At 35.5% G+C, this 72,089-nt stretch overlaps 1 protein-coding gene across 5 annotated transcripts; it reads left to right on the forward strand.

Annotated features, from left to right (window-relative positions):
• Positions 1 to 18,548: 18,548 nt before the first annotated feature.
• SLITRK3 (SLIT and NTRK like family member 3) lies at positions 18,549 to 30,505 on the forward strand. 5 transcript variants are annotated; one of them, XM_066241409.1, is made up of 3 exons: positions 22,622 to 22,826; positions 24,496 to 25,936; positions 26,516 to 30,505. In XM_066241409.1, the coding sequence occupies exons 1-3, from the start codon at positions 22,800 to 22,802 to the stop codon at positions 27,448 to 27,450; spliced, it is 2,403 nt and encodes an 800-aa protein (XP_066097506.1). In that variant the 5' UTR covers positions 22,622 to 22,799; the 3' UTR covers positions 27,451 to 30,505. The 5 variants fall into 5 exon arrangements, with proteins under 5 accessions (XP_066097502.1, XP_066097504.1, XP_066097505.1 ...); XM_066241405.1 differs by lacking the exon at positions 22,622 to 22,826 and adding an exon at positions 18,549 to 18,771 and having other exon boundaries at positions 24,496 to 30,505; XM_066241407.1 differs by lacking the exon at positions 22,622 to 22,826 and adding an exon at positions 19,217 to 19,790 and having other exon boundaries at positions 24,496 to 30,505.
• The last annotated feature ends 41,584 nt before the right edge of the window (positions 30,506 to 72,089 follow it).

Here is a 72,089-nt window from a genome sequence, read left to right on the forward strand (position 1 = left end):
TCTAGGTCTTTTACTTTCATTATTCTTCTCTCTGTAACCTTGGGCAAGTAATTAAGTATTTTGGGGCCTCTATTTCTTATATGAAATAAAATGGTAATAGGCATTTTTTGAGGACTAACTCAGTTGATATTTAGAAAGCCCATGATGAAATAATAATAGTATAATAATAACAATGAGTATTATTTTTAACTTTAACAGTAATCTTTAAGAGGAGGCATACCATTGCCCCAAGTACATGAAGACACTGAGATTAAGAGTTTAGTTATTTTCATCTCATATATGACATTAACATTCAAACACATCTTTGTTGACATCAAAGCCCATGTATAGTCATTAACCATCATATAATAGACAATACTTATAAATTTCACAAACCTATTGTAAAGCAGTCACAGATACCAAACAATATTGTACAAGACTCAGTTCTTGCCCTTAGTCTAGTGACAACAGCAGGTAGGTCTTTAAGCCCTAAGTATGACAGCAAGGATAAGAATATAAATCATAACAGCAGAAAGAATGGTGCTAAATGTATTTTAGAGAGGTCAGGCAAAGCTACTTGGAGGAAGCAACACTTCAGCAGAGAGCTGAAGAGTGAGTAAAGTTAGCCAGCAAGCTGGTGAGGAACAACAATCAGTTGGCATTTTCTCCCTGGTGTTCTGTGCTGGAACTCCAGAGCTGCCAACACTAACTTCATGCCAGGTGACAAATGATCAGAGTACCCACAGCTGCAGCTCCCGCATTATTCCCTCTCCTTCCGACTTCCATTGTTAATGAGCCTGACACCGAAAAGAATACCTCTTAGAGACTAAGAACTCTACTGTTAGCCTTTGGAAGAAAGATACAAGAGAAGTTCTTCATTCTTGTTAATGATACAGCAATGTATTCTTTGTTATTTTCCTCTAGCACTTGTTAAGATAGAAGTGTGCTGTTACTAACTCCCATTTTAATATATTTTGTTGGCAGGTTTTTGTATTCTCAGAAATATACTCATTATAAAAAAATACATGATTCCCCCCCCACACACACACACACACCCAGAACTGATCTAAAGCATGTCAATGCTCCTAATACTCCCTAAGGTTAATTTTTCCTGCTAGAAACTCTTCTGATTTGCTCTTTCAGCAGTTCTGACTTTGCAATATTCTACCTGCAGTTACACAACACCCCAGGGACCAGGTATGCCAGAAGGTATCTATTTCAAATAGAAATAGCTTTACCAAGTGAAGGTAAGCTTTGTGCCTTTACAGACACCTCCATATTTCAAATATTATTTTTTAAAAAGATGTCTTGTTTTAAACAGTTGATTTGAAGAGAAGAAACTTTTTTTTTCTACCATCATGAGCTAGGTGTAATATTTCCAGTATACAGTGTTTCTAAAAAGACTTTCATTTTGCCTTTTAGAAGTCACTATTGTAAGACTATCTCTAATTGTCTGACCAGGCAGTGGTGCAGTGGATCAGGCATCGGACTGGGACACAGAGGACCCAGGTTCGAAACCCAAGCTCACTGACTTGAACATGGGCTCACCAGCTGGAGCACAGGTGACATCATAGACATGACCCCATGGTTGCTGGCTTGAGCCCAAAGGTCGGTGACTTGAAGCCCAAGGTTGCTGGCTTGAGCAAGAGGTAATTTACTCTGCTGTAGACCCCAGTCAAGGCACATATGAGAAAGCAATCAATAAACAATTAAAGAGACTAAGGAGCCACAACAAATAATTGATGCTTCTCATCTCTCTCCCTTCCTGTCTGTCTGTCCCTATCTGTCCCTCTCTCTGACTCTCTCTCTCTGTCTCTGTCACAAAAAAAGACTATTTCTAATTGAGTTTGTGTGAGAAAATAAGAATTTAATCTTTATTTAATTATCACACCAAACAAACCTCCATGCTGTTTGTGGCTGACAGTGTCTTTAGTATAACAGAGAGAGTCACAAGAAACACAATTGGTTTTCTTCTTTTAAGGAGTTTCCAATATGGTTGGAAAGACTAAAAATCATGTTAAACTTACTCAGTGACACTGACAGAAGAAAATAGTAACATCAAGACACCAGAAGAAATAAATTTTTCTCTACACTGGGAAAGAGGAGCACAATATAGTATCCAGCAGTAGAAAATTTACATTATTTGGGTATATTTTATATTTATATATATTTGAAATCTGAGCCTTCCTCAAAATAAAGAATATTCCCCAGTATGTTTTCTAAGACATTGCCTTTGTATCTTTCAGTATAATTATTTAAACAAAATCACACACCCTTTTGAAACAAGTTATTTTTTTTTTCAAAAAATATGTTAGTGAATCATAGCCCAACTTGCTCTGGTATATGAAGAAGTCTATTTCAATTTGGAAAAGAAACACAATAGTTTTTAAGTCAACCACTAGGGGGGAAAGCCTGCAGTACATGCTGCAGTAGATTCTCTGAAAGTGAATATCCAGCTTTATTTGAACAATATACGCTTGCTCTAATTCATTAGTCTCCAGGTCAAGCTGTGCTGCCAGGGCTTAGAACAGGTAAAAGTCCTGGGTCACTACAACTTACTACTTGTTTTCACATGGACTAAAAATAAAGCATTGATAACATATCAAGGAAAATAGAGCCCAAGACTGGTGTTGAAATCTGTTGTACTGACATTGATGTGACAAAAGGCCTGACTCTGCGCAGACTAGCTCAAAGTGAAGCAAATCCTGCATCCTCAGTTTGACTGACATTTATGAGCCCCATCAACACATATTTTTAAACTGAGGAAACCCAACTTTGTATTTTTTAGGTGAATCATATGTAAATTAAGATATATAAACCATCAATCACAGTAGAAAGGTCTCTCTTAAGCAAAAGAGGAATCTCTAGGTGTTTATTTTATTATTATTATTTTTCTGAAGTGAGAAGTGGGAGGCAGATTCCTGATTGCGCCAGACTGGGATCCACTTGGTATGCCCACCAGGGGGCGATGCTCTGCCCATCTGGGGTGTTGCTCCATTGCAACCAGAGCCATTCTAGCACTTGAGCCAGAGTCCATGGTTTATTTTTGTTAGTACGATGACATTGTGTATTGACCTTTATATTTGTACAACACTCTATATGCATTTATAACTTAGTTGAATGAACCACATTTATGAGTTTCTTTAACCATTTATTTTTATTCAGTGTAATGAAAAAAAATCTTCATTAGTTCCTTTATATAAGCCTGCCAGTGTCCATAAAAGGTATCATTACACAGAAAGAAAGTAAATGACTACGTATCTTGAGCTGGGACCCTAAGCACACTATTCAAGTGGGCCACCAAACTATGAAACTAATAGCTAAGGATCTCTCAGGTGATCACTCCCCACCCTCAGAATTATAAAATGGCTCTAAAAAGTTTGGACTAAGTTTCAGGCAACTGACTATTTGGAGTATTTATGTCATAAGATAAATATACAGTGTGTCCGTAAAGTCATGGTGTACTTTTGACTGGTCACAGGAAAGCAACAAAAGATGATAGAAATGTAAAATCTGCACCAAATGAAAGGAAAACTCTCCCAGTTTCATACCTACTCAGTGCAGTTCAATGTGGGCTCATGCATAGATTTTTTAGGGCTCCTCAGGTAGCTACCCCATATATCCCCTACAGATTCATCACTGACTGATGGCCTACCAGAATGGGGTTTCTCCACCAAAATGCTGGTTTTCTTCAACTGCTTATCCCACCGAGTAATGTTATTCCTACATGGTGGCGCTTCGTTATAAACACACTGATATTCACATTGCACTTTGGTCATGGATTTGAATTTAATGAGCCACAGAACACACTGAACTTTCCTCTGTACTGTCCACATCTCGACTGGCATGGCCGTAGGCTGGTCCACTGTATACACGATGTTACATCATCATCTGTGCATGCGCACATGCTGCCACATCATCCTACAGAAACTGAGAGTGTTTTCCTTTTATTTGGTGCAGATTTCACATTTCTACCGTCTTTTGTTGCTTTCTTGTGACAGGTCAAAAGTGCACCATGACTTTACTCTATATTGCAGAGTGTAAAAACATTCCTTAAACTTTTCAAATGTTTCTTTGAATTTATTGGGTTAACATGTGTTATATATCCATTATATGTCTACTGTAGAGAAACAAAGATGAACTGGTGAATTCTGCCTGAGTAATTATGCCCTGTGTAATTATCTTAATAACCCTTTAAAAATGTGAAAGCAAGACTATTAATATAAGAGGTTATAAATAGAGTAAGATTAAACATCAATAGTGGCTATCCCAAGAAACTTGCTTTGCATTACCTGACCCAAAAGAAAATCAGTTGGAATAAGAGCTTCAAAAACATGGTGAATTTTGAGAATATTAATTACTGATGATTATTATAAAAATGTAAATTATTTACTAAATGTAATAATATAGAATTCTGGACATCCTCATTTTGTTATTCATGCACTTTTTCCTATAGTAAATAAATATTTTTCAAGAAATTTCTTGATTTTATGGATATCATATTGAAAAGCCTTGGAACCTATTGTCTACTATGATAGATACACAATAAATAAATTGTAAAATTATTGTTAAACTCATACTGGCTGTCACTATTAAGCATATAACTCAATGTTTCTAAAGAGTTCTAAATGGTTATATTGTTAGTGGCACCAGCATAAACTAATGATGAAATCCAAAATTTTCATCCTGATGTTCAAGGCCATCTCCAATACTGCCACTGTATAATATTATCTATTACTGCTCATATATGTACCAATGAAGAAGTTAGTACCCAACACAAACTGATCTCACTGACCATTGTCATCTTCACCCACCAAAATTATTCTTTCCACTTATCCCTTGAGAAGAGTCCCTTTTAATAAAAAGACTTTACTAAAACTCTTAAGTCAGATTTCCCATTCATTTAAGTGCTATACATCTGTGTATGTCCCTCTGGAATAGCACTCATCTTCTTTACTATATATTCATATTCTGTATTTTACTATATACTCATACTCATGATTATGTCCATCCTAGTCATTTGACTGATAACTTTTTGAGGTCAAGGACTATTTCTAACATTTCTTTTATCTCAGGCTGTATTTAGCATATATTACATAGCTGTCAATTCATATTTTTATGTTGAATTGTGTTATATTTGTTCTCATGAAGTGGCAAAACATAAAATTCAGCAATTGCTTCATGCATACAAGTTTATAAGTAGTCTAACTTTAATTTTAGAGTAATAATACTGAGTAAAACCTCAGCCTCTGATATTTCCAATTTAGTACCAGACTTTTGAATCTTCCAAATTTATGACTAGTTTTTAATGTAAACTCTTAGTCATAACTCTCAAGTTTTCAGAGCTCTTGTGGATTGTAGCTATAGTAACTTCAAGTCCAGAGAGCCTATATATTTATATATCTACGCAGCCTATTTCCATATAATTACCTCAGCCAATATTTTGTTTAGATAATAAAAAAAACTTTCCCCTAGAATTTATAAAGACAGAAAACTACATGTTGAATAAAACTGTAGACATTTATAATAGGAGAGTAAAAGTACATTCTTTAAATCCATTTTTTTTTCTCAATAGATGATATTCATACTACATTATCTAGCTGGAACTATTGTGTTTGGAGGAGCAAAAATCAACCCATGTACACTACAATCATTTTTATAGCTGTGCAGTAGTTCTAGGTCACATATACATATCATATCATTGCTTACACATACAAAACATTGTTCACATGGCATATTAGACCGTACAAAATATACATTCATAAGATGTGTATTTTATCATAGTGTTTTTATAGCTACACAACATTTTTTTCTGGCACACAGATGAAAAATCATTCATATTTTGCAGATGTGTTTATTTTTGTACCCACAAGTAAAATGATTTAATATCTAGTCCACAGTAGTAAACATTTATTTTAAATATCATATCTGGTAAAACTGCATAATAATAGGGTTTAGGTTTACTTTCTTTTTTTCTTTCTTTTATTCTCTAATAAAAAAACATTTTATAAAAAGTATTTTGGTGCCATTATTATGTATTTCTTCACACCATTACTCGGGTCATATTTCTATCACTAAACAATGTTCTACAAAGCTTTTATTACATCATATTAGAAAAACAAAAGGTTGTAACTCCAAACCCCCATGATCCAGGTGAAAATGAAATGAATGTATACACATAGGCACAATTCAGGATACAGAACATGCGGTACACAAAGAATGATCAGACAGGTTCCTGCCCAGAACATTTCCCATTCAGTAGTTTCTCTTGCACGTACCAGCTCAGCTGCCCTTGATCCATGCTGTTTTTGAGCACTACAAGACAATTTACACTCCAATTGTCGCTCACTTAAGTTCCTTCCTTTGCTCTCAGAAATGAAGATACTTGGACAATGAGGGATGCCCCGTTGCAGTTGCCTCTCCGGAGTCCTTCAGCAAGCCACCTCTCAGCGGCTCCTGGCTAAACCCGGCCGCTCCAAGCTCATTCTCCACGCAGCCGACAACTGGTTGGCCACTGGGTGGAGAGAACGGTTATTAGGGCGCCATCTGGAGGCGCTTAGAGGCAGCTACAGAAAACTTGGAACAACTAGGTAGAACAAAAATGTCAACCCATTCTTTGTTAAACAAGCATACCGTTTTTATTTACACTTTCCTGTGCACACTAAAAAAACAGAAAAAAGTCTCATTCTGTTGCTTATGAATGTTTTATTTCTTTCATACTTAACAATAAGGTAAAAGCCGTGATTTATTACATGTACAAATATAGAGCAAAATAAATGAACTATTTCTTGACTCATCCCAAAGGAAAATACTTAACAATAGATTCTATCAGAATTTTCCAAGATTTTGATATTTAACTCAAAAGCAGCTTTCTAAAAGAGAAATATATGCTTCAAGAGTAACACAAAGCATGAGTGTTAAACATGCTCTGCTTCTTTAAAAAATCACAAACCTTACCTCTGTAAATGTTTAGCATATTCTTTATCAGTGCATTATTTTGACTTGAGTATTACAAAGAAAAGAAATTTTAGTTACAGTTTGTGTAATAAGGTGTTCATATGACTTTGATATTTCAAACAAAGCTTTTTGAATTAATTTTCCTCTAAATATCTCCCTAAGCTTCTTTCTTATAAAGAGGATAGTTTGTATACTAAATAAGATATAAGCTTAATTAATTAATTGAATAGAGCACTTAAAGTATTACCTACATTGATATGCATTCAAAAATGTAATTATTGAATTTTTTTTTTTTGTACTTTTCTGAAGCTGGAAACGGGGAGAGACAGTCAGACAGACTCCCGCATGCGCCCGACCGGGATCCACCTGGCACGCCCACCAGGGGGCGATGCTGGGGCGTCACTCTGTTGTGACTAGAGCCACTCTAGCACCTGGGGCAGAGGCCAAGGAGCCATCCCCAGCGCCTGGGCCATCTTTGCTCCAATGGAGCCTCGGGGAGAGGGGAAGAGAGAGACAGAGAGGAAGGAGAGGGGGAGGGGTGGAGAAGCAGATGGGCGCTTCTCCTGTGTGCCCTGGCCAGGAATCGAACCTGGGACTTATGCACGCCAGGCCAACGCTCTACCACTGAGCCAACCGGCCAGGCCCTATTGGATGTTTTTTATTCCCTACAATTCAAAATGAACACGAATTCCTATCTCTATTTCCCATCCTTATTCCTACTTCCACTGGGCATCACAATTTGAGATCTCACTTTTTCTTTAAAATTAAAATTTGACTTTGAAGCTGTTGAGTAAGGGACCCATCTACGTAGATTGTATATTTTTCCAGGCAAATGAAGACCAGAACTTGATTACACACTCTGTGGGGCCCCATTAGGGAAAAAAAAAAAATTCTTAATCACTTCAACTTCAAGTCAGTGGTTGAGAATTTCCAGCTGGATAAACATAGAAGAAATTTGTTTCAACAATATTTCATCTCAATTGTTTATTTCCATGCGTATGATAAATAAATATATGGCTTTTCAAATGTATACCATTAAAAGTATTCTAAAGTAAGATTTTTCTTTTAAATGGGGAATTCATGTACCAAATGTTCAAGCCACAACTTTTGTAACTTTGTAAAGTCTTAGAAAATTTCTGGCTGTTGGGATTAGAAAGGATGTTAACTCTTTATGTCTCTAAAGCCTTAACTTTGAGCATAGTGGAATATAAAGACATTAGCTAACTGACTAAATGATATGAATTATATTCTGCACTATGGTTAGTATTGTATAAAACTTCTTAGAAAGGCAAGACACTCAAATATACAGTTAAAATTTTAAGCAAAATTAAGAAAATTTGGAAACTTTTCATAATAAAGTAATAAACACTGACCAAACACAGGTATGTTCAATTTTTACCAAGTAAAGTTTAATACATGAACATTTTGATGTAACAAACAGATAAGTTATTGTATAAATTTTTCCATCATAAATATTTAATTAATTAGTGTTTACATCCAATAATTATATTTTTAAATGCATATCATTCTAGGTAATTGTTTAAGTGATCTATTCAATTAATTAAATGTTAATAAATAACTGTTTGATTTTGTAAGTTTAAAATCTGTCCAGAATATCAAGAATTTAAAAAAAAATAAATATTCACATGCATAAACAGAAAAAAATTAAACATTAATGGGAGTAGTAGACATGAAAATTTCATGTTCAAGGACATTGTATCTATGTTAATCAAAACCAAAATATAAAAATGATAGTAATTGACACTACATACAAAAGAGATGGTTAAGTGGCCAGGGATAAAAGAAAGTATTATGGTTATGTGTTGTTCCCTGAAAGAAGGTCTAAAATTAGTCTTAAGACATTGAGACAATAAAAAAATATAGAAAAAAGAGCAAATTCCCAAAAGTTCTTACTTAAGAAGTGAAGTAAACTACTTCTATATCTATAATCTAGAATGTAAATCTCAAATATAGCACAGGTCCATGTCTCAAAGTGGAGTCTAAAGAACTAAAATACAGGGGACTTGAAATATGTCCTTTATAAATGAACTAAGATAAAGAATTTTTATTCATATCCTACTGCTACCTAACAAATTACCACAACCTTAGTGGATTAAAACAAAGCAGATTTATTATCTCACAGTTTCCATCTGTTAGCAGTCTACGCATGGCTCAGATGAATCCTCTGCTAACAATCTCAGGGTTGTAATCTAAGCATCAGTTAGGCTATATATTTTGTTTGTTTGTTTGTTTGTTTATTTTGTTTTGTTTTTTAAATTTTCATTTATTGATTTTAGTGACAGAGGAAGGGTCAGAGAGAGGAAGAGAGAGACAGGAACATCAATCTATTCCTGTATGTGCCCTGATTGGGGACCAAACTGGCAACCTCTGTGCTTTGGGACAAAATTCTAACCAACCAAGCTATCCAGCCAGGTTTGGACTATGTTCTTATTTGGAGACTTGATTAGGGAAGAATGTGTTTCTAAATTCAGTCAGGTTGTTGGAAGAATTTATTTCTTTGGCTTCTTTGAGGCTACCAGGAAAACATGTCTTCACATCAGAGACGGCACTGGTCTTTTTTTACTTTCAAATGATTAAGTTAGGCTGACCCAGAACAATCTTCCTTTTGATTAATGCAAAATCAATAGATTTGGAATTTTGATTACATCTGCAAAATTCTTTCACTTTTGCCATTTTCTACTGGATAGAAAAAAGTGCCAGGTTTCTTCCACACTAAACTAAATAAGAGGGAATTATGCAAAAGTGTAGAACAGTGGGGGTCACCTTAGGGTGTGTCTACAACAAGATGTATGGAAAAGCATAGGAGATTTCTTTGGGTGCCATTCAAAAGCTTAAGTCGTACAGCCTGGGGAGAATGGCACTACAGGGACATTTTGTTGCCTTTAGGATCAAGGTAGAGACATAGAACTATTATCAGAGTTTTGTAGATGCATAGTTATATTTAACAGAGAAACATAAGAAAGAAAAGTTAGAGAAGTCATTTGCTCAGAAAGGGACATGGAGGCAGAAGGTAGATAGGTTGCATTGAGGAGGGATATTATAATCATGAGCAGGATGTAAAAAAATAAAGAGCATTAGTGTCAGTGTGGCTTCAATGGCTTTATGTCCTAGACATGTTTGTGTTACCTGGTTGTCGGCCCAGAGTCCTTCACAGCTAATCATCCATGCTGTGAAGTGTCTTAGCCTTATTGGACCAGGAGTATAGACCTAATCAAAAAGGGTACATTGGCCTGACCTGTGGTGGCGCAGTGGATAAAGTGTCGACCTGGAAATGCTGAGGTCGCCGGTTCGAAACCCTGGGCTTGCCTGGTCAAGGCACATATGAGAGTTGATGCTTCCTGCTCCTCTCCCCCTTCTCTCTCTGTCTCTCTCCTCTCTCTCTCTCTTCCTCTCTTTCTCCTTTCTAAAATGAATAAATAAAATTTAAAAAAATCATATTAAAAAAAAAAGGGTACATCTAGGGACTAGCCAGAAGCTTATGGTTTTTGTGGACTTACTGGAAAAATTAGCCTGTCCAATTATATTTTCAGGACTTTGAATTAAAGTAAAAGAGAGAAGTTGCCAGTTGGTGGAGAATACTGTAGCTAAAAGGCCATGTAACAATTGCCAGCTGTGTGCTAGCTAACATAGATAAAGCAGCTTAGCTGAAAGAAAGAAAAATGGTGCAGACTCAAAAAGAAGTAGAGTTTAGAGAGGACAATCACTCATTTAGTTCCATCAATACATTTGTATGAAGTTCCTATTATGTATTGGGCACTGCTCTAGGTGCTAGGGATTTCTAAATGAATAAAACAAAGTCCTCTGTTTTTCATAAAGTTTATTCTTGTAATGGGAGATAAACAGTAAATATGCACAAGTGTGCGAACTATATTTCATTAGGTGACAAAACTGTAGGAATAAAAATAAAGCAGGTGATAAAGTTTAAAAGTAATGAGGGTATTGCTACTTGGGTAGCATGGTCAGGGAAGCCTAGGTGATTAGTTATGTTCTTTGAATAGAAACCTGGATGCTGTGAAGGTGCCAGCCATGCTGATTCTGTAGAAAGGGTGTTCTAGGCAGAGTGCACAGTAGGTGAAAAGGCGCTGTGATAGGTGTGTGCTTGGTGAGTCAAATAGCAAGGGGATAAATACACCTGGAATAATGGGAGCAGGAGTGCAAATGTAAAAGTATGAAATCAGATCTACAGTCAGCAAGAAGATCACATAGGGCTAGTGAATCTGCGTCAAAAGGTTAGCTTTTCCCTAGATAAATGGGAAGCCACTAGAGGAATACTATAAGATAACATCAGACATATGTTTTTAAAAACTTCTTGCTGCTGTAGAGAACAGATGGGAAGTGAGGGAGGTGAAAGGAGACCATGTGGACCTGAGAGAGATAAAGTGTGGCCTAATTTCCAATTATATTTTCTGTGAGGTCTGGCTGTACTTGTTTCTGTCCTTAACTTTTCATGAGGTAAGAGTGTAAATCATTTTTAACCCCCCTTTCCTTAAATTATATTACTAAACACTCTAAAGAATGTTAAAAGTATTTAAAAATTAGATATTTTGTATTTTTATATATGACAGCATAGAACTAAAAGTAGAAGAATTTTAAAATATGTTACTTTTTCATAAATGATAAAAAGTACTTGCATATAGGGAGTTGGTGTCAGACTGTTAAATTGTTGATCAAAGTTAATTTTTTCAGGATATTTACTTTTAAGCCCATGTAAAAAGGTCAATTCCTAAGGATTATCTATTTGATCTCTTTATGAAATAAGTGTTTCAAAAGTTTTTAACTCAATATTATCATCCTGTGTATTGCTAAATGTATATTTACAATATATAGTATAATTTTAGTATCTTATGGAAAGTATTTTGTCATACTATAGAGTCTTTGAAACTAAACATGTCTCTCTTTTTAGAGACACAACAATTCAAAGATTTTATAAGGAATCTATTAATTTCCAATATTGTAGCTTCCCAACCTACACATAAACAGAGACACATGTGTCTCATTTGTATATATCTAGGCATATTTGGGGTACTTTTCATGGCATTTCAAATGAAAGATTACAAAATCAACCATAAAGTATTTCAAAATAGGAGTTAGATGAAGTTAGCAAACACTGTAATTGTTTTAATTACATGGAACATTTCACAACTATCCGTTCAATGAAGAATTCAACAAAAATAAGAAACAAGATTTGTTTTAGGTCAGATTATCCTATGAAAATATTAAGGGTGAAACATTAAAACCCATAAAATATGCAAATATTATTTTCTTTTATTTATATTAGCTTGCTGACAGGTACTTGTTTTTTTTTAGAGGGGTAAATTTATAGCATCATATGTTCTACATTATTTTTTAATTTATTTAATTTATTAGTTTTAGTGAGAGAGAAAGGGAGAGGGGGGAGTGAGAGAGACAGAGAGAAAGATAGGAACATCCATCTGTTCCTGTATGTGCCCTGACCTGGGATTGAACTGGCAACCTCTGTGCTTCAGGACAATGCTCTAACCAACCGAGCTATCCAGCCAGGGCTCTACATTATTTGACAATGTTGACATCCTTAACAAAACCATGAATGGTATCTTAGCTATGCTACATGTTTATTTTTTCCTTGTTATTTAAAATATTTTTTAAAAATAACATTTGCAATAAATATTTTCTTATTCACTAAATTCTTAAAAACAGTATCATCAAAATAAATAAAATTCAAGTTGTTCATTTGTGAACTGTGTTTTTTGGGTGTGATGAGAAAAATTTGGCACTCATGGAATTATAAATTTATCTTTAGATGCCTAAATGAGAAAAATAAAATTTATAAAACATTAATTTCAATATTCAAAAGACAGAGTTACAGATATGGGAATCACTAAACTTAATTTTTTAACAACATCAACTTGTGGAGTCCAATTTAGAGGTAACAGAAAAATTAAAAGAAAGTATATGTCCAAGTATCTCAGTAGAGTGACATAGAAAAGGCAACCAAATTCTAAGGAACTTTAAGTTTTTTGGATTCAAGTCACTTTAGAAATTGCTAACATTCAGATATACATTCAGTGTTTCATAACTTTCTTGTTCTATCCTTAATATGCAAGATGATACATAAGATTTTCATTATCTATAAATTCTAGCACACAATCATATTAAAACTTTTTATCTTGTCCTATAGTTGGTGGGGAATTTTTCATCAAGCTTTATGTTAAAATCAGCCTTATTGAAAAATATTCATTCTGTATTTATGTATTCAAATATCTCTCAAAATTAGAAGGCCAAGAAACATTTGATTTTACTTATAAACATTCATATGTACTGTTTAAGCTTTCTGAACCCTTTAGCTGTTGCCAATATACATTCCTCTGTGATTCTATAGTTGATTTTAAATTAGTAGATTAATTACAAAAAGACTACTAGAAACAATAGGCCAATACAGTAAGGTCGCAGGATACAAAATTAACATACAAATGTTTATAGCCGTTATATATGCCAACAATGAAACATTTGAGAACAAACTCAAAAAAATAATCCCCTTCACGATTACAACAAAAAAAATAAAATACCTAGGAATAAACATAACAAAAAATGTAAAGGACTTATATAATAAAAACTACAAACCATTGTAAAGGGAAATCGAAAAGATATAATGAGATGGAAGAATATTCCTTGTTCTTGGATAGGAAGAATAAATATAATCAAGATGACCATATTACCCAAAGCAATATACAAATTTAATGCAATTCCCATCAAAATTTGAATGACATTTTTTAAAGAAATGGAACAAAAAATTATTAGATTTATATGGAACTATAAAAATCCCCGAATAGCCAAAGCAATCCTAAAGAAAAAGAATGAAGCTGGGGGCATTACAATACCTGATTTCAAACTATATTATAGAGCCATGACAATCAAAACAGCATGGTATTGGCAGAAAAATAGACACTCAGACCAATAGAACAGAATAGAAAGCCCAGAAATAAAACCACATATATATGGTCAAATAATTTTTGATAAAGGGGCCAACAATACACAATGGAGAAAAGAAAGCCTCTTCAACAAATGGTGCTGGGAAAACTGGAAAGCCACATGCAAAAGAATGAAACTCAACTATAGTTTGTCCCCTTGTACTAAAATTAATTCAAAATGGATCAAACACCTAAATATAAGACCTGAAACAATAAAGTACATAGAAGAAGACATAGGTTTTAAACTCATGGACCTTGGTTTTAAAGAGCATTTTATGAATTTGACTCCAAAGGCAAGGGAAGTGAAGGCAAAAATAAATGAATGGGACTACATCAGACTAAGAAGTTTTTGCTCAGCAAGAGAAACTGACAACAAAATAAAAAGACAACCAACTAAATGGGAAATGATATTTTTAAACAATGGCTCAGATAAGGGCCTAATTTCCAAAATATACAAAGAACTCATAAAACTCAACAACAAACAAACAAACAATCCAATAAAAAAATGGGAAGAGGACATGAACAGATACTTCTCCCAGAAAGAAATACAAATGACCAACAGATATATGAAAAGATGCTCATCTTCATTAGTTATTAGAGAAATGCAAATCAAAACTACAATGAGATACCACCTCAAGCCTGTTAGATTAGCTATTATCAACAAGACAGGTAATAGCAAATGTTGGAGAGGCTGCGGAGAAAAAGGAACCCTCATTCACTGTTGGTGGGAATGTAAAGTAGTACAACCATTACGGAAGAAAGTATGATGGTTCCTCAAAAAAACTGAAAATAGGGCCCTGGCCGGTTGGCTCAGTGGTAGAGCGTCGGCTTGGCGTGCAGGGGTCCCAGGTTCGATTCCTGGCCAGGGCAACACAGGAGAAGTGCCCATCTGCTTCTCCACCCCTCCCCCTCTCCTTGCTCTCTGTCTCTCTCTTCCCCTCCCGCAGCCGAGGCTCCATTGGAGCAAGGATGGCCCGGGTGCTGGGGATGGCTCCTTGGCCTCTGCCCCAGGTGCTAGAGTGGCTCTGGTCACACAGAGTGATGCCCCGGAGGGGCAGAGCATCGCCCCCTGGTGGGCAGAGCGTCGCCCCTGGTGGGTGTGCCGGGTGGATCCCGGTCGGTCACATGCAGGAGTCTGTCTGACTGTCTCTCCCCATTTCCAGTTTCAAAAAAATAAAAATAAAAAAAAACCCTGAAAATAGAACTACCTTATGACCCAGCAATCCCTCTACTGGGTATATACCCCCAAAACTCAGAAACATTGATATGTAAAGACACATGCAGCCCCATGTTCATTGCAGCATTGTTCACAGTGGCCAAGACATCAAAAAGCCCTTCAATAGAAGACTGGATAAAGAAGATGTGGCACATATACACTATGGAATACTACTCAGCCATAAGAAATGATGACATCGGTTCATTTACAACAAAATGGTTGGATCTTGATAACATTATACTGAGTGAAATAAGTAAATCAGAAAGAATCAAGAACTGTATTATTCCATACGTAGGTGGGACATAAAAACGAGACTAAGAGACATTGATAAGAGTGTGGTGGTTACAGTGGAGGGGAGGGAAAGGAAAAGGGGGAGGCGGAGGGGCACAAAGAAAATTAGATAGAAGGTGACGGAGGACAATCTGGCTTTGGGAGATGGGTATGCAACCTAATTGATTGACAAGATAACCTGGATATGTTTTCTTTCTTTCTTTTCTTTTTTTTTTTTTTTTTTTTTCATTTTTCTGAAGCTGGAAACAGGGAGAGACAGTCAGACAGACTCCCACATGTGCCCGACCGGGATCCACCCGGCACGCCCACCATGGGGTGACGCTCTGCCCACCAGGGGGCGATGCTCTGCCCATCCTGGGCGTTGCCATGCTGCGACCAGAGCCACTCTAGCGCCTGAGGCAGAGGCCACAGAGCCATCCCCTGCGCCCATGCCATCTTTGCTCCAATGGAGCTTTGGCTGCGGGAGGGGAAGAGAGAGATAGAGAGGAAAGCGCGGTGGAGGGGTGGAGAAGCAAATGGGCGCTTCTCCTGTGTGCCCTGGCCGGGAATCGAACCCGGGTCCTCCGCACGCTAGGCTGACACTCTACCACTGAGCTAACCGGCCAGGGCATAAATAGAATTTTCTTGAATGAATACTCCATTATTCAACAAATTCTCTAGTACTACTTAAATCACTAAGTCTTGCAAAAGATACACTTATTTGTTTATTTATTTATTTACTTACTTATTTTTAAATCAGAGGTGGCAAAATATATCTAGCCAAGAAAACATGCCTTCTTAATTCTCTTTAATAGTATTGTCCCTGTCTGGAAAAGGAGTCATTAAAAAAACTTATGAAATATTGTAATTTCTTTATAACTAAAAATATAAATGTCAATCAGCAATATAAACATTTTATTTTTTTATTTTGTTATATTATTTTTTGTTGAGCTGAAAAGTACAGTATGTATCTTATTTCTCTGTAGTCTTTTATTCATTGTACCTCATCAATAAATAACAGGGTTTTTTTTTCTTAAGAGTACTTCTTTTTCAGAATGTAAATTGCATTTGTTTAAAATACAACTAAGGACATGCAACTACCTTTGCAGAATGCACTAAAAAGTCACAATATGGAATCACGCAAAGGTCCATCATAATCACTTACCCCCAACTTGTTTATCTGGCCTGAAAGGTTTGTGTTGGGAGTACTCACTTTCAACACTAACAACCCATCGTTGCTATTTTAATCTTTTATAGCTCTCCAGAACCACCAGGCCATAGCAACATCTGTTCAGAGTAAATGTATTAGCATATTCAGAGTCCTCTTATCAACAAATAACCTTGAAAACTGAATCAAATATAAATAGTTTCAAAAAGTTGAAGAGATGCAGATATTTTAGCAGTGAGCTACATGATTTTTTTTCAGGGTTATTCAAATATCCACTAGCTGTGCGGTTCAGGGGCACGTGTGTGATCCCACACTTGCCCACACAGATTGTAATGTACTCAGGACTGATTCTCCTCCAATGAAGCTTCTACCTGCAAAGGCCAGAAACACGATTCATCAGCCTACTGATGTAGCTTGGTCTCTCCTAACTCAGACTGATTTGTTACAGCAGTGGATCTTTGCTGCAATCTCTCCTGGATATATCTCTTTAAAACTCAGCTTGGAGACCCAATGAGTGAAAAACCCAAGACAAATGTCCTTTTCAATACACATGTCTTCACATGGGTAAAATTCACATGGAGGCATTTATTCACAGGAAAATACTGAAGGGAGGTTTGGAATTCATGCCAGTAGGGCATGTATTTAAAATAATAGGTGTTGATGTCATGGCGTTTTTATAATTTCCTGGGTCCTTGGAGATTATTTTGTTAATCCAAATAATCTTAAAGAACACTGAATATTTTAGAGAAAAATAACTGAAACATTATAAACCTGTCATTTAAAAGAAGCAATCAAAACCCTCAAGTCACACTTTAAACATAACCAACACAGTCACCATATTGAATATGGTACACACACATACACACACACACATATTCAAAAAAAATTCACAGGCCCCTAGTTTTCACTGTGATCAGTCCTACTTTTTTTTCATTTTAATGAAGATAATATGGTCACTAGACCTGGGGTATTTTATGTATTTAATATAGAGCAACAATATAACACATTATATAGAAAATCTATTAAATAAATACTAAAATCATATCTCCAGGCCTGTTTCTCAAAGGTTTTTATGCATAAATTAGAAGACAGTACTGCCTCTTTGCAAGAGCTGAGTTAGAGTTCCTTTGAAAGCTTTTGAAAATAAAGTCAAGTTCATTTTACGTCTACAAATATAATAGCTACAGAACTCCACCTGTCTTGGACAATTTACTGCATCACTTCAGGAAGGAATGGTAAGAGATAGGAGATGATTCCCTGACTGATTACCTCCTATTCAGTTTTGGGAGTTAGTAGAAGACAGTCCTTTCTCCAACGCAGTCGCTGATGAAAGGTATCTATTAAAAAGAACTGCGTTGGTTTGCCCTGTAGATTGAATGGAGCATTAAATGACTACATCAGTATAACTGCAGTGGGGGTAATGGTCGCCTCCAGAGGGTATATAATGTTGTAATAATACTTTCACATAGGTGTAATACTTGTTCAAGTGCCCTTATTTAATTTGTCAGAAATGGTACCCAGCATCTCTCCAGCAAATGCTCTGCACACCTGCCCTCACCCCTTAGTTTTATTTTCCTCTTTCTTTGCAAATGTAAACAAATGAGGAAATATGTGTACTTTCAAACTGTCACCTATATATCACGGAGGTGTTGGCTCCTACAAATCACTTGGAAACAGCTTCTAGAGGGCAGTTAGTGCACTGCCCACAGATACAGTTCAGATGATCATCGGCCTGCCCCTCCTCGGGCCTGTACTGTAATTTTCCAAACAGCCATCTCTCATTTGCAAATAAAGTTAAAATCAATCCACAGATACCGAATGCTGACTTCATGTCACTCATTTTTACAGGGTTTCTCTTTGTAGGGCTGCCAGATTGTGACCGATGAGAGAGAGAGAGAGAGAGAGAGAGAGAGAGAGAGAGAGAGAGAGAGAATCACTTGCTTCCTTGCTTCTAAGCAGGATTTGCCGGAGATGCGCGGCTAGAGGACTGCGGCGACCGATTTGCACATTTGGCGCGGAGGAGGGGCCGGGGTGCTAGGGGAACAAGCCGGCGGAGGCTCCGGCGGTGGGCTGATCTGGGGGCTCCTAAGCGCTGCTCCCTCTGTGCGCGATTTGGGGGCGGCTGATGGATTTGCATTCGAGTTCCAGCCCGGCGGTTCTCATATTGCCTCGGAATACCCGACCTGGCGCTCCCAGTTTGGGTGCAGACGTTGGTAAGTAACATGTAATCCGATTTTAGTTATTTCCTAGGCCATTAAAGTGGCACTTTTAAAGCAGGTCAGTCTTAAAAGATGCTGTCCGCGCGAGCGTCTCCTTGGCCTGAAGCGTTCCGCGGTCCCCTTCCCCGGCTTCCTCCACCCCCCCGCCCCCCTCCCCCCGTTTGAGAAGTGAGGGTGCTTGAACGGTGAGCTGTCATGGGGCTCACTCTGCCTACAGTATCGCCGCACCTTCGTGCTTTGCCGGAGATCCCCCAAATCCAAGTCGAATTTGGTGTGTACAGCCATTCTGTGGTATTTGTATCCTTTTTCTCTCCTTCCGCCCCATCCCCCACCCCCTTCGCCGTCTGGCCAATGCTGGGATCTGGGATCTAGTCTCCCCCTTATGCAGCCTTCTCGCCTCTCCCCACCCTCTTCTTCTCTCATCTGCACACCACCCAGCCCCACTGCCACATGCCCAAGGAATCAATACCAGAGGCACTCGGAGAAGGCAAGCGCTAGTCCCATCTCAGATCGGAGGAGGCCTCGGGCAGGGATTGCGCTGTGAGTGACAACCTTTCAGCAAGCGGAAAAGAGAGATTCAGACACCAAACCAGGGCTCTCCGGGACCGCGAAGCTCACCACTGAATAGAATGCACCGAGAATTTAAATTAATTAAAACAAACAAACAAAAACCCCAAACAGTTCTGGGACACTCGTTCTGCCGGCCTGCCTGCCACCCAGGTCATATAGGGCTGTGGTCGTGAGCTCCTGGTCCCCAGCATCGCCGTGCTAGGTGAGCACCTCGCTCTGCCTTTGGTTGCAGCTACCATTTCCCTGCAAGTCTCAAAGGTGGAAACACTTAGAAGGATTACATGTGTGATTTGGTGGCCTTTCTAAAAGTTGATGGCTGGAGGAGGAGAAACTGCAAAGCTAAAACGTGATGGATACAATTCAGCTTTCCAGAGATTTTGCAGCTTCCGCTGGGAAGTCCCTTGGAGCAAACCTCGGAGACCGTGAGCGCTCTGCACTGATAGGTACCCGCCGCCATCCCTTCCTACTTTGCCTAATTGAAACCGGTCTGTCTTGAATGTAGGGTGTGCGTTGTAGAGCACGTAGTTCGGCCGCGGTAGCTTCTGTACGCTCACAGGTGCTAGGGGTTAGTTGCATTTTTGAACTGGATAATTTAGTTGTAAAGGCGATGGTAGAAGGAGAGGAACTGAAAATTAACGTAACCTCGGACAGCTTTTCTGGGCGAGGAAATCGTAACTCCCTCAAATAGGCCGGGCGGAGGAGCCAAGGGCCCCTTCCCGGGTGGATCGCTCGCTAGTGTTGAACAAGATAGGAGGAAACTGCTTGAGCTTTTGATCATTTTCCTTTTCTAAACAGATTCATTGTGCGCTTCGCATGGGGACAGCAAATTAGAAAAGGATGTGTAGAGAAGGCTCAGAGCTCTTCATAAAATGAATGATGCAGCATTTTAATTATTGTTCTAGGGGAGAGAGTTTTGCTTCCATATTGGAATATTTAAATTTTGAATGTGTAGAAATTAGTGGCCTCGGAGACCAGGGAAGGGGGTGGGGGAGGTAGGAAACGAGCACATTGGGGAGAAAGGGCTTCTTGTCCTCCTGGTGGACAAATGGTGCTGGCGCTCCCAGCAGGAGCGCACAACCCCAGAGATCCAGGGCCCTTCATCCCAACTTTTGGAGCTCTTTCTGTGGCTTAGACACGCTATACTCCGATAAAGGAAAGGACATGGGTGATACATCCTTTAGGACATGGTCCCAAGTCAGAAATTTAGGGGGTTATAGTTCAGGAAAGAAAGGAAAATGATTACAGAGAGGTCCCTTTGCTATCACTGGGAAGCTTAAGGAAGTCTTCCTGTTACCCATCGATTCCATCACATCATGGGTTGCGATAAAATCTGTGAAACAGTCACCGCCTCTGCACGTTGAGTACAGAAGGTGGTGGTGAAGGTGGTGGTGGTGGTGGTGGTGGTGGTGTGTGTGCGTGCACGCGCGCCGGCGCCGCGTGTGCGTGGGAGGGGGGTGGCAGCTGGTGATGGGAATGGGGTTGTTCTGGTTCTGAGCTCATGTCGGTGTTGGTCTGAGACCTATGTGAGAAATAGGGTGGGTCTGGAATGTTAAGAATGTAGTATGTTACAGAATCCTGCCCAACTGCTGACTTAGTCTCTTATCGCTGCTTCCAATCTTAGCTATGGCAGATCGACCAACACTTGTGCATCATTTTAAATGTAAAAATATCATGCAGATGTATTATGACTGACATTAAAGCGATGTTTTGTTGACTTTATATAATGTACAAATATTTTTAGGATGGTAAGAAATTGACACGTACACTGTTTTTTTTTAAAAAAAATAGTTTTTGTACAAAGCACTTTAAAGAAAAGCCACCTCTACTGGCTTTGAGGCCATGGGCAATTGAGGTTCAGTTGAGGTTTTTAGCGAACTAGAAAGTCCCTGCGTTTCCCATAAGTTGATGACAGGCTTAGTGTGTGTGTGTGTGTGTGTGTGTGTGTGTGTGTGTGTGTGTAGGGGGGTAGTGTGAGCGTGCATGGCCTACGCACAGTTTCCGTTAAGTGGACTCGTTTTGCTGCACACTTGACCCTATCTAGTTTCTCTACTAAGATGTTTTATTTCCCCAGTAGGTTAAGACTATAGAAATGTCAGCTGAGTCTTAAAAAATTCCTCCCAAAGAGCTTTGTGAACTGTAATTTGGTGGCTGCTTTATACTGCAACGTCTTCCCTCAGTTATCCCCTATCTCATGACTCCCTACCTTTCACTTCCCTGAAAGAGTTGAATATATATATATATTGCTCCTCTCATCCCTGGGGGGGTTCTTTCCCTGTGGAAGAAAGTAAAATGTGTCATTGTCACTGAAGTGTTCTGCATCTCCTTCCAGAGCACTGGCTTCTCTCAGATTTTAAAAGTATGGAAGGAAACGCAGGGATGTTGAATCCAGGGGAAATCAAAGGCTTTGAGCTGCAACACAATAAAAAGATTTCTGGTGCAAAGAGATCAAAGCAAAATGCAGGAGAAACTGTCCAAGTCGCTCTCTTGCCTTAGTGTCTTATTCGAACACCCAAGCGGAATTAGCTCGGTTCAGCTCTTCTGTTTTGGGGACCTGAATTTCCCTTTATCCTTCTCTTTAGAGAGAAGCCTCTGTGCTGTGAAAAGAATAATTCCAAAATAGAGTCATACTTTTGAGTCCATCTACAACAGAGAAAGAAGCTTTGGAAACTAGAAGAGCAAACCAGTCTGTCGACAGCTTCCTTGAGAGTTAAGAAAACAAAAAAGAAAAGAAAAAAAATGCCTACACCCCTTCTCCCTAGCATCTCCACCTTCTCCATCAAAGGAATGTTATCACCATAGGTTGGTTTCTTCTCCGTTTCTTATTTTGACAATTGATCTCTACTCCTCCACATCATTTCTCTTCGCTTAAACACACATAAACACAAATACATACACAAAAGCACACACGCGGGCGCACTTTAGTCTGGGCTTCCCTGTGCTCGCGCCCGACCCCATGCTAAGCGCGTTCTCTTTCTTGGAGCTCATTTTCATGACGTGGAAAGCCGGTTCCAGCGTTAACAATACATATTGTGGGGGGAGGGGGGAAGCCAGCGCGAGAGAAGTTCGAGATTCTGCACTGTGTGTGAGCTTGCCTTCCTCCTTGCCTTCCTCCCGCCCTTCCTCCCAGTGCCCAATGATGTGCTGCTGGTACCCCGAGAAAGAAACCGCGGCGGCGGCGGCAGCAGCAGCAGCGAGGGCAAAGCTGGAACCCTGCGGCAGCCCCTCTGCTCCCTACTCTCCTGAGTGTGCCAAGCGGCGGTTCTGCATCCAAAAGAAGCCCATTGACAGGCCCATTGCATTCCCCGCACGTCTCAAGCTTGTTGCCATTTTTTTCTCTTAGTCTTACCCCCACCTCATTTATCCCCCACTGCTTCAGCTTCAGCAAAAGGAAGGGAGGGTGAGGGAGAGAGAGAATTCTTAAACTCACGATTTGCTTTTCCCCCCAATGTCCAATGCTAAAACAGTCTCCTGCAAAAAAGGTAAGTCAATGACATCTAGAGCCTTGTTTGCCTAAATCTGAGGAAAGACTTCAAAAATAAGAAAAAACATTTAAATGAAAAAAAAAATGAAAAAGAACTGAAGTTAATTTTAATATTTTATAAGGGAGACTAATACTGCAAAATAGTCTCATCTGCCTTCTCTCTGTCTTTTCATTTAATTGTTTCCAAAAATTGAGTATTGCATGCCTGAGGCAGATTTCTCTTTGCTTTTTCACTGGTTCTCTTTTTTGTACAGCTGTGTACATTATATGCAAGTTGAATGTAAAGACTTATTTTTTTCCTTCTTCCTATAAATTATATCATTATGTTTTAAGTTAGAGGGTTGACTATTTTCTTGATGTGTGTATATATATATATATATGTGTGTGTGTGTGTGTGTGTGTGTGTGTGTGTGGAGAGAAAACAATACTAAAATCTTCAGTTTATTTTTATTGATTAAAAACTATTCAATTTCAATGGACATTTCAGTGGCTCAGAAAAGGCAGTCTAATAAAGCTGCATTATTATAATTTATTTACGTATGCATTTTCATATATCGATGACATTAGGAAAGACAAAAAGAACCATGGAGTCAGTTCTGTATCAATAGAACAGTGCACTGTACTTGTTTCTTGTGATTAAAAAAGAATGATGTCTTTCTTTAAAATGTATTTCATGAGATAGATCATTTATCAGCAGGTAAGTATCAAGTTTTTCCTCTTTCTTGCCTTTACCGAACTGTCCTCTAACCAGCCACCTGCCTTTCCATTCGCTTTTTTACAGGGTTCTTCAGTTGATCTTGAAGGCACAAAAGCATATTCCAAACTAAGCTTTTAATACAGAGCTCCCAGATCCAACATCCTTTAACTGTCACTCTCTTTAGCTCTGACAAGTGCATGGGCTTATTCTCTAGAAAGGAGAATCATTTCTCAGAGGTTTGAATACCCAAATGACACACATACATAGAAATTATTTCATTAAAGGAGACATTAATAACCTCTGTTTGGACAAAGAGGGTGGGAGTATAGTGGGTTACTGAGTATACACTATAATTATGCATGATTCTTATATATGATATATGATGTGATGATTCTTAAGAGAAATAAGTGTTCTTGAGAAACTATTTATTTTATACATCTCAACATCTGATGCAATGGCCTCATACTTTATCATACTTTTTAATATAATAATTTTTATTTTAATCATGTCTTTTCATGAGTAGAAACCTACAGTTTAAAGAACTTTTTTTTTCCCATCAGAATTTCAGTCAGATCTATAATGGGTATATCTGATATCAATGTGAATTTTAACAGGCAACCAGGTGAATGGCCAAATATCTGCCTACACCTAAAAGGTTTCACTGTATACCAGTTCCCATGCTTATTATAAGTGGCAATAAAGACTTCTTTTGCTAGTATGATATGATCTTTACCAAGCATGGCAGGATAACGTCATCACATGGTACAATATTTCAGTTACCTAAGAATAAAATATAGGTTAAATTAAGCATGTTGATCGGTCATTTTGAGTGTCAGCTAATGTTTTTATTTCACTCTTAAAAAGCCCCAAGTTAAGTTGATTAAATAAAAGACAATTAAGACAGGTAGAGTCAATTAGAATTGTGCAAATGACTAACAGCTAAAAATCTGCATCTTTCTTTCTGTTGCAGTTTTGTAATCAACCACGAATGATGGAGCCTTCCATAGCCAAGATGCTTTGCAGAGGAAAGATGTTGTGGATTATTCTTCTAAGCACAATTGCTCTAGGATGGACTACCCCGATTCCCCTAATAGAGGACTCAGAGGAAATAGATGAGCCCTGTTTTGATCCATGCTACTGTGAAGTTAAAGAAAGCCTCTTTCATATACATTGTGACAGTAAAGGATTTACAAATATTAGTCAAATTACTGAGTTCTGGTCAAGACCTTTTAAACTGTATCTGCAGAGGAATTCAATGAGGAAATTGTACACCAATAGTTTTCTTCATTTGAATAATGCTGTGTCGATTAACCTTGGGAACAATGCATTGCAGGACATTCAAACAGGAGCTTTCAATGGTCTTAAGATTTTAAAGAGGTTGTATCTACATGAGAACAAACTAGATGTCTTCAGAAATGACACCTTTCTTGGCTTGGAAAGTCTTGAATATCTGCAAGCAGATTACAACGTAATTAAACGTATTGAGAGTGGTGCATTCAGGAACCTAAGTAAACTGAGGGTGTTGATTTTAAATGATAATCTCATCCCCATGCTTCCAACCAATTTATTCAAGGCTATCTCCTTAACACATCTGGACCTGCGAGGAAACAGGTTAAAAGTTCTTTTTTATCGAGGAATGCTCGACCACATTGGCAGAAGCCTGATGGAGCTCCAGCTGGAAGAAAATCCCTGGAACTGTACATGTGAGATAGTGCAACTGAAGAATTGGCTGGAACGTATTCCTTACACAGCCTTGGTGGGAGACATCACCTGTGAGACCCCTTTCCACTTCCATGGAAAGGACCTACGAGAAATCAGGAAGACAGAGCTCTGTCCCTTGTTGTCTGACTCCGAGGTGGAGGCTAGTTTGGGGGTTCCCCACTTGTCCTCCAACAAGGAGAATACATGGCCAACTAAGCCTTCCTCAATGTTGTCCTCTGTCCATTTTACTGCTTCTTCTGTTGAATACAAGTCTTCAAATAAACATCCCAAGCCCACCAAACAACCCCGAACACCAAGGCCACCCTCCACATCCCAAGCTTTGTATCCTGGTCCAAACCAACCTCCCATTGCTCCTTACCAGACCAGACCACCCATTCCCATTATATGCCCTACTGGGTGTACCTGTAATTTGCACATCAATGACCTTGGTTTGACTGTCAACTGCAAAGAGCGAGGATTTAATAATATCTCTGAACTTCTTCCAAGGCCACTGAATGCCAAGAAACTGTACCTGAGTAGCAATCTGATTCAGAAAATATACCGTTCTGATTTTTGGAATTTCTCTTCATTAGATCTCTTGCATCTCGGCAACAATCGTATTTCTTACGTCCAGGACGGGGCCTTCATCAACTTGCCGAATCTAAAGAGCCTCTTTCTCAATGGCAATGATATTGAGAAACTGACACCAGGTATGTTCCGAGGCCTACAGAGTTTGCACTACTTGTACTTTGAGTTCAATGTCATCCGGGAAATCCAACCTGCAGCCTTCAGCCTCATGCCCAACTTGAAGCTGCTGTTTCTCAACAATAACTTGTTGAGGACTCTGCCAACGGATGCCTTCGCAGGCACATCCCTGGCTCGGCTCAACTTGAGGAAAAACTACTTCCTCTACCTTCCTGTCGCTGGCGTTCTAGAACACTTGAATGCCATTGTCCAGATAGACCTCAATGAGAATCCTTGGGACTGTACTTGTGACCTGGTCCCCTTCAAGCAGTGGATTGAAACCATCAGCTCAGTCAGTGTTGTGGGTGAAGTACTTTGCAGGAGCCCTGAGAACCTCACTCACCGTGATGTGCGCACCATTGAGCTGCAGGTTCTCTGCCCGGAGATGCTGCACACTGTACCAGCTGGAGCATCACCAGCCCAGCCTGGAGATCCTCACCTTCCTGGGGGACCAACAAATGCATCACCTTATGAGTTCTCTCCCCCGGGGGGCCCTGTACCACTTTCTGTGTTGATTCTCAGTCTGCTGGTTCTGTTTTTTTCAGCAGTCTTTGTTGCTGCCGGCCTCTTTGCCTTTGTGCTCCGACGGCGCCAGAAGAAGTTGCCCTTTAGAACCAAGCGGCAGGAAGGTGTGGACCTCACTGGAATCCAGATGCAATGTCACCGGCTTTTTGAGGATGGTGGAGGAGGTGGAGGTGGAAGTGGTGCTGGCGGTCGACCACCTCTTTCCTCTCCAGAGAAGGCCCCCCCTGTGGGTCATGTATATGAGTACATACCCCACCCAGTTACTCAGATGTGCAACAACCCCATATACAAGCCTCGGGAGGAGGAGGAAGTGGCTATTTCATCAGCCCAGGAAGCAGGGAGTACAGAACGTGGGGGTCCTGAGACACAGGCTCCAGGACTGGGTGAGGTTCTAGGAAGTGAGCAGTTTGCTGAGACACCCAAGGAGAACCACAACAACTACCGGACCTTGCTGGAAAAAGAGAAGGAGTGGGCCCTGGCAGTTTCCAGATCCCAGCTCAACACCATCGTGACGGTGAATCATCATCACCCTCACCCTCACCACCCAGCAGTCGGGGTTTCAGGGGTAGTTGCAGGAACTGGGGGAGACTTAGCTGGGTTCCGCCACCATGAGAGGAATGGTGGGGTGGTGCTGTTTCCTCCCGGGGGAGGCTGTGGTGGTGGCAGTATGCTACTAGACCGAGAAAGGCCACAACCAGCCCCCTGCACAGTGGGATTCATGGACTGTCTTTATGGCACAGTGCCCAAATTAAAGGAACTGCACGTCCATCCTCCTGGCATGCAATACCCAGACTTACAGCAGGATGCCAGGCTTAAAGAAACCCTTCTCTTCTCGGCTGGAAAGGGCTTCTCAGACCACCAAACCCAAAAAAGTGATTACCTCGAGTTAAGGGCCAAACTTCAAACCAAGCCGGATTACCTCGAAGTCCTGGAGAAGACAGTATATAGGTTCTAACAGAAAAATAAAAATAAATTAGTACTTTTTTTTTTCAAAAGAGAAGAAAAATGAAAGAAATATATCCCTTGCTCCTTTTCCACTTTTCCCAGTAAATTCATTCTCACAAACTTCCTTGCCCTGACCAGAACTGAAACCGCATGATAACTAGAAAATACAGATGTATGTGCTCCCCTCTCAGATGGAATTTGGAGGAAGGGCCATACTCAGATCATTAATCAATGAAGTGCCTTCGCAGACTTTTGCCAGCAAATGTAATCATTTTTTTAATACTGAAACTTGAGACTTTGTGCCATGTATAAGGTATATGGGGGATCATTGTGTTGATCCTAATTAAGTAAAATTCAATGTATCTTTTTATTTTCAGTAGCTATTTTTTTTAAACTTCAGTTTTGTTTGACAGGGAGCAGAGAAAACTAAGTGACATTCGTGGCTCTCTTTCCTCTCCCCATCATGGCACAGATTCTGTACATGTATTAACAATGCAGTTTGCTGCATGCCTGGAAACTGCAAGACAGGGAGGGAGGGGGCGGGTCTTGCTCAAATGTCCTCACCCACTCTTTGTTCTCACACACACACCCACAAACAAATCACAGATCACTGCACACAGGCCCCTCCACCTGCAGCCTTTTGTTTCTGGTGCAGACACACACACCACTACCACCACCACCACCACCACCACCACCACCACTCCCATTCATACCAATCTAATTAGTTCTGGTTTGATCCATTAGTCTCCTCTTCGTAGCTCCACCTTCTCTCCACCCTTAGTGTACAGCTCACAACATTTCTCCTATCAGCCAAGAAAAGTCTTATTCTAGGCTGGATCCTACAGAAGTGGAGCCCTTGGTGGTTTACAACAGCCAAAGGCACACACCTAGAGATGAGCATCCTCTTTGTGACACTTCATCCCGATGCCAAGATTTTTTGGAGAACATCTGCACTTTCTTATATATATATACGTATATATATATATATATAATATTAAAAAAAAAGCAACTGGGTATATATCACTAACAGCTTTGTAGGAAGCACTTTTAATGTTTTCTCTCACACACAAAGTTTCAAAAGAAATGTGCATATATTTATTCTGTAATTTCAGTTATTATAAATTGTAAAGGTAATGTTTAATCATTGTATAGTGATTATGCATCTGGTATAGCTTTCCTAATAAAAAATTTTTTGAAAAACATAAACATTATATATAGAAGATACAAAGCTTGAACCTTAAACTCCAGCTATGCCATGCCTTTCATGCTCACATTAAAAAAGTATCTTTCTTTTGCTTGTTATACAGAAAGCTAGCTTATTAACAAGTTTGATGCACTGTGATGTTGATAAATCTTTTAACTCATCCTGTCCATCCCATACCAGGATATTGGGACTTTAGAATCATCTGATTTACATAAGTAGTTCACTTATTTTCTCTTGGATTATGTATTTCAAACTTATTACACCAATGCTGTACCATTTTTCCTAGACAGGATGCAATTAGTGAAAAATAAGGTAACTAGATTTCTAAAAGATATAGAAATATAAAATTAAAAGGAGGTAATTAAGGATTGAGTCATTTTAAGACAGTAAATGACAAAAAGAAAAAAATTATTGTTATTTAAATGTGCGCTAAAATTACACACACACACTAATCAAAATCTAAGACTTTGGAGACAATTTGGCTCTCAGTACCCTGTCACTTGTGAAAGTTATCACTTACACTTAGCTACTGTTTTTTTCCAACCACACACTGTAACTGGACCCAGTCACACATGATCTAAGACAGAGGATGTTGAATGAGTTCTTTTTCACATGTGACATTAAAATAATGTTTCAAAATTAATCTGACAATAATCCAAGTTATGATGCATTTACATGTGAGCAAAACCAAAGAAAAACGGATTTTTAAGGGGCCAGCATCTTGTTTATGAAAGAAACTAAACTGATAGTGAGATTGGGAAGCACTTATCTCATTAGGCCATTAGAGGGCAGCAGAGATCCAGAGATTCACAGACCCTGTAGCTGCAGAATTGTGCAGTGTGACCTCGTGTTCTCTGCCAGTGTTTCCTGACGTGCTGTTAGTAGAAATTATCCTTATGTGGTGAATGTAATTCACAAGTCACTGATGCCTTACATCACATTTTTTTTCCATAAAAAGGAGACTAGCATCTTCTTAAACTGTGTGACTGATATAAAGTTACAACCTTGTACTTGAAAAAAAACAAAAACAAAAACAAAAAAAACCAAACCCTGAATGTCTAGAACATATTTATATATCTCTTGATTGATACATGGCTATCAACATAGATATGCATAAAATCAAAACCACAAGTATACCAATATAAAAATGCAACTTTTCAGAGCTACTTTGCATTTGGCACATTGTACCTGAAACTTCTATCCTCCATATTTGAAGTATATTTTGGAAATACTTCAGATGAAGAAAAACTCACAGGCATGGTCTGTTATTTCTCTACGTACACTATTGAAATGTAGCTCTTCTTAGGCAAGAGAATCAGACCCACTATTAAATAGATGTGATTTTTGTTTGTTTGTTTTTGTTTTTTAATTTTTCTCCTTTTCATTTTTCCATGTCACCTTTTTCGTAGTTATCTCACTTTATTTATTTTAAACATTTCTCCTTTGTTCATTTAAACCTTTTCCTAAGTTTAGCACAGAAAGTACTAAACTTTAAGTGCTTTAAGACCTAGTCTATGGAGTTCTAAACTAGTGAGTTTTCATGTTACCATTTCTCTTAATTAAATATTTTGGTGAATAGTAGAAAGCATGTGCATAGTAAAAATTTGAAGTGCAAAGCTAGACAATTCTGACAGCAATCATTTTCTTAATAACTGTGCACACATTCATAAAATAGTAAACTATACAAATCAGGTTAAAGTGCAATCCCTAATGATCCTGGTGCTTCTGATATTTGAGAAATGAGTATCCATAAACCATATAAAATTACAATATAACTTGATAATTATAATGCTTATATTTTATTCATTAAATACATAAAATAAGACTGTCTTAAAATATAAGTAATTATTTTATCCTTAAATGAGAAATAAATTTATTTAGTGAAAATAAATTTATATAAAATAAAATTTTATATTAAAGAAAATAATTTTTTAATTATTTTGCATCCACACTGTTTTTACCCCTTCACTAGATGACTTATTTTTATTATGTATTAGATTTACTTAAGTTAATTTATAATGCCAGATATGTTTTCTTAAAGTGCCATGAGTATTCATATAAGTACTGTGATTAGAATTTGTTTCCTGTTCTTATTGTAGTAAAATGTTTATTTTTGAGAAAAAGGCACATTACTATTTACTTCATGGTGATGGTCAGTTCAACTTAAGCAGACCCAGATCCAGCAGATATTGATTGTTATTCATTGCTCTGTTGTTATAAATTGTAGTATTAATATTTAAAAATAATAAAATGTATTATCCCTTTAACTATAAACAAGAAGGTGAGTGACCATGATTGAAATTAAAATATTAGTCTGATTCAGTAATACTTTTAACATATTATCATCTACAGCATTATTTATGTAGATGCTTTAATGTCTATTTAAAAAATTATATTTTATTTAATTTCAAAATATTGAAAATAATATATAAGATGATGACAACCATATTTTAAATGAAATTTCAGAGAGGAAGGTCATAAGAAAAGTTTAATGGTTTAAGTTTAAAAATGCTGTTTTAATCTAGAATGTTAGTTTTAAACCCTTAGTATCTGAAAATAATATTTGTGTTTAATATTATAAACACTGATAACTCAATTGCAGAAGGGTGGGACTTTAACTACTGAAACACATTATTTTGATTCATTTAGTGTAAATTTATTGTTCATACAGTTCAATCCATTAGATAGTTATATTGTCCAGACCGATAAATGTTGCATTTTTGTAAAATGACTATGACAAAAAACACATTAATGAAATACTTCCGGTATGTGAGACACATCGCTATAATGAGTCAAGATAATGTGAGAGAAAATGGTAATAAAATAACACTTCTTTTTAAATATTTTGAGTTAGTCTGACTTGAGCTTAGACTTTTATAACTTATACTTAGCTCAAAATCTTCAACTGTGAAACTTCAGGTAAACAGAGCGTAAATAGCTATCACTATTTCACCACATAAGTATTCTTTTTAATATATCATAGGCCTTTTAATATTAATAGGAGCAATAACACAATCGTGTGTATGTATATATACATATATATGGTACTATTATATGTGTATATACACTGTATATACATGTATATACTTTATATATGTTGGATTATACTGATGTAAATTAGGCATTTTCTCACATGTATAACAATTTCAGTTTTATGCATTTTACTTTCTTGATTCTGTCTAGCTACTGTCCACGTGAAGCTGGATGAAATTATAAGTCTTCACTTTAGGCACAGTCACATGTAAAAATTTACACTGTAATTAATATTTCTGAATTTAAAAAGTTCTTTTATCTTCCAATTTGTTTTATTTTGTTATTTAAATCTAGAAAAAAATTTCAGTAAATTGTGATTCATTTTAATCTTTACAGTAATGAAACTTATCTCTTATAAACATGCAACATATTCAACTGAAAAACAAGTGCTCCTTTTTCATTTTTCTATTTTCTAGAATAAATTTTACAGGTGAAAACAACTTCAGTAGATTTATTAATTTGATCAGACCTTGTAATTTATCTAGGTATGTAGAAAATGTGAAACCTTGAAGGTAAATGTGAACGTAAAGACACTATTTAAGATATTCATCATCTTATTTTACTTCTTTTTTATTTTTATTTTATTTGAGAGAGAGACAGGGAGGAGCGAGATTAAAAGAATCAACTTGTAGTTGCTTCACTTGAGTTGTTCATTGATTGCTTCTCATATGTGATTTGACCTGGGGCTCAAGCCGAGCCAGTGACTCCTTGCTCAAGCCAGCAACCTGGGATCCAAGTCAGTGAGCTTGGGCTTCGAGCCAGAGGTCTTTGGGTCCAAGCAAGTGACATTGGGATCTTGCTGATGATCCCACTCTCAAGCCAGCGATCCTGCTTTTAATCTAGTGAGCCCCTGCTCAAGCCAGTGACCTCAGGGTTTCAAATGGGTAACTCCACATCCCAGTTTGATACTCTATCCACTGTACCACCACTGGTCAGGCTTATTTTACTTCTTTTAAGATCATTCTTTATTTACTGGAAGTAATAATAAACATATATAACTATTTTTAGTGTGCTTTTACAAAATCTAAATTGAATGAGATATTTTCTCAACCAAGAAAGCAGGTGTACACAGAGCTTATTAGATGTAAAAAGGTAATGGTTTGGGTAGCTTCTTTAACTTTGATCACATTTGCTCATGAAAATAATATACATATTTTTGAGAATATGACTATTTCTTTTCTATTTTATTGATACATATAGCTTATCATGTTTTAAAATTCTAATAGAAAATAATACTTCTGGTAAACCTTCAATGATATACAGTGGTACCTTGAGATACAAATTTAATTCATTCTGTAACCAAGCTCGTAAGTCAGTCAACTCATATATCAAACTGCCAATACTGGGCCCATGTGCCAACACGCCAACTAGCAGCAGCTTCCCAATTCATGACTCATATCTCGGAATTTCGCTCGGATCTCAAAATATAAACCGAGTCACAGTTTGTATCTTAAAATAAAATTTGTATGTTGGTCTGTTCATATCTCAAGGTACCACTGTATAGCCAAAGAGGTATAATAATAAATTTGTGGTTGATTCTACTCTTACAATATCTTTAATTATTAAAACACAGATTAACATTAATAAAAAGAAGGCTTTCCTCATTCCCACTCAATGATTAAAAAGGCCAAGAACACCTAATTAAAATATTTTTTTAGTATATTTAGTCCATTCACTTGTTCATTAAATTGATAGGACCTGCACTGCATAAAACTATATCAAAATCAAATAGTTTCATCAAAAAAAATGTGCCAATGACCAGTAAAACAAACCTGAGTACATTAATACAACTATAATAATTAAGTTGTTCTAATGGAGAAAGGTACCATATTACTAATACTATATTTTATGTGAATACAGTACTTTTGACACATTTTATTACAAACTTTTAAGTATAGAGTTTATTTGAATAATGAAAGAATATATAATTATTTTGGTAACACTTTAAAATCAGAGCAAAACTTTTCTAATCTGGGGGTGGCAACTTTAGCTTTGAAAAAAAATGCTGAAACAAAAATATCAACTGATCATGTAGAGAAATGGAAAGAAGTTCTCTTCTCCCTTCTTAGCCGATTCCTTTCACTATTTCTGACAGCCCTGCGGTAACGTCTGTTTCTGACTCAGTACCAGATAGTCTGTGACTAACGGCACATTCGCTGAGTTCAAAGTAGGTGCCAAAGTAAGACCAGGAATTGATGAATGTCTTTGTATCAAATGATAAAATGTCCAATTTACTTATCTTTGTAACTAGACTGAGAGATTAATTCAACATTTCTCCCTTCATTGTGAGGTAAATTATAAGAATGGTGAAATAAGGCAGAAACTATAATAATAAAACCAAAACTATTTCGGGAAACCAAAAGAAAATCAGCAAATGCTTTAAAAATATGGAACCTTTCTTTAAAATCTTAAACCCTGCTTTTCCTCTGCTGAACTGCCCTTTGTCTTTGCTGTGGTATCCAAAATATTGGTGTCACTTAAATTCAAATATAAATATAAAATATTTGTATTAAAACCACCTCCTTTTACTGGAATCCACATATTTGCAGTAGTTTTTCTTTATTTACAGTATAAAAATAGTGACTATTCAGCTGTTATACTGTTGCTAGGAGTTCTAAGTTTGTTTTACCCCACAGAATTCTGGTAAAACAATTTATTTCAAAATGTCTTTTTTTGGGGGGTAAGGTCTGTCTGTGGTAACTAACTTTATAATAAAAATAAATCTATCAATATTTAAACAATTAATTATATACTATAATTAGAGAAAAAAGAAACCCTAATGTCTATCTAAATTGGATATTTTATATGTATTAAATTGAGTTGTTTTATTCTTACTTGTGCTCTTCCTCACCAGATATGAATTCAAAAGTGAACTCTGTTCTTCTATTTCTAATTAACAGTTCACTAGATGTTTTACTTTTCTAGCTGTCAATAAAAGGAAGGTGGATTAGAAAATGTTAACAGAATAAATAATCTGTCTGTGAAATAATTAGGCCCATGAATTTCTCACTTTTCCCTCAGGAAATCTTCCTCAGCAAGAAGGACAATGGAACGCAGAGGGGAAACATGACAATGCCTACTCTTTCTGAAGACCATGTGGTGAAGGTTTAATGCAGAAAATCTGAGCTACACTTTCATATTAACCTTTTGCTGTTCTACTTTGGAAGAGTTTAAATCCCATGTTCATTTGCTATATTTTTCAACATGATTCTATGCCACTTCAGTTAACGTCTATTATCATAGACATTGAACATGAAATCAAATCTTCACACTAACTAAACCATCTATATTTAAAGTAAATTCTAATGCAAAAGAAATCATACGGATAAACTGAGGTAGCAATGCATATTAAAACATTTACCTTAATTCATGATAGTTGTGTAAAACAAATTATGAAGGCTTTTTAATTTTAATTTTATTTATTTATTTAATTACTTACTTACTTGCTTATTTATTTACTTATTTTGAGAGAAGCAGAAAGAGAGACACAGGAACATCTAATTGCTTCTGTATGTACCTGACCAGGAATCCAACCAGCAAACTCCACGCTCTGGGATGACGCTCCGACCAACTGAACTATCTAGCCAGGGTTTAACTTATTTTTTTTTCTTTTAGACACAGAGAGAGGAAAGAAAAGAGAGGTGAGGGGAAAGGGAAACATTCATTTGTTGTTCTACTCAGTTGTGCATTCATTAGCTACTTCCCATGTGTGCCCTGATTGGAGATCGAACCCGTAGCCCTGTCATTTCATGACTATGCTCTTAAATTAATTAAAATTTTTTTAATTAGAAATTTTTTCTATACAAATAAGAACTCTTTGTTACTACCTAATTAATTTTTGGTGACATTAGCATAATATTTTTCCTGAGTCCCATACTACATACAATTCATTTAAGGAACAGAAGCTGATTACTAATACATATTTACGAATACAATTATTTATTAAACATTGACTGTAATTTACCATGTAATATATTCCACAGGTACAACTATTCCAAAACCAAAGATATGTAGTTTAAAACATTTTTATTAGCTGCAATTCTATTTGTATTTAGGATTTGAATTTTAACAGTGTAAATGATATTGAAATTGCTTCTTAATTTGGATCATATATATTTTTGCTCTTTATAAATATGGATAATTAATTGTTGAACATTGCTTAAATGAATTCTGGATATATATTTTATTTATAACCTCTTTATCAAATAAGTGACAGTTTGCATAATGTGTTTTTGCACAGATATAATTTTAAAATGGTTTTAATTTAAGGTTCAACATGAATTAAGATATAGTGGGGAATCCTGAACAAAATATAAAATCTACCTGCTAATAATTCTATTTGAGAAAAAAAGAAAACAGGCTTGATTTGACAATAAATCACCTCATCTCATGTTGATTCAAACATTGCTACCCATAGTTCCGAGATATCACATTCACTACTCCTACCTCATTTAAAAATTATGAGTTGACATTTCTATAAATCATTTGTCTTAAATAGGGGGTAGAGATAGTGATTCTGGGGAACTCTGCTGCAAACTGCTCTCTGTCTAGCCTCCTGCAAATGAGTAGAAAAAAGCTCCACTCATTTCCACTGCAAGGGGGCATCACAGAATAATGGAACAAAATGTTTGCAAACAGAAAACAGGGAGAGAGAGAAAACAATGTGCAGTCAGTTGGGAAAAACTACTGAGATAATTCTGATATGGCCAGTGATCAAATCTTCCTGTGGGAACTGCTGTTCTCAGCAAGTATCTTTAGTGGAAACTAAGCAAATACTTTATCTTTCACTATATGTAGTTTGCTAATTTCCATGCTTGCACAAATCACCATATTTTGCATAGTTATGGGAAATAGATTCAGATAAACTTCTGAGTTTCATGTATCTTATCATGTTTCTAGAATAAAAACATTATATCTTTCTTCCCATCATTTCTAACACTCCAACTTAACAATAAACACTGGATAAATATTTGTTGACTAAATGAATGAACAAAAATTTAAAATATGTGTGGGTTATGAGTTCTTGCAAAAATTGATAGTTCTTTAGTATGAAACCAAGAGAAATAATGAGTGGAGTGTAAAAAAGTGGAAAGAAGTGTTACAGTATAGGGAATGTAACCATTATTATTCTTAAGTAAGAGATAGGAGAAAGAGAGAGAGAGAGGAAGGGAGAGAGATGAGAAACATCAGCTTATAGTGTGGTATTTTTAGTTGCTCAAACTGGATAAGCCTGCGCTCAAACTGGAGACCTCGGGGATTCCAGCCTGGGACCTCAGTGTCCTGAGTCGATCTTCTATCCACTTTGCCATCACCTGCTTAAGTTGTAATAACTACTTTTCTTGGCTTTAAAAAAAATAGTTATATACACATTGACTTCAAGGAAATAAAATTGAGGAAATAGTAGTTTGAATATATCTCTTGGGAGAAACTAATGGTGAAAAGAATGCAGGAAGTAAGGAAAGAAGGAAAGAAAGAAAGATGGAAGGAAGAAAGGAAGGAAGGAAGGAAGGAAGGAAGGGAGGGAGGGAGGGAGGGAGAGAGGGAGGGAGGGAGGGAGGGAGGGAGGGAGGGAGAAAAAAAAGGAGAATAGAAATTATTGTAAATCTTTGTTTTATCCTCCTATCATCCAAAGCAGAAAAAAAGAAAAGAAAAGAAAAGAAAAAAGCATGGCCAGTAATATGTAGTGTGGTATTAGTGAAGCTTATGCTCAGTTGTTTAAATGTTTACAAATAAGAACAATAATTTAGTAGGCTTTGTTAATATCTCCTTTACTATAATTGCTTAACTGAAGGTTCTACCACTTTATTAAAAATTCTACTGGGATATTAATTCAGCCAAGAATATTAAATAAACAAGGCATCCATACAAGTATTTAATTAAAAAAAATTTTTTTTCTTTGAAGTAAGAAGTGAGGAGGCAGAGAGACAGACTCCTGCATGTGCTGGATTGGGATCCACTGGACGATGCTCAGCCCATCTGGGAGCAATTCTAACACCTGAGGCAAAGGCCATGGAGCCATCCTCAGTGCCCGGGCCAACTTTGCTCCAATGGAGCCTTGGCTGCGGAAGGGGAAGAGAGAGACAGAGAAAGGAGAGGAGGAAGAGTGGAAGAGCAGATGGGCATTTCTGTGAACCCTGGCTGGAAATTGAACCCGGGACTTTCACATGTCGGGCCGATGCTCTACCACTGAGCTAACTGGCCAGGACCTCAATTTAAAATATTTTAATCTCTTTCAGATGACTCAAAAGTACATGAGTTTTTACTTAAAGTGACAGGACATGACTAACTGTATTTTTGTATTTCAGTTTCTAATCCTGTTGTGGATAAAGGTGGGGTAAAATTAGATGATGAATGATGAATTGAGTGGATGATCTTCTGGATTAGTATATAAACTATATTATTACCTTACAAGATTCAAATATTAATTCATATCTAACCAAATTTTCACTTAGGTAAAGTGAGACTTTAAAAAAGAGAAATAAAAGCATTTGTATTCTTATTAAAATCTGAATCTTAAAAATGATCATATTCTCCTCTCTCTTGCCAAAGAATAAGATGGAGTAATCAATGAAAGTTTGATTATAAATTTTGCCCAACAAGAAAGATTTAAGGACAATAAATATAGATTTTTATAAACTACAATCATTTGTTTTATTTACTTTTATTAAAATTATTAATAGCTATGTGAAAATTTAGTCTATTTTGGATTTCTGCAAACTTACTACTGTGGTCCTAGTCCTTAGCTACCTTGGATGTTCCATTTTGTGTAAAATTGTAAAACCAGGTTAATATTTTATATTATTTTAAATATATACTTGTGTTTGAACTCTAATTATATTAGAAAAAGTGATCCTCCACTGAATCATTTTTTGAACAATATATTTTAGTACATGTAGAGTAAATTTAAGTATTTTAGAAGTTACTGTAAAAAAGATTGTTGAATTTCAAACTTGTCAAAGCAAATACATTGCATGTAGCTCAGTAAGTCTTAGAAGCTGTAATGTGAGAGTATCTTGATAGTCAAGAAAAACAGGTGTGTAGAGATAAGAACTACTTCAAACAAAAAGCAAACTTATAAAAAATTAAAATCTAAAAATAATAATGTTAACATTATTTCATGTCAGGATTTTAAAATAAAATATTCGTATAAATTGATATGAATTTACTTTTATCAGTATCTGACATACTTTTATTATTATTTCCATTGGTAAAATGCTGTGACAATACATTAAAATGTTAATATACATATTATAAAAGCTATAAACATGAATTTTTTTGCCTCTTAATTCAGAGTAAAAATAAATATTTCAACTTGAATTTTCTGAATAAACAGCTATGTAAAAGCATAACATTATACCGAGGGCAGAGATGGTAATAATAGCTCCCAAAGCAAGTTTTCTCATGTCTCAAAAATGCTCAAAAAGTGTAATTTTATTAGAGCTTTATGAAGTGCTGGTATTTAAGAAACAAAGACTTTTGTATGGTCTATTAACATGTACTTTTTTGGTTTATTACTTATAGTTGTGAAATTGCAATATAATCAGATTCGTTTTAAATAGCTGAGCATCTCTCACTGTGGTTTGTAGATTCTGCTCTGAGTCAATAATATTTTATTATGGATTATGCTCTTACCTTAAAAGATTAATGTCAAAAACAAACAAAATATTTAAAAGGAAAAGCAACTACAAATATTTGTTAAATGAATGCTACAGGGACTTGGCTTTCCTCTGCCCCCTCCTATTATCAGGTGAAGTGATGATATAATAAGAAAAGACTACTGCTGTTTGTGATCTCATCTTTTTGTTCACGTTTTTCTAATAAAGCTACTATGATTGAATAGAAAGCTAAGTCTAAAGAGCATCCCACAAATAACCAGAGATAAGAGGTTTAACCACTAAGTGCTTTTGTCTCTATAAAAAGATGCTGGAACTCTTTTTTTGTCCTAATACTAAGCTGGTAACTATAATTATATAGCTTGAAAATCCTTGAAATTTTTTATATAATTTCAGTCCTCTACTACATTCTAGAATGTGGAATGGGGCTAAACTTTAAAAGGATGTCTACATGGTCAAGCTATTGCTTCATATGAAAAAGGAAAAATGACACTCCATATTTAGAATGTGGTACCTCTATTAATGACCATTCTGTGGTATATCATTTTGTGTGTGTTTTGTATTAATTTCTTTTTTTTCAGACACAGTTTGCATTCAATATTATTTAGTTAATTTCAGATATACAGCATATCAGTTAGGGAGTCATCTACTTCACAAAGTGTTCCTCTCAATATTTCATGTACTCACCTGGCACATACATATTTATTATAATATTGTAATAGAGGCAGGAATGAGAATGAAGAAGTCAGAAAGAGGAACTTCTTTAGAGTAGACAAAACAGAAAGAGAAATAACTCAACTATCCCTACCCCTACCTGTTGCTTAATCAAAATTGCTAATTTCATTCTTATTGTGTTGTGTTCACTGTACTGCATTCATTACTTTTGTCAGTGGAGCTACTGTGGCTTTTGTCTCAGGGCATTGAACTCTATCCCTGTTCTATGTTCCTATTCAAGGCCTCTGCACCTCCCTGTGACCATTTTGTAAGTACGAATTTGTTTTTCTAATTCTTTCAAATTTTTCATCCAACCCCCTTGCCCATTACCCTCTGGTATCTATCAATCTGTTCTTTGTATATATGTCTATTCCTTTTATATGCTTACCCTTGTAAGTTAGTGTGGTGAGAGTCATTGTGACTACTGCAAAATCCTCACAGAAAGACTTATTCTTATACATTGCAAAATTTTCAAATCAGCAATATCTCAAACCTTTTATATTGATATGTAGCTGAAAAACAGAAGGAGTCTTTCTCACTTTCCTGGCCTGTTACTTAATTTTGTATTGATAAGAATTTTTAAAAGATTTTGAATCAGACTGAATTTAAACTGTAAATAAGAGCTATGCAAAATATATCAATTTCTCTTGACTACATATAGAAAACTCAGTAGTATATTGCTCAAAAAACAATGAATCTCTCAGATCTGGGTAAAATCCTTGTCTTGCTATTAATATCTACATAATCATAGACAGGTTGTTTTCATCTTTCTGGGTTGCTTAAACTCTTTAAGTTACATGGTCAGATTTATAGTATTAAAAGATTACTCTAGCTGCTGTGAAGAGCAGAGTAAGGAGCCCAGAATGTAAACTAAGAAAAAAGTTATGTATTTTAAGAAGTTTATTGTTGGCAATAAGTTTAAATGTACAGAAAATTTTCAAAGATAGTAAAGAAAGTTTCTTATGATTCTCTAATCAGACTCCTTTAATGTCAACATCTCACATAATGATAATGCATTTGTCAAAACTAAGACATTAACATTAATACAATACTATTAGCTAAAATACATATTGTATTTATATTTGAGCAGTTTTTGCACTAATGTCCTTTTTCTGTACCAGAGTCCAACCTAGGATATCACATTGCACTTACTAGTGTCACTTTTATTTTCTCAATATTTCAAACTAAATGTACTAGTGGCTTTAATTAGTAGCATTGAAGATAGAAGGAAGTTGATGTGAAACATATGCTGAAGCTAGGAACAATGGACTACACTACTAAATGGATATGAGTCATGAAGAAAAAGAAAGAATTAAGGATGATTTGCAGTACTGTCTTGAAGAACTGAGTGGATGGTATTGACTTTTTGTAAGACAAGATAACTGGGGTAATTTGCAATAATAGTGCGTCTGCACCTGATGGCGGCAGCTACACACCCTGTAATGAACAGAACACACCTCTGGATCTTAGAGGCCACACCCACTGAACTCCTGTGGCCACACCCAACTGAGGTCTAAAAAAAAAATGTCTGGATAGAATGACACCTGAGGCCAAGGGGGAAGCCACACCCAATACCCTTCTTAATCCCTGAATTACCATGCTAAGCCCAATAAGCTGCCAGAAGCAGTAAGAGGTGGCAGAAAGCAGAACTCAGGGGAACTTGAACTTTTAAGTGGACTTTCCCAGGCTAAGAGTAGATAAAAGCCAGTCTAGGAGTGCAGCTGATATTTACAACAGCAATTGGGACCAACAGAGGGTGTCACAAACACTGGATCATTTGTAGTTTCAAGAAGGTTGGTAAGGGCTAGTCTTAGGCAGTAACATCCACTTGTCTGCACCAGGTTTCTGCCAGGGACATCCAGAGCTGGCACATCCAGCAGCCTAATGCAGACAGCATTAGGTCATGACTGAACAACCGTTGCTAGAGTGGTAGCTTAAGGAAGGATTCTCACACCTGACCCAGCTAAGGCACAGAAAACACCAACAAAAACAGCAAAAAGAACAGTAACTGCACACAAGTAACCCACAGCATATTACAAACAACTGCTGATGCCAATTCAAGAAGATCTAGAAACAACACAACTGGAAGCTGGAAACAAACAACACCAAGCCTAGATTCAGCTAGCTACACAAACAGCACACCCAAAGAAGGAGTCTATACACAGACAAAACGGGAAGACAAAGAAACACAATCCAAACGAATCAACAAGAGAAATCCCCAGAAAAAGAACTAAATAAGATGAAAATAACCAAACTACCAGATGCAGAGTTTAAAACAATGATTTTCAGGATGCTCAAGGGTCTAAGAGCAATAATGGATGGACACAATTAGCACCTAAATAAAGAGATAGCAAGCATTATAAAGGACACTAAAATCATAAAAAAGAATCAGTCAGGAATGACAAATACAATATCAGAAATGAAGACTACACTAGAAGAAATCAACAGCAGGAATCAACAGCAGGCTGGATGAAGGAGAGAACCGAATCAGCAATTTAGAAGATAAGATAAACATAAGTATAGAAGTAGAGCAGAAAAACAAAAAGTCTGGGGAAATTATAAGAAAGCTCTGTGACAACGTGAAGAGAAACAACATCTGCATAATAGGCATTCTGGAAGGAGAAGAAAAAGAACAAGAAATAGAGAACACTTTTAAAGAAATTATAATTTAAAACTTTCCTAAATTGATGAAGGAAAAAGTCACACAAGTTCAAGATGCACAGACTCCCATTATGAGGAACCCAAGGAGGCCTAAAATACCAATGTTAAGAGACAAAGGGAGAATACCAAAAGCAGCAAGAGAAAAGCAGTTAATTACCTACAGAGGATCCCCCATAAAAATGACATCTGACTTCTCAACAGAAACACTTGAGGCAAAAAGGGATTAGCAAGAAATATTCAGAGAGATCTAAAAGAAGAAACTACAACCAAAACTTATTTAGTTAGCAAGGCTATCATTTAAATTGAAGTAGAAATAAAAAGTTTCCAAAACAAAAAAATAAACAAGGAATTTATTACAACCAAACCAACATTGCAAGAAACGTTAACAGGCCTGTTATAAATAGAGCAAAGAAAAAACAAAATAAAAATATAGAAAAAGAGAAATGTAGATTTAAAGAATAAAATGGCAATAAACAACTACATTTCAATAATAACCTTCAGGGTAAATGGAATAAATACTCCAAATAAAAGACACAGGTTAACTGTGTTGATAAGGAAACAGGACCCGTATATATGCTGTATACAAGAGATCCATATCAAAACAAACAAAAAAATAGACATAGACTGAAAATGAAGGAATGGAAAACATTATTTCACTCAAATAGAAATAAAAAAAAGCTAGAGTAGCAATATGTATATCTGACAAAATAGACTTTAAAACAAAGGCTATATAGTAAGGAATGAAGAAAGTCACTACATAATGATAAAGGGAGCAATCCAACAGGAGAATGTAAACATTGTAACTATCTATGCACCCAATATAGGATCACCTAAATATATAAAGCAGATTTTGATGGACATAAAGGGTGATATCAAAAACAATATTATAATATTAGGGGACTTTAATACCCCACTAACATCAAAGGATAGATCCTCCAGACAGAAAATTAACAAAGAAACAGCAGCCTTAAATGACACACTAGATTAACTGGATTTAATAGATATCTTAGAACCTTCCATCCCAAAGCAGCAGAATATACATTCTTTTCAAGTGCCCATGGTACATTCTCTAAAATAGACCACATGTTAGGAAACAAAATGAATCTCAATAAATTAAACAAGATTGAATTCATATCAAGCATCTTCTCAAATCACAATGACATGAAACTAGAAATCAATTACAATAGAAAAACTGAAAAACATTAACTCACTTGGAGGCAAAATAGCATGTTTTTAAATAACAAATGGGTTAACAGTATATAAAGAAAAAAATAAAAAATTTCTTTGAAACAAATGAACATACAACAACTCAAAGATTATGGGACACAGCAAAAGTAGTCCTGAGAGGGAAGTTCATAGCACTACAGGCATACCTTAAGAAGTAAGAAAAAGCTCAAATAAACAACTTAACCCTGCCTTTAAAAGAATTAGAAAATAACATCAAATAAAGCCCACAGGAAGTGGAAGAAAGGAAATAATGATCAGAGTGGGAAAAAATGACATAGATACTAAAAAAAAATATTACAGAGATCAATGAAACCAAGAGCTGGTTCTTTGAAAAGGTAAACAAGATTGATAAACCTTTAACCAGACTCATCAAGAAAAGAAGAGAGAGGATCAAATAAATAAAATTAGAAATGAGAGTGGAGAAGTAACAACTGACATAGCAGAAATACAAAGAATTGTAAGAACTTATTATAAAGATCTGTATTCCAAAAAATTGGACAACCTAGGTAAAATGAATAAATTTCTTGAAACATATAATCTTTCAAAAATTAATCTGCAAGAATCAGACAACCTAAATATGCTGATAACAGCAAATGATAATGAAACAGTTATCAAAAAACACCCAACAAACAAAAGTTCTGGACTAGATAGCTTCACAGGTAAATTTTACCAGATATTCAAAGAATTAACACATATTCTTCTCAAGCTATTTCAAAAAATTCAAGAAGTGGGATTATTTCCAAACTCCTTTTATGAGGCACATATAATCCACATTCCAAAACTAGGAAAAGACTCTACAAAAAAAAAAATTATAGGCCAATATTCCTGATGATATTAAATGCTAAAATTCTCAACAAAATATTAGCAAACCAAATCCAGCAATATATATTAAAAAATCATACATCATTATCAAGTGTAATTTATTCTAGGGAGGCAAGGCTGGTACAATATTCAAAAATCAATCAATGTGATTTATCACATAAACAAAAGGAATGATAAAACCACATGATAATATCAATAGATGCAGTAAAAGCATTTGATAAAATCCAGCACCCATTTATGATCAAGACTCTAAGCAAAGTGGAAATACAAGAGAACATACCGCAACATGTCAGAGGCCACTTATGACAAATCCACAGGCAACATTATACTTAATAGAAAAAATTAAAGATAATCCCCTTAAGATCAGGATTAAGGCAGAGGTGCCCCCTTTCACCACTCTTATTCAACATAGTTCTGGAAGTCCTAGCCACAGCAATTATACAAGAGGAAGAAATAAAAGAAATCCAAATTGGAAAAGAAGTAAAACTATCATTATTTGCTAATGACATGATACTGTACATAAAAAACCCTTAAGTCTCAGCCAAAAAACTACTAGACTTGGTAAATGAATTTAGCAAGGTGGCAGAATATAAAATTAATATTCAGAAATTAGTGGCATTATTATACAATGACAATAAACTGTCTGAAAGAGAAATTAAGGAAACAATCCCCTTCACTATTGTAACCATATATATGTGTGTGTGTAAATTTAACCAAGGAGGTAAAAGACTTGTACTTAGAAAATTATAAAACATTGATAAAAAATCAAGGAAGATACAAACAAGTGGAAGCATATACTATGTTGATGGATAGAAAGAATAATCATCATTAAAATGTCTATATTACCTAAGCAATCTAAAAATTTCATGCACTTCCTCTTAAAATACCAATGGCATACTTCAAAGATATAGAACAAATATTCCAAAAATTTATATGGAACCAAAAAAGAACATGAATAACCTCCGTAATCTTGAAAAAGAAGAATAAAGTGGGAGGTATCACACTTTTTGATATCAAGTTATACTACAAGTTCATTCTACTCAAAACAGCTTGGTACTGGCATAAGAATAGGCATATAGATAAATAGAACAGAACAGAAATTCCAGAAATAAACCTACATCTTTATGAACAATTGATATTTGACAAAGAAGGTAAGCACACAATAAAGTGAAGACAGTCTCTTTAACAAATGGTGTTAGGGAAATTGGACAGCTACATGCAAAAAAAAAAAAAAAATGAAACTAGACCACCAAGTTACACCATACACAAAAATAAATGCACAATGGAAAAAACCTTAAATATAAATCGTGAAACCATAATCATCTTGGAAGAAAACATAGGAAGTAAACTCTCCGACAGCTCTCAAAGCAATACCTTTGATGATTTATCTCCACGGGCAAGTGAAATGAAGCACAGGTTGAACAAATGGGACTGTATCAAAATAAAAAGTTTTTGCAAAGCAAAAGACAACAAGAGCAAAATAAGAAGACAACCCACACAATAGATAGCTGATAAGGAGCTAATAACCAAAATTTATAAAGAACTTCTAAAATTCAACAATAGGAAGGTAAACAATCCAATTAAAAATGGGAAAAATAACTAAACAAACACTTTTCCAAATAGGAAATACAGATAGCCAGTAGTCTTATGAAAAAATGTTCAACATCACTAATCATTAGAGAAATGCAAATTACAACCACAATGAGATACCACCTCACATCAGTCAGAATTGTGCTTATCAACAAAACAACACATTATATGTGCTGGCAAGGATGTGGAGAAAAGGGAACCCTCCTGCACTGCTGGTGAGAATGCAGACTGGTGCAGGCACTGTGGAGAAGTGTATAGTGTTTTCTCAAAAAGTTAAAAATGAAACTACCTTTTGACCCAGCTATCCCACTTCTAGGAGCATATATTATGAACACAAAATCACTGATTCAAAAAAAGATATGCACCCACATGTTTATGGCAGCATTGTTTACAATAGCCAAGATCTGGAAACGGCACAAGAGTTCATTAGTGGATGAGCAGATTAAATAGTTTTGGTACATATATACAATGGAATGCTATGCAGCCATAAAAATGAAGAAAACTTACCTTTTGTGACAGCATGGATGGGCCTGGAGACTATTATGCTAAGTGAAATAAACCAGACAGAGAAAGACAAATATCATATAATCTCACTTATATGTGGACTCTTATGAACAAAGTGAACTGAGGAACAGAATATGGGCAGAAGTGGGATCACAGGGACCAGAGGAACAGCTTTCAGAGGGAAAGGAGATAAGGGATGGGATCAGAGAACATAAAGAGATTTGTGAAATTATATATACAAAACACAGAGATATAGATAGCAGAACAGCAAATCCTAGAGGAAAGGGTGTTAAGGGGAGGGGGCCTAGTTGGATATAAAGGGGGACATGGGGGTGGGTGATGAGGAAGTTATATTTGGTGGGACACTTGAATCCATGTGAACACAATAAATTAAAATTAATAAAAAAAATCACTCTGGTTTCTCTTTAAAACACATCAATCTTTTGCTTTTTAAGAAATCATTTAAATCCATGGCTGCCACATAGTAGATTTTTAATAAGTGATGGTCATTATGAGATTGTTACTATCATCATCATCATTATTACAATTATCATCATCATCACCATCATCATCATCATTATCTTCAATAAATAATTTTAATATTGCTCCAGGTTTCAAAGAAACATTCTGTGAAGGTAATAATGAAAGAGGCATTGCTTTATGGTTCTACACTTCTTTCTCTGTGAAGGGTTTTCAGAGACCTGTCCTAAACAAAAAAAGCCAAGACTTATTTGCAGCTGCAGAAAAGTATGCTATGACATTCCCATTCTTCTCTATCCTGAAGTGGGGTTCTAAGTAGAGACTTTGTAGTATATAGGGCTTAAAATGCTAAGTTGAGAGTATAATGCACAACTTTAGCAAAAATTTGGGTTATAAAAGTTTCTATTTTTTTATTTTTTATTTTTTTATTTTTCTGAAGCTGGAAACGGGGAGAGACAGTCAGACAGACTCTCACATGTGCCTGACAGGGATCCACCCAGCACGCCCACCAGGGGGCGACACTCTGCCCACCAGGGGGCGATGCTCTGCTCCTCTGGGGCGTCATTCTGTTGCGACCAGAGTCACTCTAGTGCCTGTGGCAGAGGCCAAGGAGCCATCCCCAGTGCCCGGGCCATCTTTGCTCCAATGGAGCCTGGCTGCAGGAGGGGAAGAGAGACAGAGAGGAAGGAGAGGGGGAGGGATGGAGAGGCAGATGGGCGCCTCTCCTGTGTGCCCTGGCTGGGAATTGAAGCCGGGACTTCCGCACGCCAAGCTGACACTCTACCACTGAGTCAACCGGCCAGGGAAAAAGTTTCTAAATCTTAAGAATATTGGAGAGGTTTAGTGAGTTAGAGGGAATGGTTAAAGACGAAATTAGTAAGGCAAATTGGGACCATAGTGAGAAGGGCTTAAATATATACTAAGTAATTTGTAATTCATTCCAGTAGAAGGCAGATTATATAATTTTGTAATGTTAAGATCTTTGGCCCTGGCCAGTTAGCTCAGTGATAGAGCATCAGTTTGGCGTTTTGACATCCTGGGTTTGATCCCCAGTCAGAGTACACATGAGGAGGGACCATTTCTTTTTCTTTTTTTTCTTCTCCCCTTTCTTTCTCTCTTCCCCTCTCCTAGCCCGTGGCTTGATTGGTCAAAGCATCAACCCCAGGCACTGAGGATAGCTCAGTTGATTCAAACATCACCCCCAGATGAGGGTTGCTGGGTGGATCCTGGTTAAAGCATATGTGAAAATTTGTCTTTCTATCTCCACTCTTATCACTTAAAAAATAATATCTGATGATGTCAGAGAAATGGTGCCGTGAGGAGTGCTCCCAATACCTCTCCCTGAAACTTCAACAAATTCAACAACTAGAGACAGAAGGTGGGTGAGTAGTTGCCTTGTTTACACCCAGTATCCTGGTCAGCAAGCATGGGAAGTGTGTGAGTGGATTCCCGTGGTGATTTGGGCATAGGTGCCCGAGTTCCTGGACGGAGGGGCTGGATCAGAGACGGTCAGTAATGACCCTCTGTGTGGGCTGTGACCAGAGTTTCTGATTAATCCCAGCTTCCCAAACGACTGCACACAGGAAGTGCACAAAAGCCAGCTTCCCTACACCCGGACCTGTCTGGGCACAGTGCCTCCATCAGCCATACAGGATAACAAAGTACACTCCTGGGGAAGAGAACTACGAAAGTGGTGGGGGGAAGGACGTGCAGGCAGCTTGCAGACAGCCTCTGGGGAACAGACCTGTGAAGTGCTGAGGCATACTAGACATGCCCGGAGGCTCATAGAAAGACACCTGAAAGGCAATTGGCTCCCAGCCCTGCCTGATTATGCTGGTGGCTCTGGCTGGCAAAACCTCACCCAGAACCCAACACTGAGTGGAGATAGAGGGGGGGATTTGGCAACTCTTAGAGCCTCTTGCTCTCCAGGCACTGGCTGGGACAACTTCACAGCTGGGTCCCCAAGCTGCTGGTTCAGAAGGAGAGATTTGGAGAGAGTCTCCAGGAAAACAGACTCTCCCATTGTCAGAGAATGCAAACACTAACAAGCCCCGCCTACCAATGGGACTGAGGCCTAGTTTATGTCATCAACATAGCAACACAACAGCAAATTTCTGCCTATGAGTGCCACAGGGTCAGAACCTGGGATACAGCACCACCAGCCAAAATACCTTAGAAACCCTGGAGTTAAATGACAGAGAATTTAAAATTGAACTCCTAAAAATACTCAGGATATACAAGAAAGCACAGGAAGGCAATTTAAGGAACTCAAAAAACAATTCAATGAACAGAAAGAATACTTCACCAAGGGAATTGAAACTATGAAAACAAATCAAACAGAGGTAAAAATCTCAATTCATGAACTGAAAAACGAGGTAATAAGTTTAGCCAATATAACAGGCCAGACAGAGGAGAGAATTAGTGACATAGAAGACAGGCAACTAGAGGCACTTCAGAAAGAAAAGGAGAGAGACTCACAAATTAAAAAAAAAATGAGCCCTACAGGAATTGTCTGACTCCATCAGAAAGAGCAACATAAAGATAATGGATATATTAGAAGGAGAAGAGAGAGAAAATGGAATGGAGGACATGTTCAGACCAATAATAAATGAGAACTTTCCAAGCCTGTGGAAGGAACTAAAGTCTCGAATTCAAGAAGCAAACAGAACACTGAGATATCTTAATCCTAACAAACCTATGACAAGGCACATTATAATGAAATTGGCACAAACCAATGACAAAGAAAAAACTCTCAAGGCAGCCAGGGAAAAGAAGAGTACAGCATATAAAGAAAGGCCTATTAGATTATCATCAGATTTCTCAGCAGAAACTCTAAAAGCTAGAAGAGAGTGGACTCCAATACTTAAAGTTCTGAAAGAGAGAAACTTCCAGCCACGAATACTATACCCATCAAAGCTATCCTTCAAATACACAGGAGAAATAAAAACATTCACAGATACAGAAAAGATGAGGGAATTTATCACTAGAAAACCTCCACTTCAGGAAATACTAAAGGGGGTTTTCCAACCAGACACAAAAAACAAAACAAAACAAAACTACAAATGTTTCAACAAGATCACAATAAAAACAAGAAAATCTGTGATAAAGAAACAAAAAAGGGGAGAGGACGATTAACAGTAACAAAGGAGGATGGAGTGCAGAAGCACTCATGAGATAATGTACTACAATATACATGATATGTATCCTTTCCATTATTTAATGGTAACCACCCTTGAAAAAAACCAACATAGGAGTACATGGCTGAAAAAAGAAGTAACAGAGAAAAAAAGTATGAATTACAACCAAACAAAGACAAATGATAGAAAAGTAAAGAGAAGAACCAAACAAGATACAAAACTATTAGAAAGCAATATATAAAATGGCAATTTGAAATCCCTCAAATGTCAATAATTACACTAAATGTAAATGGATTGAACTCACCAACATAAAGACACAGATTAGCAGAATGGATTAAAAAAGAAAATCCAACTGTATGCTGCCTTCAGGAAAAACATATAAGCTACAAGGATAAAAACAAATTCAAAGTGAAAGGTTAGAAAACAATACTCCAAACAAATAACATCCAAAAAGAAGCAGTGGTAGCCATACTCATATCTAACAAGTGCTGAGTACAAGACCACAGAGGTAATCAGAGACAAAAAACAGTCATTTCATAATATTAAAGGGGACATTGAATCAAGAAGACATAACAATACTTAATATATATGCACCAAACCAAGGAGCACCAAAATATACACATATAAGACAGCTACTGACTAACCTAAAAGCAAAAATGCAATCATACTTGGAGACCTCAATATACTGCTAATGGTTCTAGATCGTTCATCCAAACAGAAAATCAATAAAGAAATATTGGCATTAAATGAAACACTAGAACAATTGGATATGATAAATATCTATAGAACATTTCATCACAAAGTGCTAGAGTATACATTTTTCTCTAATGTACAAGGAACATTCTCAAGAATTGACCATAAAAATAACATCAATAAATTCAGAAAGATTGAAATTATACCAAGCATATGTACTAATCATAAAGCCTTGAAATTAGAATTCAACTGCAAAAAAGAGGTAAACAAAGCCACAAAAATGTGAAACTAAAGAACATACTTTTAAAAAATGAGTGGTTCAAAGAAGAAATACACGAAGAGATCAAAAGATACATACAGACAAATGAAATAACAATACAACATATCAGAATCTCCGGTATGCAGCAAAAACAGTAATAAGAAGAAAGTTCATATCACGGCAGGCTTATATGAACAAAGAAGAGAGAGCCCAAGTAAACAACTTAACTTCACATCTTAAAAAACTAGAAAAGAAGAACAAAAAAACCCCCAAACCAGCAGAAGATTGGAATAATAAAAATCAGAGCTGAAATAAATCAAATAGAGAACAGAAAAAGTATTTAAAAATTAATAAAACAAGGAGCTGGTTTTTTGAAATGATCAACACAATTGACAAACCTTTGGCAAGACTCACTAAGGAAAAAAGAGAAAGGACTCATATAAACAAAATCCAAAATGAAAAAGGAGAAATCACCATAGATATCATAGATATACAAAGAATTATTGTAGAATATTATAAAAAACTATATGCCACCAAATTTAACAATCTGGAAGAAATGGATAAGTTCTTAGAACAATACAATCTTCCTAGATGAGTCATGAAGAGGCAGAAAGCCTAAACAGACCCTTAAACAGGGAGGAAATAGAAACAACTATCAAAAACCTCCCCAAAAATAAAAGTTTTGGGCCAGACAGCTATACTAGTGAATTCTATCAAACATTCAAAGAAGACTTTGTTTCTGTTCTACTCAAAGTCTTCCAAAAAATTGAAGAAGAAATTATGCTGCCAAACACATTTTATGAGGCCAACATAACCCTCATACCAAAATGTAGCAAGGACAACACACACACACACACACACACACACACACACACACACACAAAACTACAGACCAATAACTCTAACAAATACAGATGCTAAAATACTAAACAAAATACTAGCAAATTGAATACAACAACACATTAAAAAATAATTCATCATGATCAAGTGGGATTCATCCCAGAATCACAAGGATGGTTCAACATACGTAAAATGGTTAAAGTAATACACCATGTCAACAAAACAAAGAATAAAAACCATATAATCTTATCAATAGATGCAGAAAAGGCATTCGATAAAATTCAACATTATTTTAAGTTTAAAACGCTTAACAAAATGGGTATAGAAGGAAAATATCTCAACATAATAAAGGTCATCTATGATTATCCCATCAGCTAACATCATATTAAATGGCACAAAGCTGAGGATTTTTCCCCTAAAATCAGGTATAACATAAGGTTGTCCACTCTCTCCACTCTTATTCAATGTAGTGCTGGAAATTGTAGCCTGAGCAATTAGACAAGAGAAAGAAATAAAAGTCATTCATATTGGGAAAGAAGAAGTAAAGATATCACTTTTTTCAGATGATATGATCCCATACATTGAAAACCCCAAGGACTCCACAAAAAGACTACAAAACAATAAATCAATAGAGCAAGGTCACAGGATACAAAATTAATATAAAAAGTCCATTGCTTTCCTAAATGCCAACAATTATACATCAGAAAACAAGCTAAAAAAAATCTATCTCCTTCATGATTGCAACAACAACAACAAAAAAATACCTAGGAATATACATCACAAAGAATGTAAAGGACCTATATAATGAAAACTACAAAGCATTGTTAAGGGAAATCAAAAAAGATATAATGAAATGAAAAAATATTCCTTGTTCTTGGATAGAAAGAGTAAATATAGTCAAAATGACTATATTACTGAAAGTGATATACAAGTTTAATGCAATTCCCATCAAAATTCCAATGTCATTTTTTAAAGAAATGGAACAAAAAATCATTAGGTTTATGTGGAACTCTAAAAAACCCAAATAGCCAGAGCAATCCTAAGGAAAAAGAACAAAGCTGGGGGCATTACAATACCTGACTTCAAATTATATTATAGAGCCATGATCATCAAAACAGCATGGTATTTGCAGAAAAATAGACACTCAGACCAATGGAACAGAATAGAAAGCCCAGAAATAAAACCACATATACATGGTCAAATAATTTTTGATAAAGAGGCCAACAACACACAATGGAGAAAAAACAGCCTCTTCAACAAATGGTGCTGGGAAAACTGGAAAACCACATGCAAAAGAATAAAACTTGACTACATTTGCCCCCTTGTACGAAAATTAATTCAAAATGTATCACAGACCTAAGTTTAAGACCTGCGATAATAAACTACATAGAAAAAAACATAGATATTAAACTCATGGACCTTGGTTACAAAGAGGACTTCATGAATTTGACTCCAAAGGCAAGGGAAGTGAAGGCAAAGATAAAATGAATGGGACTACATCAGACTAACAAGCTTTTGCACAGCAAGAGAAACTGACAACTAAACAAACAGCCAACTAAATGGGAAATAATATTTTCAAACAACAGCACAGATAAGGGCCTAATATCCAAAATATACAAAGAACTAATAAAACTCAACAACAAACAAGCAACCAATCTAATAAAAAAAATGGGAAGAGAACATGAACAGATACTTCTCCCAGGAAGAAATACAAATGGTCAACAGATATATGAAAAGATGCTCATCTTCATTAGCTATTAGAGAAATGCAAATCAAAACTACAATGAGATATCACCTCACACCTGTTAGATTAGCTATTATCAACAAGACAAGTAATAATCGTTGGAGAGGCTGTGAAGAAAAAGGAACCCTCATCCACTGTTGGTGGGAATGTAAAGTAGTATTATAAAAGAAAGTATGGTCGTTCCTCAAAAAATTAAAAATAGTACTACTTTATGACTCAGCAATCCCACTACTGGGAATACACCCCCATAACTCTAAAACACTGGTACATAAAGACTCATGCAGTCCCATGATCATTGAAGCATTGTTCACAGTGGCCAAGACATGGAAACAACCAAAAAGTCCTTCAATAGATGACTGGATAAAGAAGATGTGGTACACATCAGATCATTTACAGCAACATAGATGGACCTTGATAACATTATACTGAGTGAAATTAGTAAATTAGAAGAAAAATAAGAACTATATGATTCCTTACATAGGTGGAACATAAAAATGGGACTCAGGGACATGGACAAGAGTGTGTAGTTACCAGGTGGGAAGGTGAAGGGTAGTGAGGAAGGGCACAAAGAAAATTAGATAGAAGATGATGGAAGACTATATGACTTTGGGTGATGGGTATGCAACATAATCAAATGTCAAAATGACCTGAAGATGTTTTCTCTGAATCTATGTATCTTGATTTATCAATGTCACCCCATTAAAATTAATAAAAAAAGAATATCCATATTTGTGGGAAAAGTACATTAATATAATAGTGAAATTCTTATGTCAACCATTTTATAAGCAACATAATTTTCTATTTCAATCCATTCTTAACCATAGTGCTAGCAGAATATTCAGAAGAAATATCCTGAAGATAAGAAAGGTAAATTTAGCAAAAGAAGTCATTTTGCTTTTGATAGAAATATTTAGTAGATTCTTACTTTGGAAAAGGCTTGGGGATGCTGTAAAGACTCAATTGTGATGTACATAATAACCTCTATACACCTTAAACCATTCCCTTATAGTCAGGGAGAGTGAGAAAACTAATGTGAGAACAATGAGAAATTACCATTAATATCCTGTGCAGGATGCTAAAATATTTTAGATCATACCATAAGATTTTTCCAGAGAAAAATAACAGCTGACTCAGGCTGAGGCAACAATGTAAGGCATTTACAGCTTAAGAAAGGGCTTGCGTCAATAGATGACTGGATAAAGAAGATGTGGCACATATACACTATGGAATACTATTCAGCCATAAGAAATGATGACATCGGAACATTTACAGCAAAATGGTGGGATCTAGATAACATGATACGAAGCGAAATAAGTAAATCAGAAAAAAACAGGAACTGCATTATTCCATACGTAGGTGGGACATAAAAGTGAAACTAAGAGACATTGATAAGAGTGTGGTGGTTACGGGGGGGAGGGGGGAATGGGAGAGGGAAAGGGGGAGGGGGAGGGGCACAAAGAAAACAAGATAGAAGGTGACAGAGGACAATCTGACTTTGGGTGACGGGTATGCATCATAATTGAACGACAAGATACCCTGGTCTTGTTATCTTTGAATATATGTATCCTGATTTATTGATGTCACCCCATTAAAAAAATAAAATTATTTAAAAAAAAAAAAAAAAAAAAAAAAAAGAAAGGGCTTGGCTCAGTGTTAGAGTGTTGGCCCAGTGTGTGGAAGTCCTGGGTTCGATTCCTGGCCAGGGCACACAGGAGAAGTGCCCATCTACTTCTCTACCCTTCTCCCTCTCCTTTCTCTCTATCTTTCTCTTTCCCTCCTACTGCCAAGGCTGCACTGGAGCAAAGTTGGCTCGGGTATTGAGGATGGCTCCATGGTCTCCGCTTCAGGCACTAGAATGGCTTCAGTGGCAAGGGAGCAATGCTCCAGATGGGCACACTAGGTGGATCCTGGTCTTACACACGTGGGAGTCTGTCTGATTGTCTCCCTTCCCACTTCTCACTTCAGGAAAATACAAAAAAAATAATTTAAAAATTTTAAAAATAAGTAAATAAATAAAAAGGGCAATAGCTATTCATGATTCTATGAGACTCTTACTTTGTGCTGTACACAGCCATATGACTCAGAATCTGATGATTACCTGAGTTTACAAATGTCAACATGGATCCAGGCTCTATGCCAATGATAATATATTCTAACTGGAATCACACAGTTTATATTTAGTATTGTAGTTGGTTCGTTCTACATGTGACTTGAACATGAAGGAGAAACAGGAGGGCAGTTTTAATATGCTGCTGAATGTGAGCATAGAAAATGAGTTGTACACATACTAAAATATTAAAAATTATGAGTAATTCTATCATTAATTTAATAAAAGGTGGGTGCATGGAAGTTGGTAGAAGAAAATCAAACAAACGAATAATGACTCCTTTTTAACTATGATTAATCTTTCATACTCTATTCATATTTTGCCAGTGTTTGTATTACTGTGGATTATACACATTACTTAAGAGTAATGTAGCTCCTGCGACTCAGATTTTTTTTGTGTGTGTGAATGGTCCTGAAAGTACTGAAGCTGATTCACTCACCTTTCTGTTTATGATCTTATATTTGTTCTCTTCTATGAGGCCTTATGCATATATTTTATTTATTAGAGCTGTTTTATTATATTTTCTGAGTATACATGCATGCTAAGGAGTAGATAATAATAAATAAAGTTTAAACCATTCACCAACAGGAAAATGTTACTAAGAAAATGAATTTTTTCTTTCAGCATTATCAAAGTAGAGTCCAGACCATGAATACCATTAGTAGATTTTTTCATTTAACTGTATCCCCTGGCAATAGACACAGTGCTAATAAAGACTAACTCCACATAGATGAGAATGTGATGTTTTTAAAAATCCCCACTTCTTTCTAATCCACAGGTTATTTAATCTTGCTGGTGTTATTTGAAAGACTGGTCTCCATTTCTGCTTTGTTTTCCCTATGCAGACCCAACTACAACAATGCTGAGTGGAGAATCAACTGATCAACTGTTTTTATAATTTATATATTGTTAAAATAGAAATAGGTGAAAAACCAGTAATGATAATACATGTGTCATTTAAAAATATTTTTGGAAGTTCTCTGAATAAGCTTCTATAGGCTTATTTTTTCTTAAATAATAGGAATATTTTTTTAAAAAATAGTAGGAATTGGAGTTTTTAAAATCTTAATTTTGAATGGCTTTACATTATTGTTTATGATTCTGCTGCATAATTTTTCTCAGGTATAATTATTCTATTTCTTTAGCAGTAATGTTCTCCCTATATTTTATCTTTTCTTATTGTAAATAAACAATTAAATTTAATTACTTCAGATTTTAAACTAGCTATAAAACAGGCATCAAATATAAAGAAATTTTATGAATAAAATGATATAATATTATGTCTCCCAAATTATGTTTAAAATGTTAAGCAAAAATGTTACTTTTAGAAGTAATCTAGGAATGATGTTAAATTTTTTATTAAGATGTTGGTGGACTATTGACAAGAATATATAGGACCATATTTTGCACAGTTATTGAACATCTACTGCTTCAAGACAAATCATCGTTAATAGAAAAGTATATGATCTCAAGAAAATGATAGAACTAGTTTTGGGGGGATATGTGACTTATACATAATAAATTATTTCAAGATATTAAAAATTATTGGTATAAATGGAGCATACAATTAGAATAAAGAAAGAGTTAAATTTCTCTTTGACAGAAAGTCATGTGATATATAATTTGATATCTTCAATACCCAGGTCAGCCCAGCACAAAGACCTTTTAATTTTTTTAATTAAAAATATTTTTTATTCCCACTGATTAGAGAGACAGAGAGAGGAAAAGAGAGGGAAAGATGGAGAGGAAGAGTGAAGAAGGAGAAAAAGAGAGAGAGAGAAGCATCAGCTTGTTCCACTTAGTTATTCCACTTAGTAGTGTCTTTTGAAATCCTGAAAATATAGCCTTCACTCCCTCTTCACAGCTCTTTTCTATTTTATTCTGACAAAAGACTCAAATCAAATACTAACTGAATAGAGGAACAAAGTGTGTAAATTATTTGAATAAAAGAATAACCACAAATCTACACTTCAAAGCCTTAGCTAAATAAAGATCACATAAAGACAAAGTTATGATTATTCAATTTTTAATAAAGTGCTCTGAATTTAGAAAAATGCTGACTTGTTCAAACAGCTGCATCTGAAATCAATAAACACTCTTTTTGCAAGAAAAACAAATGTCATATCATCAAGGTTTAAAATATTCATTTAAGTAAGTATATTTTATAGAAATAAGAAATAAACTCTAGCTCCTTGAATTTGGTTATATTGCCATCATTATCTTGGGACTGATTCATAGCATTGTTGCCATGTAGCCTTTTATGAACGGTAGAAAAAGACCCACTTTAACTGATATGAGAGAATGTTTGAGGTTATAATAATTGTACAGTTGGGAATCAGGTTTTTCCAAAATCTTTCAGGTTGTTATCACTGTTTTCACTTTTTCTGTAATATTCTATTAATTTTAATAAATGATTATGGATATCTGCAGTAAATCTGTAAGAGTCAGCAAAATTCTACTTCTTAGAACTTGGAGATTCTTAAGGTAAAAAAATAAGCGTAATACAATCACTGCATAATGGAAAATAGTCATCTGCACAATAATTTATATAGTTATTTCTGTTGAAGAATTTCTTATATAATTACTTTGGGCAAGAATGATTTAGGTATAGTCTTATGAATTCATGACAAGAACAAGATAAAGATAGCCTATTGACTTTATATCCCAAATAGTTCTGGAATTATTTTTCTCCATCTCTAAAAAACCATTCTACAATTCATCATAATTTATTTATAAACTACATAAATAGATAATTATTCAAACCATATTCACCTTGAGACTACTCACATTAACACTTTTTCAAAAGCAACAAAACTGGCCATTTAAAAAATGCTACACTAATCATTTACTTTTTTTGTTAAAAACACTTCACCTGCTTTCCAAAGTCTTTTCTTAGAAAGTCCAAAACTTGCAATATATTCAGGAATGCCCTACATGGTTTCCAACTCCTAAATCCATCTCTACTCCTTTCACCATTAATCACTCTTCCCTTTATTCACTAAGCTTCAGCCACACTTTCTAGCAATTGCATAAAATGTTTAAGTTATTTCCCACATGCAGAACTTATTCCTACTGCCTAAAATTCTCTTTCTTACTTCTTTGTTGGGCCTGTACTATTATTTATATGTCTTAGCTTAATAAATCACTTCTATAGGAACGCTTTGAGCAAATACATTAAATAAAGGTGATTAATAAAAGTTTTTGGAATTATACTATGTGTAATTCTACAATAAAAACTAAATAATGTTAGCTTCATTTGAAAGATTCTGAGAAATATTTATGAAATAGAGAAGTGTAAGTTTTCAAAAATAGAAAAATACATTAGAGGAAAAAGAATGAACATTGTGATGGAAGTAAGATTATGACACAGTTTACATATAATCTTACTCATATAGTCCTGACCGGTGAATGGCCACTTGGGACAAACCATGACAGGTGCTGTTGAGATAAGAGCTTATAAGGGCAAAGTTATCAAGTGAACAATTTATAAGAAAGTACAGAATAATAATTTGGTAATAGAAAGTCATCTTGGGCAGTTTCAAGCATATAGGAATAATAACTAATGCATAGGAACAAATGGTTAAGTGGGTACAGTGAAAACAAAACAAAACAAAAAACAAAAAAGAACTATTACAACTCAACCAAACATTGATTTTGAGTTTTTGGTTGATACTATACTGAAAGATTAAAATGAGACTAAAAAGAAGGGACAAATAAGTTGTTAATGAATGTGCCTAGAGATTTGGCACATATGTGTGTCTGTTTGCTTGTGTGATTGTATAAAATAAATATGCTTGACAGGAAATAAGACTGATTTTTTAAATTGATTGATTTTAGAAAAAGGTAAAAAAAAAGAGAAAAAGACAGTAGGGAAGGAGGGCAGGGGAAGTAGGAATGTGCCTACTTCTGGTATGTGCCTTGACCTGGCAAGCCTGGGATTTCCAACAGGGGACCTCAGCATTTTAGGCAACTCTTTTTCCGTGGCAAAAGCACAGGTCAGGCCAGAATTCTGTTTCTATGACTTCAAATGGGGATTCGGCAGTTCATGGGATAGCAAAATCATGTGTGCTCATCAATATCCAATTGGACAGGAAAAATACAAAATGCAGTTCTGAAAAAGTCTGTCTATACAATTAATCTTTTCTATGATAGGAAATATCCCAAACTTTCAAATAGAATATTTCTTTTCAAAGCCAGGGTTTTTAAGGAACCCACATTAATTATTCAGTATTAATAGAGCAGAGCTTCAGTGCTATGCCTTCTTGTGAGCTTGTTTGGAGTTTGGAGGGTAGCAGGGAGTGCAGCTACTGGTACACCCTTGATGGAAAAACAGTTCCTCTGTCAGGGAAGGTCGTCTTCTTTCATGAGAGCATGTAGCTTCGGGAGGGAGAATATGGAGCAGTGAGGGAGGAAAAGGACACCCACCCAGCTAGCCAGATCAGCTGAGTCAACCCTGGGTGACATATGTCACAGCCAGATCGTCTTCATATCCAGGGTATGGCTTCTTAAAGTAATGTGTTTTATCATCCTAACTAGCCATTGATGAAATACTATGTTAAGGGCTAGAAAGGATGACATGAAACCATAAATTTTTAAACATGTGCTCTACTTGGTTTAACAGTGAAATACATATGAAATGATCATAAAATAATTGTATAAAGGAACATGTTAGATACACTTTTGCAGTATACATGAATGAATATCATTCTCCTCTCAGCTACATGATATATCTTCTAAGGGAGAGAAATGCTAGTGGGAAAGTATTTCCAACTACACTTCATCTTTCATACTTTGTCACTATATATATTAGCATGCTATTTATGCATTTAAATAAAAACTTTTACCTTAGCCAGATAACTGGGTTGGTTAGAGCAGTGGTCCCCAAACCCTGGACTGCAGATCGGTACTGGTCCATGGGCCATTTGGTACCGGTTCACAGAGAAAGAATAAATAACTTACATTATTTCTGTTTTATTTATATTTAAGTCTGAATAATGTTTTATTTTTTAAAAATGACCAGATTTTCTCTGTTACATCTGTCTAAGACTCACTCTTGACACTTTTATCTGTCCCACCCTAAATGCCAGTTTGTGAAAATATTTTCTGACATTAAACCGATCCGTGGCCCAAAAAACGTTGGGGGCCACTAGGTTAGAGCATTGGCAGAGGTAACCGGTTCGATTCCTAGTCAGGGCACATGCAGGAACAGATTAATGTTTCTGTCTCTTTCTCTCTGTCTCCCTTCAAGAAAATAAACATTAAAAAAAGGGAAACCTTTTTAAACCTAATTTTTATAAAATTTGCCAACAATCAATAATCTGGATAAAAAATTAATCAGCACATATTTATTTCTAACAAGAATCTAAATAAAAAAATATATGAACCACTACAATCTAGCATAACTAAAGAGTAGCAAAATTTATAAAAGTGATACACTCTTAATTTGTACTCCAAAAATTGGTAGTATACTTGTGGAAGGCTTTATCTTGTGGGTTCATGTGGTTGAGGTCATTATGTGAAGCCTGAGAAAGCATGACTAAGTAGGCTGCCCTTCTGTTTATGCATCTACTATAGACTGAATGTTCATGTTCAACCCCCTTTCCTCTGCAAACTCATGTGAAAAATCTTAATGCCTAATGTGATGCTATTAAGAGATGGGCCTTTGCCATAAAGGTTGTGCCCTTATTAATGGAATTAATAGCCTAAAACAAAAAACCCTGATAACACCCTTTCATCTTTCAACATATTAAGGCACAGTGAGAACTCTTCAATCTATGAACAGGGAATAAGGTCTCACCAGATATCAAACCTTCTAGTGCCTTGATCTTGAACTTCTCACACTCCAGAACTGTAAGATATTTCTATTGCTTAAAAGCCAACCAGTTTATGGTATTTCTTTATAGCAATGCAAATGAATTAAGACAGAATGGCTAGGTATTGACATGTAATATTCACATTTCATATCATTCTATGAAACAGTGGCTTAATGATTTTTGCTTAAGCCAAACCTCAGGAATAAGAAGTAAGTTCAGCCTGGCCTGTGGTGGCGCAGTGGATAAAGCATCAACCTGGAAACAATGAGGTTGCCGGTTCAAAACCCTGGGCTTGCCTGGTCAAGGCACATATGGGAGTTGATGCTTCCTGCTCCTCCCCCCTTCTCTCTCTCTCTCTCTTCCCTCTCTATAATGAATAAATAAAATCTTTAAAAAAAAAAAAAGAAGTAAGTTCAAGAGAAAAGATTAATAAATAGTTATCCGGCTACATAGGGTTGTGTCAGTCATAATAGACTAAAGTTTTTCCAAGAAGAATAAAAGTCTGTCTGACTGTCTCTATCTTTCTGTCTCTTGCTTTTTGGTCAATGTATGCTTGTAACTTGCAGAGTTTATATAGATAAAGACAATAAAAAATATTGCAGACTGGAATACCATTTCTGAAGTTTATTTACATTTTGGTGCAATAATATATCTGTAAAATATATATTACATTTACCACTACAAAGATTATGAGAGTGTAGGATTATAAAATCAGTTTTATTTCAAGGTCACATGATGGGTGAGGTAGATGTAAACTTTATCATAAAGTTGATTTCCTTGCAAGCATATGTTGAGGATGTAGGCTTAAGAAAAGCTATAAAGAAAATTTTAAAACAACTGAGGGTTGTTATGAGTCCTACCTGAAAGTACTAAAACACAATTCATACATCAATTCTGTAACAGCATACAAATACTTGGTGTTAGTGGCTTTTGTGGTTGTAACAAATCTAGAGACACTCATGAGAAGTTAATGTTCTCATGGATGATTCAATGGTTTTATCAGTTTACTCAAGTAATTTTGACTTACAAAGAATAAACATGAGTTCTACAGTGGAAACCTAAAGGCCTTTACTTGCTGCTTCTGTTGATGGTAATATGACACAAATTGGCTGCTTATCTCTCATTTTAGGAGTTATCCACCTGGCAAGTAAGTACTTCTTGGAAGAGCCTAAATAACTGAAAAAAGACTTAAGAAATGGTGCTGAACAAAGAGGAGAGCAAAGAATAAGGAGATGTACAGTAGCAAATTTTCCTAAACAAACTGGCAGCACTAACATGGCTTGTTTCTGTTGGCTAAGATTCACCAGATCTGGACAAACTGGACTAAGGTTTATGAGGTTCCAGAATAGGACAATAAGCTTTGATAGACTAGGAACAAGAAGAACTTTCCCAGAATGTGCAACTGAGATTATATTTGCAAAAATAGACTACAATAAATATTGAAAGTGGGAGGGTATATAAAAATTTGGCCAGGATGAGATAACACAACTGATAGTCTCAAAGGAGACATAATGAGATAAGACAGGACTTTATAGTCTGATAGCTTTGTTTCTGTTTGCTTGTTTGTTTTTTCCTAAATTATTTTTATAAATTGGTGCTTAAATATTCATGATTAGGGTGAATAAAAGAATGATTAGAATCATCTTTATCACATTTACTATCTGTATCAAGTTATAAGTATTTAATCTGTATTCATGGTAGATTAATATTCTATAAACCTGTGTTGTACCATAAGTCTGTGCTGTAATGCAACAAGTAAATACCTTACTCAAAAACATGTTATCTTAATTTAATGCACTGTGTTTCAGCTTCAGTGAGTACAAATTAACATATCTGTAAGGGTTGAGTAGTCATAAAATGTCAATTCATTAAAAAAATAGCACTACATTTCAAAGCCATTTAAGCTCACCAATAAAACAGTAGTGGCTCTCTGAAATTTTAGTAGTATCTATTAAGATTAAAAATAATAGGATAAGTAATGTTGATGCCATGATAGATGTTTGTGTTATTTGGTATTAAAAACAGAATTGTAAAAAAACCCCAAACAACAACAACAAAACAGAATTGTAAGTGTATTAGGTAAGAATAATGTATGTTTAACATAAAAATCAGAGACCACCAGACGCAAGGAAATAAGTTATTTTAGTTAGTGCCTGAGGTCAGTAGAAGTACAAGGCACACCCTCGCTAACTATGTGCTGTGGATAATTTTTGAAGCCATGTGAAAAAAAAGGTTGAGCATACACCCTGGCATTTTGGCTCAGTGGTAGACCATCAACTCAGCATGTGTATGTCCTGGGTCTGTGTCTCTGTCAGGGCACACAGGAGAAGTGACCATCTGCTTCCCTACCCATAACTCTCTCCCTTACCTCTAACTCTTCCCCTCCTGCAGCCAAGGCTCCACTAGAGCAAGTTGGCCCGGGCACTGATGATGGTACCATGGCCTCATCTCAGGGGCTAAAATGGTTCTGGCTGTAACAGAACAATGGCCCCAGATGGGCAGAGCATCACCCGTTTGTGGGCTTGTCAGGTGGATCCTGGTCAGGCACATGCAGGAGTCTCGCTCTCTGCTTCCCCACTTCTCACTTAAGGAAAATACAATAAATAAATAAATAAATAAATAAATAAATAAATAAATAAATAAATAAAGGTTGAGCATAAAATAGGAATTATTGGTATGCTTGTTTCACCGTCAGGTACTTCCTAGTATAGAAGCAGTGAGAGAAATCAGAAAAAAAATAGTACTTGTGGTTCAGAAGCCATAGATAGGAACTGAATTCTCTCTCTTTTGATTTGAGATTTAAAAAGAGAACTAACTAAAAACCAATAATCCTACTAAAATAACTCTTCCAACTTGACTATAACCTCTTTGTGTTCAGAGACCATGCACATTTTAGTATCTAGCAGTATCTTGTATTAGCATATAAAACACTCCAAAAATACAGTCTTTTCTTGTTTTCTGGATAGTTATGTTCTATAAAGGTCAGGTGAACAATGAGTTAGTAAATATTGAACTGTTGCTCCTCAATGAAATACATACATATGTATATATATGTATATATTTCTATTTATGTATATATATACACACACACATATACCCTTGGCACATACATATCTCATATGGATTATAAACTTACACTCTCAAAACAGCCCATTCTGATATAATACTTTTTTCAAATTTTTTCAAAAAAGAAAATGTTCAGAAATATTGAGTAACTTGCCTGAGGCTGCCCCATTGATCAGTGCCAGATTTGGAACCCAAATCTTTCTAACTGGCCCCAGTGTAGAGTACTACACTGCTCCTTATGATTCTATCCTCTGGTCATCTCTGAATGAGAAAGAAACCTAAAAAAATTAGTGAGTAGGTTAATTAAAAACTATGAACTATATAATAACAACCATTCATTGTATGTGACTGTATCCAATTATGTCTTCAAAAGAGTTATAATACAGTTCATTTTTCCTTACTATAGAGGTATCACAAATTCATTGAAAGAGCACTTTGTCAAGTCTTTCTATTTAGAATAAAGAAATTTCAGAGTTTGGAAGACAACTAAAACATTTTTGTTCCTGCTGTAGAGAAACCAATAATTCTGTTTTCTACCAACGAACAAAGTTTTATCAAGATGGTTGTTCAGATACATGATATTTTTTGTCTCATATACAAAAGATTAAGACTGCATTAAAAGATGTATTCACACACATTATATATATAAATGTATAATTATTTTTTTATGACACATAAACATCAAGTAGTCTAAGAAACAGCATCGGCTAGTAGTTAATGACACAGACTGAGATCAGATTGTCTTGGTTCAAAAGCCAATTCTGTGACTTTTATAGACATTGTTCAAGAAATCAAAACAAGATCTAATATAGTCTATCTCATAGAAATTCTGTGAATATTAAATAAATCACTTCACATGTTTATATAAAACATCATATAAGATTCTTAGAGCAGTATTTAGAGCTCTATAATCATTCTGTCCTAGTCAGTTCAGGTTGCTGCAACAAAAAGTCATAGACTTAAAGGCTTAAACATTGAATACTTATTTTTTATAGCTCTGGAGGCTGGAATGTTCATGATCAGGTGCCAGCAGGTTTATTTCCTACAGACAGCTCTCTTTCTGGTTTGCAGATAGCTGTTTTTGCACTGTGTTCTTACATGCTGGAGAGACAGAGCTCCGATCTTTCTTCCTCTGCTTATAAGAATGCTAACCTTTTTTTTTCTTTTTAATTTAGAAAGTCACCAGAAGTTAGCTGTTGAAGAAATGGGCTTAGGAAACAAACTGAAGAGGCAAGAAAAGCCCTTGAGGTTTAGGGAAAGAAACAAGGAAAACATACCTAGGGAAAGGGGGTGAGGAAAGGTTCGGGGTGCTCCATAGAGAAAGTTGCTCATTCAGTTATGACGATCCCACCCTCATGACCTCATCTAAACCTACTTACCTCTCAAAGCCTCCACCTTTAAATAACATTCGTTATATTAGAGATAAGGAATTCAACTTACTAATTTGAAGAGGAGGCACATACATTAAGTCTATTACATATTCTTATTTACACTTTAATCATTGTTATTATTTTTATTAAATAGATAAATTATAGAATTTGATTATACTTGCCAGGTAAAATATAAATTTAGTTGGTTTTTGGGAAGAAAATACAGAGATAAAGTGCTGTGCTTATCTCATCATACAAAAAGTACATACAATAAATATAATTTATGAAGTTGATGTTGATCTTGATCACCTGGTTTGAAGTACTTTAATGTTACTCTTTATGTCCCTATTTACACACTACACACTTTATGAAACCCACAATTAAGAAGTGGGGATTTATACTTCCAACTCTTTCAGACTTTACATAATTTGTTTGGAATTCTGCACATTTGTCTTCTTACTTCCACTTATTAATTTATTCAACTCTTTATATCAGTATAGAATCATGGGTGTTTATTTTATACTTTTGTTTATAGTCTTACAATACTTTCTCTTGTTTAAATTATTAGCTGTCTATGTTATGTTAGGATTTTTACATACTTCTTTGATATTATTATAGATAAAGTATACTACCTCTAATGTGAACCTGTTTATAATAGAAGCTAAAAGCAACTTGATGTTATTTTCCATTTCAACACTTAAAAAGTTTAAGGAAGATTTAGATATAATAAATATTAGAACCTACCGTGTAGAATTTTTGTAAAAATTATTAAAGAACAAAATATATGCTAAGCACCTAGCATAAGGTTTGAAATAAAGCCAACACTAGAAATGGAAGTTATTATTTATTAATCATTAATGATATAAATGTCCATCTCTTTTTTTGGAGTGATAAAATCAAGTAAGTGATCAAAACATGGAGTTTTGTAAAACCTTGTTGGAGTTAGAAATTTGGTTGTAATTGGCATAGAGGTTGTCACTCAAGTCTTTTTTTAAATGACATTCCCCAGAGATATTTGGTGCAATAACAAAAAAAGAGGAAGAAAAGGACAGAATTTTGAGACTGAAAACAGCTGGACAAAAAATGGAAATCCTGAAACTGAGACGCACCTGATGATTGATAATGGCAAAGTCTCTGGAAGGTCACATGATGGCAAAGAAAGTGTCATTCAATTTGTCATTTACAGGGCATTGAGTGACATTTAAGATTTCAATTGTGAGGAAGAAATGTGAGCAGATAGTCAATGCTAAAACTTAATGATAATGTAAAATAAATGGAAGCACTGAATGATAGTCTAGTAAATTCAATAAATTTGATGTTATGAAAGTTTTAATAAAAGTCAGAAAAAAGAACAATTTTTAAATTAATTAATTATTAAAAATGTGTCCAAGATCTAATAGAAAATAGCAATTTGATTATGGATAAATAAAATAATTGATTGGTACAGTTGAGGGCTTCTCTGAAATTGTTTACTTGACTTCTAAGGGGATTCAACTGATAATTAGGTGACTTTTCTGTAGTGTTTAGAATTATGAGATTTAACAACATGGGGAAAAAAATCTCAAGTCAGTGGAATTGGAAGAGAGAAATGATGGGAATATGAGAATTAAGAAAAGACAGTTTAATATCATGGAAATAGAGCTGTTGCAAGTGGTAATCAAGTTCAAGAGGCAACTGTGCGTGTCTGTGAGTTGTGAGTGTTTCCTGTGGAGGTCTTTCAGGAACTGCATCATGAAGGTCTCATGAAGGGCATGGAAGTGAAGCAGCACAGCAAGTATGTCCAGCTAGGTGCGACTGTGATAAAGGAGACAGGCACATCCTTTCAGTTATGAAGTTTGACCTTTGCCATTTTACCACAAATATCTAAATCCCTAATAAATTAATCTGAATCATAAAGCTTTAAAACTGAAATGGACTTTCTAAACACATTTGCAGAACTGCCATCTTTTTACAACTTAAGAAGTGGAGAAAAGGAGAGTTGTTTGAATACACAATGTTAGTGGGTAATTAAGACAACATAAGCAACTTAGTATTTGGCTGCATGTTATGTAAATGATCATATCTTAGTGATATTGAAGAGTGTTTTCTATCACGTGAAGAGTATCTGTGGAATTTGCCCTTTGTACAGAGTTGACTTTTTAGTTCTATGTCTTCCAGTATTTATTAGGTTGGTAATGATTTACTAACTGATGATAATGGTGCTTTTTTAGATAAAAGATATAGTTATGCAGAACACCAAGGTTTGATTGTTTCAAACTGATTATATCACCTTTTTATTTAATCTTATATTGATTAAAAATGTATTCTCAAATTTTATCTCTAATTAGTATTGAATAATTTCTGAATCATATTACTCTTTGTCCAACAAAATATTACTAAATTATCTAATTTCACTGAGATCAATGGGAAAGGGTTATTAATTTCTTCTTGTGCTTAGAAACACATAATAGATTTGCATAACTATATTGTCAGAAGAAATTATTGAGATAAACCCCTCCAACTCCTTTATTCTTTAGATCAACAAAATAAGATGAGAAAATATAGATGATTGGTCCCCATGACTTGCATTGCATGATTAGTTTATTAGGTTTCTTAATTTTCTTGGCATTTTTCCATGCTCCTCTTATCCCAGGAATCTAAATATTTGTTGCCAATAGCTGTAGATTTAATGGAATTTTTGAGTCTCAATTTCCACTACAATTTATTTTAGTGTACATTTTTCTCTGCCCTCGGTATAATATGATATCCTACTTAACTTTACATATTGATATTCAGTCCATTCAAACCACATGGTCTAACAAGACCAAAAAAAGTGGTTTGAGGCAATAACTACTCTACTACAGAAAAAAAAATAAGACACTATGGCCCAAGCCACTCCCAATAGCACAGACTCAGTGGGGAATGGAATATTCAGCAAGGGTGGTCAACCTTTGTATCCCTACCGCCCACTTCTGTATCTCTGTTAATAGTAAAATTTTCTAACTGCCCACTGGTTCCACAGTAATGGTGATTTATAAAGTAGGGAAGTAACTTTACTTTATAAAATTTATAAAGCAGAGTTACAACAAGTAAAGCATATAATAATAATTACTTACCAAGTACCTTATCTCAGATTTTCACTAAGTTTGGCAGAATAAATCTTTATAAAACAACTTACTATAGTTAAATCTATCTTTTCATTTAAACTTGGGTTGCTCCGCTACCGCTCACCATGAAAACTGGAACGCCCACTAGTGGGCGGTAGGGACCAGGTTGACTAGCACTGGAATACTGGGAATGAAAATGCAACAGCTGAGTAAAAAATGGAAATCCTAAAACTGAGAAGCACCTGATGATAGATAATGGCAAAGTCTCTGAAAGGTCACATGATTTTACAGGAAAAGTTTAATGTTAAATTTTGGAACATGATTTAGGCATCAAAACAGTCTCTATCAACACACATATATATACACACCATCCCTCCTACACAGACATATATATGTATAAGTATATATAATATATAATATACTTTATGCCTACACATATGTATACATAACTATATAATTTGTATTATACATATACCTACAAACCTATTACATATACACATATACATAATATTTATAATGTACATTTTTTTCTGAGACTTAAGGAAAACTTCTAAATATGGAAAATAAAACTATTATAAATAAAAAAGTAATTTTATAATTTTAATAATATATGAATAAACATAGAGCTAAAAGTCATATTAAAAATTTAAACATGAATAACACAATAATAATAAAAAGTTTGTGTAATTTTACATTAATTTTTATTATGTAAAATTACATGCAGGAGCATTCATACTGGAATACATGGTCAATTTTTAACTAGAGCTTTGCCATAGTTTCAATTGCATCTCCTCAAGTATTCTGTTTTTTTCTGAAAGATTTACCTTGCTAAAATAATTATTCAATTTGAAAAAAAATCTGTTTTCAAAATGTTGTGAGAAAAAGGAGCCACTTTAATAAATTATTTAGCTTATATTATAGTGACACCACACAAATATTCTGCTAGACCTTCTCTGTGCTTCCTGGAGACATCTTTTTATGAGATGCATTGACTCAGTTTCTCAAGGTATTCTTTAGTAAATAGCTTCATAGCCATTTCTATGCATGCCAGTGCTAATTACTCCTCTTCATTAGCCACTAAAAGACCAGAAAATTTTGAATAAATAAAATGTTTATCTTTCTTTTGATAAATATATAAATATATATATCAAATAAATTTTGTATTCTGAGTTTTTGTTGTTTTAATTAATGCACTGTCTTGTGAAAGCACATTTTCTACCACATGCAGAAAAGGTGACCTGTAATTGCCTGTACTATCTCATCATTTTATGGCTGAATATTATAGGTGTACTGGACAAAGATCAATTAATCACAAGTTTAAGAATATGCTGTTATAATGTGACTTGTTATCAAGTGGAATCAGTTTTATGTCAAATGTTGTCCTCTAAAATATTTATGGTATCTAGTATACTGTAAAAATTTGATAAACTGTTCACTTGAACTTAAAGTGCTCATGCTATACACAGATTAGAAATTATAAGAATGAGGAAAGTATGTAAGGTAGAATGAAAACTCAGGCATCAGGAAGAGAGGAGAAAGACAAAAATGGTAGCACTAAACAAAATATTATGTGTAAACAGGTAAAGAATAAGTATATTGTTACTTCTTAATTATTGGTCTCTTCTTTTTGTTTCCTTGGCATTTGTGACAATGTTAGAATTTTTAAATATTAAATCACTGTTCCTATGTATATAATATGTTCTCTTCCTTACTGTCAACTCCTTTCTGCCAACGAGTAAATATCATTGAAAAATTGCTTCTGTGGATGGAATGGGGGAGGATGCACATATGTGTGTGTGTGTGTGTGTGTGTGTGTGTCATAATTCAGCAATTGAATAAGCATGTGACTATGTTTTAACAATTGTGTCATTTAAGGAAAACATTATTGCTTGTTTCAGTGTGGGTTTTATTATATCCTTCAAAGGAATATCCAAAAATTAATGTCAAACAGTTCTGAAGAAGGTTTTCTAATGATTGTCTTAATATCTGTTTACTTGGAGAAAAATGTTTTTATAGCATTCAGCATAACATTGTTATACATCCTTACCTCTGAGCTATTACAGTCCCTGTGACCCTAATGATAATAGAAGAATCTGATTGATCAATTTTAGAGTTCCTAAAATGCAGTTTTTTTGAATTGTTTTAGCATAGCATATAAATTGCCTAAGAATCTAGTTTAAATACAGATTTTTGTCCCACTACCTTTTACATTTGGATCCATTTTTTCTGGTGCTGGGTCTAGGAGTCCATTTTTGATGCATATTCCAAGTGATTCCTATGTAGCTTCTTCAAGGACCTTTATTTTAGTAAAACAGAAATAAGCCTTGCTAATAAAAAGCCAGGAGGCTCCTTCTGAGGTAATGCATATTTTGGGTGTCAGAAATTTTAAGCCTTATACCTTTTGGACCACTTTTTTAACTATAATTTAAATTGTTCAATAATTTAAAATATTTGAAGATTATAAATAATTAAAATTACTGAGACCACAATATTCATTGAGAACTACAGTCACTGTACATTTAACCTCAATAAGTGTTGATAGCCAAAACAAGTGTGTATTATAATGCATTCCTTTGTATTTGGAAATCAGTAACTATGAGGCATCCTAAAATTTCTTTAAATTAGTAAATTTGTTTTTTCATATAAGTAGTAAAATTTTACAGTGCTGTTTGGTGCTGATATTGTT

The sequence above is a fragment of the Saccopteryx bilineata genome, chromosome 8 (genome assembly GCF_036850765.1).
Source record: "Saccopteryx bilineata isolate mSacBil1 chromosome 8, mSacBil1_pri_phased_curated, whole genome shotgun sequence".
Lineage (NCBI taxonomy): Eukaryota > Metazoa > Chordata > Mammalia > Chiroptera > Emballonuridae > Saccopteryx > Saccopteryx bilineata.

Excerpts from the sequence above, each read along its gene's own strand:
- SLITRK3 (XM_066241404.1), top strand. The coding sequence starts at position 22,800 with ATGCTAAAACAGTCTCCTGCAAAAAAG. Across the intron at positions 22,827-24,495 it reads AACAGTCTCCTGCAAAAAAG|TTTTGTAATCAACCACGAAT; the intron begins GTAAGTCAATGA and ends TTTCTGTTGCAG.